Raw genomic sequence first — 72,089 nt, 5'->3', positions numbered from 1 at the left:
ATTTCATGGATGCTCATTTTGTAGAGTAGTGGTTCATTCCTCAGCAACAGGTGTCCCTGCCAGTAATGGTAGAGACGATTGATGGTCGACCCCTTCGTTCGGGACCTGTAATTGCTGCAACCAAACCCCTTTGCATGCATATGGAGGAAACCGTGTTCTACATTACTACAGTGCCTCATTTTCTGATGGTGCTGGGTTTGGAGTGGCTACAGACCCATGATCCACAGATTGTCTGATTGTCTGGAGCTGTGCAGTTCCTTGATAGGAAGTGGACCAACCATTGCTTGTGCTCTTGTGCAGGGAGTGTGGCTACGCCCGTGGACCTGGATCTACTTGCGGAGTTGGTGGACTTTGCTGATGTGTTTGGGGAGAAGGAGGCGGATCAGTTGCCTCCGCATTGGGCGTATGACTGTCCAATTGACTTTTTGCCAGATGCAAAATTGCTGGTGGGTTGGATATATTCCCTGTTGGAACTGGAGTTGGCCGCGTTGCGGGATTTTATTGACAAGAACCTCCGGAAAGGGTTTATCTGGCCTTCTACCTCCCCATTGGCTGTACCGGTGCTTTTTGTAAAAAAGAAATCTGGGGAGCTACGTTTGTGTTGTGATTACTGCAAGTTGAATGCAATCACAGTGAGGAATCGGTACCCACTTCCCCTCATCCCTGAACTGATTGAGCGGCTTTGTCAAGCTAAGATTTTTACAAAGTTGGATTTGCGTGGGGCCTACAATCTGGTTCGCATTCGTGCAGGGGATGAGTGGAAAACAGCTTTCCAGACGAGGTACGGGCATTTTGAGTATACCGTGATGCCTTTTGGATTAACCAATGCCCCAGCTGTGTTCATGCATATCATGCACAATGTTTTCCGTGATTTGTTGGATCAATTCATGGTCATTTATTTAGATGACATTTTAATTTACTCAGACTCCCTGAAGGAACACTGGCAACATGTGTGGCTGGTGTTGCAACATTCGCGTGATAACCACCTGTTTGCTAAACGTGAGAAGTGTCAGTTTGCACAAACCACGATTGAGTTCTTGAGACATTGTATTTCACCTGCCGGGGTGGAAATGGACCCAGAAAAGATACAATCATTGCAGGCGTGGGAACCTCCACAGCGGGTTAAGGATGTGCAATGACTGTTGGGGTTTGCGAACTACTACCGCACATTTATTCCCTGCTTTGCTGCCTTGACTGCTCCCCTTTCTAATCTGCTCAAGAAGGGGGAGAAGTTCCTTTGGTATGCTGAGGAGCAGGCAGATTTCGAGGCATTGAAAGTCGCCTTTGCTTCCGAGCCTATCCTCAAACACCATGATCCAGGCCAGCCATTTATGGTGGAAACAGATGCTTCCAATGTGGCTGTTGGTGCAGTGCTCCTCCAGGCCTATGCCCCTGCAGGCACCTTGTTCCCATGCACTTATTATTCCCGGAAGTTGTCAGCTCCAGAGCGCAACTATACAATTTGGGACAAGGAGCTACTGGCAGTTAAGGTCACTTTTGAGACATGGTGGCACCACCTGGAGGGGGCTCATTACCAAATCGAGGTTCGGACGGATCATCGCAATTTGGAACACCCACATACAGCTCGGACATTGAACCAGCGTCAGGTGAGATGGTCCTTATTCTTTGCTCGATTTGATTTCTGGGTGACCTATGTTCTGAGTGGAGGGAATCAACACGCCGATGCCCTATCTTGGAAGCCCGAGTATACCCGAAGGGACGATAAAATCTTGCCCCGGACGGTGATTCCGTTGGAGCGGTTTGTGGCCACTGAGGAACCTGTGGACCTCCGAGTGAGGATTCAGGAGGTGCAGCGGCAGGACCCATTTATGGCAGCTTGACGTCAAGAATTGGATGAGAATGGGAGACAAGAGACTCCTTGGACGTATATTGGGGACCTGTTGCGGTTCTGTGACCACATTTATGTGCTTGGAGGTCCTCTTCGTGGCCTTATCCTATGTCAATGTCATGATAGTCTGGCGGTGGGACACTTTGAGGTGTTCAAAACACTGCACCTCATCTCTAGGACATTTTAGTGGCCGAGACTTAAACATGATGTGTTGGGATATGTGGTGTCCTGTGGGATCTGTCGCCAAGCCAAGTATGCTCCTGGTGCGCCCCCTGGTCTCTTGCAGCCCTTGCCCACGCCAGAACGACCGTGGGGAGCAGTTTCATTGGATTTCATCATTGAGTTACTGCCATCGAATGGTGCCACAACCATTTTGGTGGTGGTGGATATATTGACTAAAATGGTGGATATATTGACTAAAATGGCCCACTTTATTCCATGTGTGGGTCTTCCATCAGCCAAGATAACGGCTCAATTGTTTATCTCCCATGTTTTCTGGTTGCATGGGTTACCAGACTGCATGGTATTAGATTGGGGGGTACAATTTATGGCACACTTCTGGCAGACCCTACTCGCGAAACTGCAGGTTCAGGTGTGTCTGTCGTCTGCTCATCACCCCGAAACTGATGGGGGGACAGAGAGAGTAAATGCTATTTTGGAGCAGTACCTCCGCTGTTTCAGCAATACTCAACAAGACAATTGGGTGGAAGTGCTGCCGGTGGCAGAATTCGCTTATAACAATGCTCAACATGCATCCACCCATGTGCCCCCATTCTTTGCTAACTATGGGTTTCATCCACGACTTTTTCCTTTAGCTCCATCTGATTCCCCAGTTCCAGCAGTGGATATATTCTTGCAGGAGTTAAAAGCTGTGCACCACATGGTCCACGATCAACTATAGAGAGCCAAGGAGGACTATAAATGGTTTGCAGACCGACATCATTGCAATGTTCCACCTTTAGCAGTAGGTGATCAGGTTTGGCTCTCTACTCGATACTTACCAACGATGTGACCATCAAAAAAGCTCGATCACCATTACTTGGGACCTTTTCCGGCTGAGGCTGTTATCAATCCTGTGGCTTATCATCTCTCCCTGCCACGGACCATGTGTATCCATCCTGTTTTTCATCATTCCCTTTTAGTTCCTGCCTCGGCCGACAGTCCACATAGACTGGCTCCATCACATCCAGCCCTAGTAGCCCCTCTGGGAGAGGAGGAGTACGAAGTGGATAGCATCTGAGATTCACGTCAGTTGCGAGGCCGATTTCAGTATTTGGTGGCATGGAAAGGTTATGGACCAGAGGACTTCACCTGGGTCGATGCCACTGATGTTCATGCTCCTCGTTTGGTCCAGGACTTTCACGCTTGGTTTCCTCAACATCCTCGTCCGCCTGGTCCTGGGGGAGGGGGCCATGTGGGGGGGGGATAGTGTCATGCCCCTGGTGGAGACTGACTCTGAGGAAGAGGAGGAACAGCCAACAGGGAGTTGGCTGTAGTGTGGCTCCAGAGGTGGTGAAGGAGGCTGGGGAAGGGCAGAGGCCGGTTGAGCAATCAGAGGAGGATCCAGGCCCATCCCCTGTCCATCCTAGGTCACGCAAGGAGGAGAGGATCAGGGAAAAGCGAGGTCTACTTAGGAGGAGATTACCATGATCCTCCTCGTGGCTTGCAGCTGGGAGCTATGTATATAAGTTTGTAACTGCATAGTCAGAATTGCTGGAGTCAAAGTTTAGGTTTTTTTCTTTGAAAGAGGTTTATCTTTGCTGGCATTCTTCCCATGGACTCTCCTCACTTATCTTCCTGGAATGTATGATTAATTATCTTGGCTTGCTTTGTAACTCTCGTCAATGTGGTTTGTTTTGGTTTTCTTTTTGCCTCATTATTTACTTCTGTGACTTTAAACTGTGCCTAATAAAACAGTGAAGTTAAGTTGAAGGCATTACCGGACTTTAATGTATGTTTTGGGTTTTGGGTTATTTTGACTACAGGTCATCACAGTAACCTTATTTGTGACCTGAATCCCCATGACTTCCTCCAATTCTTTCTTTCGTCTTGCTAATATGTTCTTTGTTAAAATCTTTGTTTTATCTTTATTTATTTTCAAACCTGCTACTTTCCCATACTCTTCTATCTTTTTTATTAGCTTAGTTGCTGACTCCAATGGATCCTCTAATATAAATACCAGGTCATCTGCAAAGGCTTGCAATTTGTACTCTTCTTTTTTAATTTTCATTCCTTTTATTTCTTTTTCTTCTCTGATGTTCCTATTCAGCACTTCCAGTGTTAACACAAACAACAGAGGTGACAGTGGACAGCCTTGTCTAGTCCCTTTTCTTATATCTATAAAGTCTGTTAACTCTCAATTTATCATAATCTTTGCAGTTTGTTGAAAGTATATCATTTCTAATAAATAAATCTAAATTTATTGGAACAAGAAAAATTGGAGATTAGTCTGAAAATGACTAAACAAATTTATTTTGAGCATGCAAACAAGCCAGGGAGATGGTTAGCCCACAAACTTAAGAAAATGAAAGAAAAAAGATTGATACACCAATTAATGGACGAGAGGGGCAATTTGCAAGAGGAGATAGAAGAAAAAAGAGATCACTTTTAAATACTTCAGGAAATTATACAAAAAGGAAGACGCTTTGTGAGGACAAAATAATGAAATACCTAGAGGAAGCGAACGAAAATGCAATTGGAGAGGAAGAGATAGAATTATTAAACAAAAATATAACATGGTCCGAACTGAAGTCAGCAATAGAGAAGCAAACTAACAATAAAGCGCCAGGACCGGACGGGATACCTGTAGAACTTTACAAAACAATCATAGAACAAATTGGACCACTGATGCTGGAAGTATTTAATGAGGTACTCCTAGCAGCCAAGATGCCGGACTCATGGAGGGGAGCCTTAATTTCGCTGATCCCGAAGGAGGACTTAGACCATAGACTTATTAATAATTATAGACCAATCTCGCTCCTGAATGCAGATTACAAACTATTTCTTCTATAATAGCTAATAGACTAAAACAGGTTCTAAACACACATATCCATGAAGATCAAAATGGATTTCTCCCATTTTGACAAATTAAGAATAATCTAAGAACAGTGATAGACATTTCAGAATACTATGAAGCCCATCCGGAAAAACAATTTGCATTTATGTTTTTGGACGCTGAAAAAGCATTCGACAATTTAAATTGGCATTTTTAATTCAAAAATATACAATATGAACCTCGGCACTAGATTCGAAAACGTCGTCACTACAATTTACCACACTCAACAGGCAAATATTCTAATAAATGGGGAACAAACTGACCCGATAAAAATGAAAAGGGGTTAGACAGGGTTGCCCTCTCTCCCTCTGCTTTTCATATTCGCCCCTAGAATCTCTTTTGACGTATATTAGGCAAAATTCGAGAATTAGAGGACTGAGGATTAAATCAGAAGAGTACAAAGTACAAGCCTTCGCTGATGATTTGGTTTTTTTTCTGGAGGAGCCTATAGAAAAAGGACATAACTTATTAGAAGAACTAGAACGATTTGGAGAAGTCGCAGGATTTAAAATTAATAGGGGAAAAATGAAATTAATGTCTAAAAATTTAACAGGAGACCAGAATAAAGAACTAGAGACAATAATGGGAATACAGGTGAAAAAAATTAAATACTTAGGAATTTGGCTAACTCCACAAAGCAAATCATTAAAAAAAAAAACTATGACAAACTTCTTCGACAATCCAAGAAAGATTTAGATTCCTGGAGTACATTACAACTTTCCTTATTGGGCAGGATTGCTCTGATTAAGATGAATATTCTGCCAAAATTTCTATATCTATTCCAGACAATTCCAATCAAATTAAATAATTTTTTTTTTATGGAATTAAACAAGATAACACTGAAATTTATTTGGCAGGAAAAAAAGCTAGGATTAATGTAAAAGCCCTACAAGATTTGAAAAGCAGAGGAGGGTTAGGCCTGCCAAACTGGGAAGTATATTATAAGGCAGCCACCCTACTATGGATAAAGGAATGGGTGAATTTAACTAACAAAAGAACACTAATATTAGAAGGCCATGATATGCAGAAAGGATGGCATGCCTTTCTGTGGGAAACTGGGAAACCCAGGCAATCATATTTCCATAGGCATCTTATCAGGGACTCTCTATTAACCAATTGGAAAAAAGTACGTAAAAAACTTTATCTAAAAATACCGATTTGGCTATCTCCAATGGAAGCGATAGTACACCCTAAGAAAGTATATCATTTCTATGGCTTGAGTAATTTTTTTACCAAAGCCCATTTGTTCCAATTGTAATAGCATAAAACACCAACTCACATTGTCAAAGGCTTTTTGTGCATCTAAAAGCATCAAAGCCATTTGTTTTTCGGGATGTGCCTCATAGTATTCCAACAAAATATTAAAATTATTCTCATATTGTCTTTAATTTGTCTTTTCGGTAGAAATCCATTTGATCAGAGTGAATAAAATTATTTAAGTATCTTTTCAGTCTTTCTGCCAGAATTGAAGCAAAGATTTTATAATCTGAGTTTAACAGGGATATAGGTCTATAATTTTTAACTTGCTGTGGGTCTGTGTCCTCCTTTAGTACAAGTGTAATATATGCTTATGAGCATTATTTTGAGTATTCTCTTCCTTGACATATCTTCATTCATAACTTCTAATAAGTGAAAATTCAATGTTTCCTGAAATGTCTTGTAAAATTCCACTGGCAATCCATCCGGACCTGGTGCTTACCCAATATTTTGCTTTTTTAAAGCTTCTGTTAATTCTATCATCGTTATGTTACTTTCTAACATTATTTCAATATCTTTAGGTATCTGAGGCAGATTTGCTTCCTGTAGGTATTGTTTAATTCTTTCTTCCTGGACATTCTCTTGATGATACAATTCTCCATAATAATCTTGAATAATTTTTTTCTTCTCCACATTTCCATAGCATACATGTCCTTGTTCATCTATTAATTGATTTATCCTTCTTGAGTCTCTTTCCTTTCTCAGTTTATAAGCTAACCATCTGCCTGGTTTATTTGCATCTTCAAAATAATTCTGTTTAGCATTTTTAATTTTTGGTGCTATTTCCTCTTTTTCCATTAGCCCCATTTTATGTTTAGTTATGTCCACTTTAATTTTAATGTCTCTTTTTTGTGGAAATTTCTGTAACTCTTTTTCCAGCCTCTTGTAGTCATCTTCCAATGTTTTAAAAGTTTTTTTCTGTTTTCTTTTTCTTGTGTAGTCCATTATCAAACCTTTTGTATAAGCCTTCATCGTATCCCAGAGATTCTGTAGTGATGTATCCTCTTGTGTTTTCTTTAAAGAAGAAAGTCAGTTCTCTCTCAATTTTCTGTTTAAAATCTTTTTCCTTTAATATCGTATTGTTTAGAGTCCATCTGGTTTTCCTTTTTAGTCCTTTCCATGCAACTGCTATTGGATTATGATCTGCCCAGGTACTTGTTTCTGTTTCAATATCTTGCATGTTAGAGAGCAATTCTGTTGACATCCATATCACATCTATTCTAGACCATGATGCGTGTCTATTTGAATAGAAAGTATATTGTTTATTTTCCTCATTTCTCTCTCTCCACGTATCTTTTAGGTTTATCTCATCTATCATTCGAAAGAAGAATTTTGGCAATGTCTTTCTAGTTTTCTTTGCTGTTTTCTGTGTTTTATAATCCATTTGTCATTAATTATTCCATTAAGATCTCCCATCATACAAATAACATAGTCCAGTTCAATTATTTTCATATGTAATTTCCTGTAAAAATCTTCTTGATTATCATTTGCAGCATAAACTGCTATTAAAAGTGTCTTTAGATTATTGTCCATTATCTCCACCATCAAGATCCTTCCATCATCATCTGTATATATTTATTCCACTGAGATTGTATCTCTAATGTATAACACCACTCCTCTCTTTTTACATTGTCAAAACTGTAAATAATTTCCCTATTTTTTGTTGTTTCAATATGTGTTTGTGTTGTTTTTTTAATATGTACTTCTTGTAAGCAGATTATATCAAATTTTAATTTCTCTAGTTTATGGAATATTCTTCTTCTTTTAGTAGCTGAATTGAGTCCATTTATATTAATTGTAATCAGTTTTCTCTCATCCATTTTAGACTTTATAAGAAGGATTTGTTGCTCTAGTAGATCTTGGTTCGCGTTGCTCTCTGGGTACACCACCTACAGCTCCTTCTTCTTTTTCAATTACTGCTATACATTACTCTTGAAATGCAATTAATGAGTCTTCTTTTCTTATATCTTTCTCCTTTCCTCTGAAATACTCCAGATAGAATAACTCAGCTTTTTCAACTGTATCAATTCTGTGTCTTTGTTCCTGCCAGGTAAACATTAGACCTTCTGGTATCAGCCATCTGTAATTTATTCCTCTCTTAAGTAACTCTTTGGTCAAAAATAAATATTCTCATCTTATCTCTCTCACTCTTCTCGGTACCTGTTTCAGTACCACTATTTCTTTATCTTTGTACTTTAGTGTTTTCTCTCTTGCCGTTTGCAGTATTTGTGATTTGATTATTTTCTTAGTAAATCTGATACGAACTTCTCTTGGTAGTTTATTTCTCATCGCGTATCTTGTATAGACACCGAAGACCTCATACATTCCATCCATCATCTTCTCTTTAGTTATCTCTAGTGCTTCTGCCAAGATTTCTGTCATCATTTCAGCAAGGTTTTCACCCTTTTCTTCTTCTATATTTTGAAATCTAAGATAGAATTCTGACCTATCAATTTCCCATCCCCGTGATCTCAGTGATCTGTTCTTGTCTCTTTCAACTTCACTCAATCGGGTATCCATATCTCCATTTTTCTTATCTCTTTGTACATCTTGTTCTTCAATTTTCTTAATTCTGTCCTCATATTGCATCATCATCTGTTGAATATTTTCAATTTTCTCATCTGTCTTTTCAGTTCTTTGCTTGATATTCTCCATTCTCTTTTCAATATTTTCCATTCTCTTTTCAATATTATCTGTTTTTGCTTGTATCTTTTGAATTCCTTGCATAATCATCTGCAGTGTCACTTCCTTCTCCTTCTCCTGTTGCAACATCATCTGTCTTGATCATTGTCCTCCAGATGGTGAGGAAGAAGAAATTGGAATTGAAGAAGCTGAGGCTGGTATCTTTCTGCTCATCTTACAATGCTTGATAAGAAAAATGGAAAAAAGAAGCAAGAGCAGACAACTGACACTCCAATAAAAAGTAAAAACAAACAATAAAAAATAAAAAGGGGAGGAAAAAGATCTTCAGGCACTTGTGTACCTTAATCCACTTGGTTCCAGTTATGTAAAAGAAAAAGAAAATAAAATGAAGAAAGGATGAAAAAATAAATAAAGTTAAAAAGACAGAAATCTGTATATTCGCCTTGCTAAAAAGATAGAGCGAAAAGAGGAGGAGGGGAGAAAAAATGTAATCTAATTCCTGTATCAAAAGGCTAAAGTCCAAATATAAAAATCCAACTGGAGGGGAAGTAAAAAAAAAAAAGGAGGGATAAAATGCTATTCTGTCAATAAGCAAAGCACTGCCACTAAATATCCAAGGCTCTTTACTAAATCAAAAAACAGAATTTCCAGTTCTCTTTTCAAGGTCACTTCAGACTTCTTTCAATTTCAACTCCAGACTCCAGCTATTAGTAGTTTCACAGAAAAGCACCTGCATAAACAATCTATGTGCTCTTCCCACTATCTTTTCAGTGAAAGGCTCAGAGTCCTTGAATACCAGATTAAATAAGTGAGAAAAAAAAACAATGTATCCAAGCCTCCAGATGGCACTGTTACTTATTTCCCTTCGCTTTCACTTCCCCTCTAATATTTCAGTCAGGAATAAATGAAAAATATATATATAAAGTCGTTAAAAGGAAAAGAAAAAAGAAAATCTTAACTAAAAGGGACTTTCAAAGGAGTTATTTTAAAAAATGAAGGTTAAAAAAGAAAAACCAGTCCAGTTTAAAAATTGAGAAGCTTTTACAAAAATCCAAGTTCCAATAAAAAGGAAAAAAAACCTTCAGATTTAATTTGTGCTTAATCTCGCCGCTTAACCACTTTTATCTTCACTTTTAAATTTTACTTTTAGTACAAAAAATAGTAAGTAAAAATTTATCTCACCAAACTGAGACACTTTCTTTCCAGCTTTCTTCCGTTCCAGAGCTTAAATGGCTGCCTCTCTGCCGTGGGAAAAAAGGGCTTCTCCTGGATCTACCAGGGACTTTGCGATGTCCCTGGGATCAACAGGATGTGCTCTTCTCAATCACCATCTCTACGGGATGGTTTAGGTCTGGTGGGACTGTCCTGCAACAGATATCAGTGGTGATCTTGGCGCTTCAAAATCGCCCGCTGTACCGTCGCAACGCCAGCTCCGCCCTCCCACAAACACACATCCATTACCCTCCACGCATTGAACTGAAAACCCCCAACACTGCACTATATAGCAGAATTCAAAAGAGCTACTGCCCTGGGATAGAAGATGTTTTTCAGCCTATTTGTCCTTGTTTTTATTATTCTGTACCGTCTGCCAGATGGTAATAGTTTAAAAAAGGGTTCCCAGGATGAGATGGATCTTTGAGAATGTTCTGAGCTTTCTTAAGGCAGCGGGAGCTATAAAGCTCTTCCAAAGAGGGGAGAGGGCAACCAATGATCTTCTGGGCAATGACATTAACCCTCTGGAGTGCTTTCCTATCTGCCACTGTGCAATTGGCAAACCATATAGAGGTGCAGTATGTTAAAATGCTCTCTATGGTGCAGTGGTAGGTTATCAGCAGTTTTTCATTCAGTTGTTGTTTTCTGAGAAGTCTCAGGTAGTATAATCTCTGCTGGGCCCTTTTTCTTGACACATTTATTATAAGTCTGGCTTCCCCATTATCTTCACTTGTCAGGTTGCAAAAGTTGATAACATGACCCCAGGACACTGCAAATGTCATAAATATGAACCAGTTGCCAAACATCCAAATGTAAATCATATAACCATAGGGATGCTGCCATGGTCATATATTTGTGAAAAACGGTCATGTCACTTTTTTTCAGTGCCTTTAAAAGGTCAAAGGATCACTAAGTGAACTGTTGTAAGTAGTGGACTACCTGTATATGTATGGGACGTTAGCATGGGATGCCATATTTGTTTTTTTCATGATTTGCAGAATTGTTGTTTTTCCTATTTCGTGCACCTAGAGATGTGTTTCAATATGAGCACATTATAATAATGATGTAGTACAATATATGAGAGCTGTAGGGGTGCTGTAGCCTTCCATCCTTCTGAGGTGGGTAAAATGAGAACCAGATTGTTGAGGGCAATAGGCTGACTCTGTAAACCGCTTAGAGAGGGGGCTGTAAAGCACTGTGAAGTGGTATGTAAGTGCTATTGCTATAATAAACTATTATTAATTATAAGTAAACTTTTCTAAGCTTGGTCCTTCTCATACTTCCTGAAAAAGTTTTTTAAGTTGTTAGTCCTCAGCATAGTATTTTTTGAAAAAGCATAATTTCCATGAAAAAATTATTTCACTATCAGATGGAACATTTCTAAAGCAGCTACAGATAATTAAATATGCCAAAACTGCAGACAAATAAATTGCACTTTTCTCCAAAATGTTGTGATTTAATTAGCGTAGAACTGATTGATGTTCAGATTTAATTATCATGACTTGCAAAGAACAGAACGCTTGTGCAGATATATTATGCACTAGTAAGAGGAGGCAAATCTGAATGAATGATTCCTAGATATTTTTTTTAAAGAGAAAGATAAACCAGTGTAATGATCTTATTATTTCATGAGAATTTAATTTCAAGCTTGGCCTTTTTTTTGCTTGCAATATCCTAGCGGGCCTATGACTAAAATGGGTTAAATCACACAATGAACTCTCAGTTGAAGTGACTTCAATCCAGATTTCTACCCATAGATGCTGTCTTTATATATTTTGGAGCTCGCTAATGTAATTTTCAGCATTATTTATAAAATTTGTATTTCCAAGAGATCCAGAGCAGAGAAATAAGAACAAAAGCCATACATTTTTGTACAATAAAAGTTTAATGACTTTTATAAAAATGTGCTATCTGGCACCAAGTAATGAATCCACAAATTATTAACATATTTACAAATAGGAAGCCAGTAAGATCAAACGAAAATATATTTATATATTTATATATATCTCTATATATAATATTTATATAGACAGAATAGGTATGCAAGTTAAAAAAAAACATCCATCCACTGGGCAGCTAGGAAAGAGGGTGGGGGAGGGGGGAATCTATCCATCCGTGTCCATACATTTCCGTCCTTTGTATTAAAACACAAAACCCCAGGCAAGTTGCCCTTGCTGCTAGAGAAGATTAAATAGTGTAACCCTCTCTGGTATAATTTTTTTTGTATTATCTTTTTCCCCCCTTGTTTTCTTTTTACATATATGTACACAGGAAAAAAAATCCCATATAAAGATAAACGAGTAACAAAACATTAGTCTTTACAAGTTGGCAAGAGTCAAGGGAGAGAGAGAGGGAGAGAGAGAGGGAGAGGGAGAGAGGGAGAGGGAGAGGAAGATGCCAAAATCAGCCATTTATTAAAGCATATAGAATAATTTACACAGATCTCATTGCTTTATTAAAAATGTAAAACTATCTCATCCATCCTAGCAGGAGGTATGTGGCTAAATTGGATGCAGGAAATTACCACTGTAGAGGTGATTGTGTAGATCAGTTGAGACAATGTAGATTTTGGCAAGAAGGGAAACACACACTGGAACCAAAATATTTATTTTTCCCAATGAACAGGTGAGAGTAATGAAACTTCCCACAACTAATTTAAAAAGGCACATATGTAATTAAATGGGAGGCAAGTGGAAGATGACATTTCTTGAAAATATAATGGCTATTGTAGGTACATGATCCATCTAGAAAACTAGCCACCATGTGTAAATAAATTGAGCATCTGGAACACTCAGGCTTGGATATATGCAGAGAAACAGTATGGATTATTATTACTTTTTAGTTTTTGTTTTTGCACGACTCAAGGACACAACCGGGCATCACTATTTAAAATTTTTAAAAAATAAACTAAAGCTGATGAAATATTGCAATAAAACCCGAGGAAGATTCTTTAGCATATTCTTACTGATGCAAAGTAAATAATTTTCCCCAGCTGTAATCCTCTGGCTAGCCTGGTAAGTTTTTACCTGCAAGTGTAAAATAAAGGGAGGCATATTCTTTAAAAAAGGTCACTCCCCCCCTCAAAAAAAAAAAAAAAAACCAAAAAAAAAAAAAAAAAACCCATAGGAATTCAATATCCTTATGGTTCTTTGATAAAAAAAGTTTCAGAGGAAAATACTTAACTCCGATAAAAAGCAGAAGTTTTATGTATCATAACAATTTGGTGCAATTTAGTCAGCTTTTTAAAAAAAGCTATCTAAATTTAGAAAAATTGTGCAGCAAAATTTTTTAAACCCTAAAGGAATGTATATGAGGCAGCTTTTTTTGGAATTAGCAGAGTAACATTAAACTAATATTATCTTGCCAAAGTTTCAAGCAAAAGCTATCAAGGCTTTATCTAATAATGGCACAATTCAAGAGGAATTTGAAGAGTCTAATTTCATGAGACATTTTAAACAAAGATGTTCAAAACAGACTGGGCCATCCATGGGTATTTATAACAAAACCCACAGAACAAAGCCAAAATGTCACTTTACACCAGGGTGTCCAACCTTGGCAACTTTAAGACTTGTAGACTTCAACTCCCAGAATTCCTCAGCCAGCTTTGCTGGCTGAGGAATTCTGGGAGTTGAAGTCCACAAGTCTTAAAGTTGCCAAGGTTGGACACCCCTGCTTTACACAGAGACTTGAAGGACAGGCTAGATGGAATGGGTGATTCCAACTATAATTGCTTTAATTCACAATTTAGTAATGTAGGTTACACATATGTCCCCCCCGTCCCCCCACAAGTGCATAGCCATCTGAGCAGAGGAAAATCACATTTGGAAAGTAAGGAATAGAAAAAGGGGAAATGGTTGGAATTGTTTCTAGGGTCAATTCTCATGGCCAGTCAGAAAGCAGTTGCAGAATCACCCAGACACAAATATCTGGAAGGATGTAGTTAAAACAAAACAACAAAGTCTGCTATTATAGAATGTGATATCAAAGTCAGCCCTCATTGGCAAACCAAGGCCTAGAGAAATTGGTACTTTAGGACTGAGATAACTATGATGCTACGTATTTGTGTGAATGTTTACACTATTTCTCCACATTCATCCTTACTCTTTTCTCAGGTGATTTAGACTTTCCACTTCTCCAAACTAAAATGGGTGGCCGCAACTTCCTTGTTTTCAACATTTAAGAACATTGTAAGGGGGAAAATGCAGACAACAAAACCACATGACATGATAAGCAAAAGGTTATCCAGCTGAGTGTGGCAAGTCTGCGCAAGACTACCACTGCAAATTCAAACTCTAGCCCACCTGAAAATTTCCTTTGGTCAGCCTATAAAGCAAAACATTGGGTTTTCTCACACTTCTTTAGCTAGTTAAGACTATTAGAAGAAAATTAAGATCCCAAACAATCTCTTCAGGATGGTGTAAACTATTTATCTAATGCATTCTGCGAAAGAAATAGATCTGAAAAATCTCAAAATGTAGAACTTTCTTCTCCAAGGGCCCAAACTGAGCAGGAGCAGACTTCCACCAAAATGAGATACCTTCAGCATAAAACACTGACCAGCATATAGTGCAATGAGAAGATGCCATTTAACTACCTCCTTCATTAGACTTCAAATGTTGAAATAAACTTTAATTAAATCCATGTTCCCAACGTATTCATTAAACAATAACAATATGAGGAATGAGCCATTTTCAGGAAAAAGAGATAAAAGAGACACACTTAAACATTTGGTCTTCAGCTCCTACTTTCACTATCCCTAAACTGGTTCATTTCCAACAGGTTACTGGGGTGGGCAAAAAACAGTTGAAAAGGAAAGGCTATGGGTGTTATTAGGTAATGCTTATCCCAGAAATGGGATTAACTGGTGACATCAACAGGAGACTGCCTTCTATTCTATTCTGTTTTTTTCCTGAAGGCCAGGATAAGGAATCAAGTCACCTTCTCAGTGGCTTCCCGTTTTGTGTGTGTAAGTTTATGTTTATGGGCATCTCACCCCAAGCTTATCCTAAAAGCATGACTCCTCTTTCCCACTTATGTCCCCACTATTAAAGCAGAATTTGCAAAACATATGTCGTTTTCTCTGCAATGTATATTCAGACATTCAGGTTGGGGAAGTTGGAAGCCGTTCAATATACCTTAACTCTAGGGAGTCTGCTTTTTTTTTGGGGGGGGGGGGAAGCCCTCAACAGAACTGCCATCTCAGTGCAGCAGTTTAGAAACATACATAAAAACAACCAGAATGTGATAGGACATAAGAAACAGTAAATCCTGCTAAAATAGCTTGATGTGCCTAAAGTCTTTTGTTTTAACTGACTCCCATGTAAGTGGCTAATGAAATACGCATTGCTGACCTCTAATACCCCATTCATTTGCTCCACGATAAGAAAAGGAAAAAGATCCGTTGCATTTTAAAAAGAAAAGTGGCATGACGCAAATATAGATAAAAGCAGGAAAAGGAAATATAATGAAACGTTATTTACAGCTCTCTTTTCAGTATGAAGTGGACAACAAAAATAAAATATTTACATAGCAGTAAACATGTGTTTCTACAAGAAACAACCAATCCATCTGGACTAGATATATACACAATTTTCTTCTCCTAAGAAAAAAATATGGAAGGAAGGGGATTGGGGTAAGGTCTTAGCTTATGCTATGAGTCAGATTATTGAGGCCATAATTGTAGCAAAGAAATGGCTCCCTTAATTATGGGGTTTTGGATTTCCCCTCCTTTTTAATACCTATTGCAAGGCAGACACAACATAGGGAAAGGGAGGTTCAATCTGAATGCCACCATAAAATTACTTTTCAGAATCTTTGCTATTGTAACCTTAAGTGCGTGGTTGGAAGAATAAAATGACAGATGGAATTAGGAATAAATCATCTAAACCCAGAAAAGTTTAAAATCTTTGCACATAGTTAAAAATATAGCTAAATGAAACTGGGAAGTCATAATCCCTGGATAATCTTGGCTATAAGGGTTCAGGGAAAACTTTGAATATCAGAACAAGTCCATTTAGGAAAGGATTTCCTTCCAGAACTGTTCTCATATACATCTCAATAAACCTATGTTTTATAAACGAATCCAATGCTTTAAAAAACCTCAACTATAACATCTCAAGGATTCATCAACTCCTAACTACATGTACCATTATGCCCTTCAAGAACATCAAACACTGAATGGTCTCAAAATTCTTCATAGGTTTTTTCTTGGACCCTGCAATTCCTATAGTTTTATTAACTGACCTCAACACGCTGAAGATCCTTAAATTGAAGGGAATAAATTTTGTTTAACGTACCCTTCAGTGAACAGGAGACTCAAACTTTTTGCTAAATTTAAAAGCAGAACTGACTTGTAGGCAATTAAGATTAAAGCCGTTCTTCATCCAAGGAGGAAGAGGTGTTTAACTGCTATCTGTTTTGGAGTTGGATCAAAAATGACAGAAACACCAGTGTAAGTGAGAAGGAGAGAACCATTTCTGATTGACTGGAAGAAAAGGAGATTTCTCACTGATTAGGAACCTGAGGAGAGGCAAATGGAAAACTTCTAAAAGATTCTAGATGGGTCTTAAGGCGACTGAGAACTTTCCCACGGCAGCTCTGTGGGAAGAGATGCTGAACTACTGGTGAAAAATGGGGTGAACAAACAAAATAAATAGGAATGCCAGGCTTCTGTTTCAATTCAGGGTCCCCCGACAGTTCTCTGTGCCACATAAGCAGGGAATCTTGTTCTCCTCAATTGGGAACTTGTAGTCATATGTAATCTCCTCATTGATGCTGATGGGCTGCTTGGAGTAGATCACGATCTTCTTCTGGGACTCTATCGTGATGACTTTGGCATAGCAGTTGGGCTAAAGAAAGGAAAGACAGACCTGAGTGAAGAGTCCCTTAAAGAAAGCAGCAGGCCACCTCTTGCCAAAGCCTTTCAAACTCCGTTCTGCAGCTGCCATTGTATTAGAAAGGAAGGGGAACCCAAAAGCCACTTGGGACTGAAACAAACAGATGCTGGGAACAAGGGAAGTGGCAAGGGAAATGTACATTCTTGATTGATCAACATTCTACGAATGAGTTCACGAGGGCTCTTCCCTTTTCCCTTACGCCACTGTCCCAAGACATTTCTTGATAGTTCCGATAGACAACTAGAGTCCTGACCCTGGCAAGGCTTTAAATGCTATTAGGCAGAGAGCAAGAGACCAGAGCAGGCTGCCCCATTCTAAGGAGGGCCAATATATTAAATGCTAAGTCTGTTGAAGGAATCTCTTCTCTTCTCGTCTCCCTCCCCCTCCCCTCTCCCTTGTGTGCATGCAGCCACGTGCCCATTCAAGGGTAAAGGATAAACTTAGCACAGAATGGGCAGCAGCAAGAATCGCAATAAGGGGCCATCTCCACATAACTTACCGTGCAGCAATGATTGATGAAACGAGCAAGATTGCCACACTTGGTGGCATCAATGATTGTGTCATGGTCCACACGGAAAAGATAGCTGCTCCCGATACCTTCCTGGGCGTACCGCTTCTCACGCATATCAGCCACCATCTTTGAAAAAGAATGAGCACAGCAGAGACTCAGAATAGAAGTGAAATTCCCTCTCTTAGGGGAAAGGAAGGGAGGGGGGTAGCCATCATACTGTGCAAACTGCAACTGCACAGTCTTCCAACTAGTCCTTTCCATGCTTTTATCCAGGTGGATGAAAATCAGCTGGCATTTATTCAATCCACTGTCTAAACAAACTCTCAGCATTGAGAAAGCAGGGCTGTTCCATGCAGCCTTCACAGCACCCTCTAGTGCCAATTAGCTGCAGGTGCCTCTCCCACAGACCAACACTAAAAGCCTTACATGAACACTCAGGTCAAGTTCCCCTCAATTTCATTACATTCTCCTGTTTCATTTATAGCTGCTACACATTTTCACTATTTATAAAAAAAGCAACAATAGCTAATTTAAGGACAGTAAAAGACAGGCAAGGGAAGAGGTCATCTTCCAAATAGGATCCCAATAGTTCTCTTGATATATCACAATCAGAAGCGTCAGAGAAAAAAAGAATCTAACTATGGCATTATCTGTCTTGGAAACCATTCAAACTTTATATTTTATTTTTTAAAGGGCTCATATATAGGAAAAGACCAGAGACTTCCTTAATTTTATCAGGTTTAGCATCTCACTTGACGCTTGAAAAAAATGAAAGCTATGATTGAGGCTGGAAGCACGATTTGGACTACTCCATGGATAGGAAATCTGAATCAACCCACAAACCCGTAAGTACCAACACTCAGCAGCAAATTGTTGAATGTTGACAATCTGATTTTTCATAGTAAAAACTGAATTAATATGCCCTAAACTTTTAAATAAGCTAAGCACATCTAAAATTCAAGCAATAACCAGAAAATGAACATTAACAAAAGTAGGAACTTTAAAAATATGAGGATTAAATCAATTAAATTAAATTAATTCAAGCAATAACCAGAAAATGATCATTAACAAAAGTAGGAATTTTAAAAACATGAGGATTAAATCACGAAAAACTCTACTTTGCATATCATTGCCAGTTTTCTACTACCCAACTGGACCAAAAAAGAAAAAGCATCTATTTGCTGAACTTTTAGTAATGGCTATCACCTGCTAATCAGAAAATACAATGATTAACCAAAAGAAAAAAGTGCTATTAAAACCAGAAAAAAAGCATAAATAAAATTTACAGAAACTAAAAGTATGCCTATAGAATGTTGATACAGGACTAGCATATATTATTAAATCTAACCATATTAATCATCTAGTATTCTATCTTCTAGGTTTCAGTAAAATGTGTTATTTTAATTCTGTGATATTTATATAATAGGTTCTTAATATTCTCTTTATTAAAAGCAGATCAGAGAAAACAAAATAAAAAGAATATGGATATTCTATCAATATTAATTACAGATGTTAATGTCCCAAACATTACAACTGTTTTTCTTCAAAATTAAATAAAATCAACATATTAAAAAACAGCACACATTAAATTACAGAAATAGTTTTGGTCTTAAGGTGAATTACTTGTTATTAAAAATCTCCATCACGTTGTTGCATCCAACATCTGGCAGGACTGATGAAAGTATTAAAAAGCAGTAGTAGTATTACCTTATAGAGCTCAGTTTGCTTTTGCTTGCTTACCTGGCGGATGTTCTGCCCCACATATTCAATGACCATTTCATCGGCAGCAATAGGCTCCATTGCAAACAGGCCCCACTCATGAATTCGACTCCGTCCAAACCGGAGTTTCTTTTTTCGGAACTGTAAGGAAATATAAGGAAGAGGGAAACCCCAGCAATGGAGTGTAAGTTCTTTATTCTGAAGCTGAGAGAAACAGCCTTGTGTACACACAAAAAAAAACCAGCATGTAAACTGGCTTATATTATGTCCCAAAGGTGCTTTTTTTCAAGAGGCAACTGGACTTTATGGTTTTTATCTGAAGATGTTTCACTTCTCATCCAAGAAGCTTCTTCAGCTCAGTTTTCAGAGCAGAAGAAGCTCCTTGGATGAGAAGCAAGACGTCTTCAAAAAAAACAACCAGAAAGTCCTGTTACCTCTTGAAAAAGCACCTTTGGGACAACCATGACTTGGACAACTGAGATTCTCCACAGGATTCTATTATGGTTTTATTGTTTTTTTTTAAAACATAGGATGATCAGTCCTCAAACTTCTGAAGAGAAGTTGCACAAAAAACAAAATGCGTCTTAATTTTTGGCCAATTATAAAATAAAATATCTAAAATAAATGAAAAGGGGAAAAGGAGTTATTTAATTTACAGTACTATTACTGTTCATCTATTTAAATAAAAAAAATGCTTTAATATATTCTAGGCTCCCAACCCTACCTGACAACTTCTCTTCTATCCCCCCCCAATTTGCTTAATAAAATCGCTTTGGTACCTTCAGTTGATTAAGTTTCAGAAGGTCACTATCAAGGATGGCAGAGGTGCCGATGGCACTCAGCAGACGCCTTTGCTCAGATCGTCGTTCTGACAAGATGCGGTTGGTGCCCTGGGAAGGCATAACAAGCTTGTTAGAAATAATGAATGTAAAGGAAGCAGTCAGGAAAAAAATCTCATTATTTGAATTATGGATGTATCCATCCTTGCAAGATGACAATGCCTTAAGGTGGACAGTGTTTCTTAATCTTGGCAACTTTAAGTGGTGTGAACTTTAACTCCCAGAATTCCCCAGAGCATCTATTGGTGTAATTCTGGGAGCTGAAGTCCACGTTACTTAAACTTGTCAAGGTTGAGAAATACTGGTCTATGGCAGCAAAAATGATACTAGAATTTCTCACATATACTAAAATAAACATACAAATTAACAATCAATTTGCATACTATACTGCCAACAGTTACAGCTTTTCAAAAAGTCTCCCATGCTGAGAGTGCCTTAGGAGATACATATACTTTCTAAATTTTGCAATTTGAATATTATTTTCCATAATGCAGTAAGGTTTAACTCATATACATTGATAATCTATAGGCCTATAAAATGATAATTTATATGCCAATAAATAAATCTAAATACTTAAAAATCTATAAATAAAAAACCTGAATATCATAAATGAACAATAACTAGTTCTAAATCATGGTATGGCTAACATATGCATATTCCATTACATAAAATAACATTAACAGGTTGTTCCTTCTATAGTTACCAGGTTAATTGGTTGGAGCAATGATATGACATAAAATGAGAGCACACTCAACATTTCCACTTCACATAAATTGCACTTATGCATTGTTTTCCAATTCTTCTGTTTTCTGCTATTTGATTTTCAGTTTTAAAAATAGTTCCAATTTTCATTAATAAAGGAAAACGACTAACCATTTTAAGCAATGTCTTGTGAATCCTAAGAACATTGAAGAATTGCTGAGAAACAGTCCCAGATTGCTGGTAGTGGATCTTCAGCATCTTAATCTTAACACCTGACTTTGTCAATGATTGCAAAATGTAGCAGTAGAAAATTTAACACGGATTAAGAAAAATCCGGTTAAAGCATGAAGCTGAAAATGATTGTGAGCCTTCTCTCCTACAAGGTTTAAGAATTATCGTGGTGCAGAATTTTTCACTGTGGTTTATAGCCAGTCCTAGTCTTTATAATATGTGAGGATCTACCGATACCTATGCTCATTGTGTTTCCATCAGTAATTTCTGGAATCAATGCTGCATAAAACATACTAAACAGATGAGCACATCACAAGAACAGGGCCAAACCTGGGTATCAGTGGTGTCCAACTGCTGCACTGTGACTGGGCACATGTCAACGTATTTGTCCTTCTCCTTCTTACTGATGTGGTAATAGCCCTCACTACGAGCACAACCTGTTTGATGTTCCCGCAGGTCAGACAATTTCCTCTTCCGTTTGGGATTTGCAATATTTGTGAGTGGAGGCAGGACAGTCAAGGAGAAATACCATATAGTGCTGATGATGTTACCTTGTTAGGAAGTGGAATGTCTACAAGCAAACAATCAATTAGCAACTACAATTGGGACTGACCACTTGGTTAAGTGAAACAGTCAAAGTGAAACTGTAACTATGCTTGTGATATTACTTCAGCTGATCCTTTGCTTTACAAACCCGCGAAGGTTTTAAATACAAGGATTAGTCATAAAGTTACTTTTTCATCACAGTCATAACTGAAAACAGTCACTAATTCAGACAGCTGCTAAATAAAGACCATGTGTATCTTTTGCAATTTGTTTTAACTACCTAAAAGTCTAGTATAGTAGGAAGAAGTAATCCCAAATGGAATGTTGTTGTTTTTCCTTTGAGGAAGTAGTTTCACTTATCATTCTAGAAGCTTCATCAGTTTTGGCAGGATGGTGGGGGTAATGGAAGGATGGATTCCTTCCATGGCCTCAACCATCCTGCCAAAACTGATGAAGCTTCTTGGATAAGAAACGAAACATCTTCCTCCTCCTCAAAGAAAAAACAGTCTAGTTGCCTTTTGAAAAAGCACCTTTGAGAGGAGACTGAATAGCAGCTCTGGAGGAGAGATAGTATCATTGCACTTAAAATATCTTATACACCAAAGCTTCTATTGTTTTGAAATATAAATGTTTTTATGCTATGTACTCCATGTTTGATAGAATTCCATTAAATTTGCCCAATGAAGTCTAATAGTTGGAATATGAAATTACCGTATTTTTTTTGCTCCATAAGATGCTCCAGACTATAAGACGTACATTAGATTTAGAGGAGGAAAACAAGAAAAAAAAATCTGCCCCTGCCTCCTAGCATCCATCGGTATTCATCTGGCTAGCGTCCTTGCAGCAAACAGCAGATAGCCTGGTCAGCTTCAGCATGTTATCGCAGCCTGATTCAGCAGCTGATTGGCAGCTGGATAGGCCTCCGGAATACTGCTGATCAGCTGTTCCAGGTGATGGGGATTGCTGCTGCCGCTTATCACTACCAAATGGGCTGAAAATGGGATACGTGGAGGCCAAAAACGGGGCATGCGGAGGCTGAAAATGGGGCAAGCAGAGCCGAAAATGGCCGAAGGGTGGGGGCCAATGGGTGGGTTCAGCAATATTTACTCCATAAGACACGCAGACATTTCCAGCCACTTTTGAGAGACAAAAAAGGGCATCTTATGGAGCAAAAAATACAGTAACTCTTTTCCTACTTTCTTTAGATAAAATAGATAATACAGTAAGAAAGATGGAAAGGCCTAGATCACGCTGACATTTTGCGACATTTTTTCTCTTCGCAGAGCTGGGGTGGGCACAGCCTGTACATAACGTATTTGGCCCATGCGCCTCCAGTTTGGCATTTCTGCCCTAGATGTATTGACACTACAGATTCCATTTTGGTTAACAGCCATTCCTTCTACCTAGAGAATTGCAGATCTTTGAAGGAAAGGAGGGAAGAGGACTAGAATGTGCAAAAGAGGATTCCCAGAAGAATTCAATAAAATATAATACTCAGAAATCTCCGCTGATAGTATAATAAAATAATGTTAAAATGGGATAGAGAAGCTGTCCAGATGCTGAACTACAATTCCCAACCTGGTCTGTGCTGTAAGAACACTGACAACTGTAGCACAGAGGTACCTGGAAAGCCACAGGTTTGCTATCCTTTCAATACAAGTTCATGAGAGCCACAGCCTACCCACAAATTTAACACATATTTCAGGAAGGATATTGGTGTGCTGGACCCAATGGGTGTCATTCAGCCAGTCTGTGCTATTGTCTTCATGCAACAAACGCTCATACATCAGTCTCAAGTATTTCATATCTTCGAAATCTAGCCCTGAATTCCAGATGTCATACAAGATTGTCATCTGTTCAAATTCACTGCGGGTCTCAAAGACTGGGGGCGGAAAAGGGGGCTGGGTAGGGGTGTGCTTATGTGAATGAGAGCGCAGAGATCTTCTACGAATCTCCCCTTCGTCACTGCTATCAAGGCTCTCATCATCCTCTTCCTCTTCCTCCTCCTCCTCCTCACTCTCAGAAGGGAACAGACTCTCTGGGACAAAAGGTAATGCTCCTAGATCCTTTACCACCTCCTCCTTTAGGCCATGTGGAGGTTTCTTCATCTGTGGCTGCTGCTGGTCTGGGACAGCAGGTATCTTAGGCTTTTCGAGGGGTTGGGGAGATGGGGGCGCCAGTGCTACAAGATCGCCCACTTCAGATTCAGTTCTGACTTCACTGGCATCTGCCACTATCTCCTCCGGAGCCTCCAGAACCTCACCAATGTGCTCATTAAATACTTCCATCTGCAACAGGTCAGCAGAACCAAGTAGTGCTGCCTCATCGTGTTTCCGGGAGACAGTTACTGGTTTTGCACGCACTGCCATGGTATAGTTATGCTCCATGAAGATGCTGCTGACTTCAAGGGATAACACGGGTGGCAGAAGCAGACGCTTCGGCTCCTGAGATTCATCCGAGGTCTCCTCCAAATCTTCTCTACCTGCAACGGTGGGCATCTTGAGAGCCACATCAGCCAGTACAGCCAGGTCAGGCTGATTGGCCAGCTCCAGTAGCGAGGAAGCCCCCATCTGCTCACGCATGTGCAGTCTATCTTCCTCTGGGGGTTGTGGTATCCTCAAATGTTCTGAGTTTCGGGAGCGAGAACGGTTTCGGGAGCGACCAGTTGGCATATCCTCTGACCAACACTTCACAAGAGAAGCGTGGTCTGCTGGCAGGTTGCTGATTGTCCTTTGACTTGCTTTTGGCGGCTCCCGCCTGCGGCTGGGAGGAGCCACTAGCTTTACCGGGGAGGCTGGGGGAGGCAAGGAGCAAGTAACTAGAACAGGGGTATCTGAAGTTAAGGACACTTGGGGTGGTAGCATGGGTTCCACAGGAACTAATGGAGATTGTGCTTCCTCTATGGGGACAGGAGGAGGAGGTGGGGGCAGTGGGGCTAGGAGACCCAAAGGTGCCAATTCCAGTGGCTTCTCCAAGGTCCCTTCATCCTCACCAGGAGCTGAGAAGGACACTGTTTTCCGGCGTTTCTTGGGTGGTGGCAGAAGTGGAATGGGTGAGGAAGATCGTTCTTGTCGTGTTCGCTCTTCTGGGGCTATCCAGACACCTTTCTCCTCTATTGCTGGGACTAGGAAAGTATCATTCTGAGGTAAAGTAGGCTTCTCCTCAACAACATGGCCTATATGAGAGATAAAGTTTATGTTAGTGATTTAAGGAGTCCTTTCAGGGCTAGGTATAATAAAGATATAAAAGATGTTCTTATTTTCAGCAATGAAGGGACCAAAAAAGTCTTTATCTATGGATTCTTGATTTGGTCTATTTATTTAAATGGAAATTTTAATATTAGATTGCTAACATTTGTAGCTTAGCATTAAAGAAGCAGGACAGGAAGAGTCTTGATACTTTTGAATTGGTGTCTGTCAGCCCTGCTGGGTAAACTAGAGAGACAACACAACTAGAGGAACTAAATCTACCTTATTGAAAGGGTATATTAAGACAATTTTGCATGTCTGAATGTAGCAAACTTCCTGGTGTCATTTTTAGCTGCTTGATTTATGAGAGCGGGCCTTTTCTAAGTTTCTCAGGGCTCCTCCCTCTCTTGTCTGATTGCTTCCCAGGCAGTCAAGGAAACAACCAAATGAACCCTCTAACAAAGAAATCCGAGGCACAATGACCAGTTCCAAATTATCCAGGATAATCCAAATGACCAAGATTTTTCCCCTTAAATATGGTTTTTAGATTGCAATGACCTACTCTTATCCGTTGGCAATCAAAGCAACCATAGCTTCTCTTGGGGAAGGCTTGAATGCAAAATGATACCAGTACCATAATGGGAGGTGTACAACATTCCATCAATTCAAAGCTGTTTGGAGGTCAGACACTTCTAACACGGTTAAAATAGGGAAATAGAGGACACTGACATTCCCTAAACTCCGCTGCTACCTAGCCTGGTAACAAAATGTTCAGAAATCAACCCATAATATGCTCACAGAACGAACCTTCATCCTCATGGTTAAATAACTTGTTTCACAGTCAAAGCAGCTAGTTTGCACACACAAATTAGCCATTCTGAGAATGACCATTTGGTGTTTCAAATACAGATAGTCTTTGACTTATGATCACAACTGATCCCAAAATTTATGTTGCTAACTAAGAATTTGTTAAATGAGTTTTCCTCCATTCTACAACCTTTCTTGCCACAGTTGTTAAATGAATCACTGCAGTTTTTAAATTAGTAACACGGTTATTAAGTAAATCTGGTTTCCCCATTGAGTTTGCTTGTCAGAAGGCCACAAAAGGGGATTACATGGCCCTAGGACACTGCAACCATCATAAATATGAATCAGCTGCCAATCCGAATTTTGATCACACGAGAATGGGGATGCTACAATGGTCGTAAGTATGAAAAACAGTCTTAAGCCACTTTTTTGAGCGCCATTGTAACTTTAGTCACTAAACGAACTACTGTTAGTCTAGGACTATCTGTGTGAAACTTTTCCACATTTCATTTGGAATGTTTTGCATTTCCCTTAATATCATTATGTCCAAGCAAAATGAACTCTTCTCCCTATTCCTATTCATGATAATTTATTATTAATTAGGCTGATTTGTAATCTATCATTTGCGTGGCAAGATTCTAAGGCCTGTTAAAAGAACCTTAGGCTGTGAAGGCTCCAGGTACAACAATAGTGATGGTTAGGTGGAAAAGAGACAGGAGAAAAATAGATGCCACATGATTTGGTGTGACCAATTGAAGATGGAAAGACAGATGTGAAAGCTCATACAAAGAGGCCAGAGTTAAAATGGGTCAATCTTGAACATATCCATTCTGAGGCAGTATCAGAAAAACACTTGGAAATGTCTGGTCCAGAAAGAGGGGGCTGAGCGTTATCAGCAGAAAATTGGCACCAAAACCGTAATACAGAATTAAGTCATCTAGGGACAGCATACATGTGTACAAAGCCCTGAGGTTATTCTTGAATTAATAGCTGCAAACAGGGCAAATTACTCCTAGCTCCAAAGCACAGAAATCATGATAAGATGCAGCGGCTGTCCTCCCCATCACTCTTGGAAAGATCAATCGGCTTTCCCTAGGGAAATCCAGAGCTTAGCATCTTACCTTGAAGGAGAGCTGCTTCTGACTTCTTGCCCATCTCAATGCCTGTTGCTGGCCATATTCTCTTTTCCGTGCATCCCAATGACTCCAGTGGAGTGGCAGAGCCATCTATTTCCTCCATGCTCTCAACCTCTTCCTCATCAGATGACGATGATGATGATGACAAGGAAGATGAGGAAGAGGAGCTGCTTTCGGAATCAGAAGTGCTGTCACTGTCATCATCAGACTCCTCATAAGGTGAATACTTGGACGAACCATCGCTATCACGATCTGGATCAAGGATAAAGTACAACAAAATAATAATTCCAAGATTTTCCACATGTTGCATGATGACGGGTCCAGAATTTAGCCTTTTCAGGATTCCATTGATATTATTATTGTTTCAAAGGAGAACAATACATTTCAATGTGAAGTGAACTGAAGAAACAAGACGGCTGGATTTTAGACACTTGTATAATTCTTTGTCCTTCCTTCTGGACTGAAAAACATCTGCAAAGTGTTTTCTTTTATACACTTATGGGAAAATAAATAAGGACCAAACTGAATACTTTACTCCGAGTTTAGTTTGCAGTGAGTAGCACATGGATATACACTGCTCAAAAAAATAAAGGGAACACTTAAACAACACAATGTAACTCCAAGTCAATCACACTTCTGTGAAATCAAACTGTCCACTTAGGTAGCAACACTGATTGACAATCAGTTTCACATGCTGTTGTGCAAATGGAATAGACAACAGGTAGAAAGCATAGGCAGTTAGCAAGACATCCCCAATAAAGGAGTGGTTCTGCAGGTGGTGACCACAGACCACTTCTCAGTTCCTATGCTTTCTGGCAGATGGTTTGGTCACTTTTGAATGCTGGCGGTGCTGTCACTCTAGTGGTAGCATGAGACGGAGTCTACAACCCACACAAGTGGCTTAGGTAGTGCAGCTCATCCAGGATGGCACATCAATGTGAGCTGTGGCAAGAAGGTTTCCTGTGTCTGTCAGTGTAGTGTCCAGAGCATTGTCCAGACACCAGGAGACAGGCCAGTACATCAGGAGACGTGGAGAAGGCCGTAGGAGGGCAACAACCGAGGATCAGGACCGCTACCTCCGCCTTTGTGCAAGGAGGGACAGGAGGAGCACTGCCAAAGCCCTACAAAATGACCTCCAGCGGGCCACAAATGTGCATGTGGCTGCTCAAACGGTCAGAAACAGACTCCATGAGGGTGGTATGAGGGCCCGACGTCCACAGGTGGGGGTTGTGCTTACAGCCCAACACTGTGCAGGACGTTTGGCATTTGCCAGAGAACACCAAGATTGGCAAATTCACCACTGGTGCCCTGTGCTCTTCACAGATGAAAGCAGGTTCACACTGAGCACATGTGACAGACGTGACAGGGTCTGGAGACGCCGTGGAGAACGTTCTGCTGCCTGCAACATCCTCCAGCACGACCGGTTTGGCAGTGGGTCAGTAATGGTGTGGGGTGGCATTTCTTTAGGGGGCCGCACAGCCCTCCATGTGCTCGCCAGAGGTAGCTTGACTGCCATTAGGTACCGAGATGAGATCCTCAGACCCCTTGTGAGACCATATGCTGGTGCGGTTGGCCCTGGGTTCCTCCTAATGCAAGACAATGCTAGACCTCATGTGGCTGGAGTGTGTCAGCAGTTCCTGCAAGACGAAGGCATTGATGCTATGGACTGGCCCGCCCGTTCCCCAGACCTGAATCCAATTGAGCACATCTGGGACATTATGTCTCGCTCCATCCACCAACGCCACATTGCACCACAGACTGTCCAGGAGTTGGGGGATGCTTTAGTCCAGGTGTGGGAGGAGATCCCTCAGGAGACCATCTGCCACCTCATCGGGAGCATGCCCAGGCGTTGTAGGGAGGACATACAAGCACGTGGAGGCCACACACACTTTTGAGCCTCATTTTGACTTGTTTTAAGGACATTATATCAAAGTTGGATCAGCCTGTAGTGATTTTTTCCACTTTAATTTTGAGTGTAACTCCAAATCCAGACCTCCATGGGTTGCTAAATTTGATTTCCATTGATAATTTTTGTGTGATTTTGTTGTCAGCACATTCAACTATGTAATGAACAAAGTATTTAATGAGAATATTTCATTCATTCAGATCTAGGATGTCTTATTTTTGTGTTCCCTTTATTTTTTTGAGCAGTGTATTAGTAATACTGCTACTGTTCTGCTTACCTATGGATTAGAGAAATGCTCTGAAAATGGTATGGATGGAGGGAGATAATCTTGGGAGTGGTGGAGGTAGTGAGAGCACATATGGAAGAAATGAATTCATTAAAAGAGGTATAAAACACATTGCTAAGAATTTGAAATTATTTGTTTGAATAATTTACCTGGCTATACACTGCAGTTCTCCAGATAGCATACAATAAACCAAAAAACAAATAAAAACAACCCCCAAAACAAAACAAAATAAACAGTTTCAATTTAAACCCAGCTTTAATTTCCACAGGTATCAAAAAACTGGTATTACAATTACCATGATGATACAGATAATGGCATGTCACCATGTATACCAGCTAATGAGGTCTCTCATCAATCAATTATTAACTGAAAAATACCTTGTTCCCTCTTTCTGCTGTGTCCTCCGGCACCTTGTTCATCTTCACGGCGCTCTTCCTCTTCATCCTAGGAAGACAGTGACATAAAGTTCTCAAGCCCAAAGTCTGGCTAGAATTCCCAAATCACAGAGCAGTAGTTTTATCCCAAAAGACATTTAAGGCTTGCAGAATTATTCTGAATTCTACAGAGGAACCATTTCCTTTGGGAGGTTTTTTTGGAGAAACATGACAAGAAAAGAAAGGATTTAAGGTTCTTCATGCTATCTGACCAAGCACACAAGGATAACTCAGGATCTAGAGGTCAATAGGCCTTCTGTAACCAATACATATTCAAACTGTTTCCAAGTTAATTTGTGGTGGGAACCAACTTTAACATGGATGATCCACAAATATCAAGAGTACATAAGCATAATGCTGGCAGGAACAGCTAAAACAATGTTAGCTTCCTCTCACCTTCTCCTGAGGAGGAGTCCTCAGATGCCTCCTCTCCTTCACTGTCCAGACAGAAAAGTTTTCGCCGCTTTCCTGGACCTTTGATCCTTTCATCGTCCCTCTTGGAGGTTTTGGGTATTTGTAAGGATTTTTTATCTGCAAAGTGGTAAAGAGGGAAAATGAAGAAAATAGCAAGTGACACCAAGGAACTTCATCTCCCTTTCCTGCTGCAGTGACATAGGCTGAGCCTCTCCCAAGACAATGGGACCAATGAAGAAGAAAAGCAACATTAGCATTCTCAAAGGGGTAGTATCTTCTAAACCTCCCTGGGCAGCCCATTTCCATCACAGCTGGTCAAATCTGTTCCATTTTTTTTTTACTAGTTCTGTGTCAAACCTATTCAGACTCTAAACCAGAGAGCAGGGACAGAATGCTTTTTATTCAGATCATGGGAACGTTCCTGGCTAAAGCAAAGGATACCTATGCTTTGAATTTTTTTTAAAAAAAGTCATCCTCTCGCCGATTATAAAAGGCTAAAGAGTATAATCAACAACCTGGAGGTGAGGCTACGCACCTTCCGCATCCTCTTCAGCAGGAGTAGAAGGGCAGGGCTGCTTCACTTCGCTGCACTCTGAGATTTCAGAGGGTTCTTTCCTTTTCACCTGTGGCAAAAGTAAACAATGGGTTTCCTGAGTAGAGCACCATTTTTCAGATGGCAAACAAACTAAATCATTTGCCCCTGAAGAAATATGAGTCCCACTCTGTACAGCTTCCTGAACAGGCCTCCAGCCCCAGAGGATACCCTGGCCTTTAGTATAGAATAGAACAACAGAGTTGGAAGGACACTGAAGGACTTCTTGTCCAACCCGCTGCTTTGGCAGGAAACCCTATACCATTTCAGACAAATGGTTATTCAATCTCTTCTTAAAAACTTCCAGTGTTGGAGCATTCACAACTTCTGGAGGCAAGTTGTTCCACTGATTAATTGTTCTAACTCTCAGGAAATTTCTTCTTAGTTCTAGTTGTTTATCTCTTTGATTAGTTTCCACCCATTGCTTCTTGTCCTGCCCTCAGGTGCTTTGGAGAATAGCTTGACTTCCTCTTCTTTGTGGCAGCCCCTGAGATATTGGAACCCTGTTATCATGTCACCCCTTTCATTAAGCTTGACATACCCAATTCCAGCAACTGTTCTTTAAGTTTTAGCCTCCAATCCCCTGATCATCTTTGCTGCTCTTCTCTCCACTCTTTCTAGAGTCTCAACATCTTTTTTACATCATGGAAACCAAAACTGTATTCCAAGTGGGGCCTTGCCAAGGCATTATAAAGTGGGATTAACACTTCACGTGATCTTGACTCTATCCCTGTTTATGCAGCCTAGAACTGTGTTGCCTTTTTTGGCAGCTGCAGCACACGGCTGGCTCATATTTAAATGAATGTCCACAAGGAGTCCAAGATCCCACTCACAGTTACTATTATTGAGCAAGCTAGCAAATATACTTTATCTGTGCATTTTGTTTTTCTTGTCTAAATGTAGAATCTTACTTTTTTCATCATTGAATTTCATTTTGTTAGATAGCACCCAATGTTCAAGTCTGTCAAGATACTTCTGTTTCTTAAGCCTATCTGTATCTTAAGACTTACCTTGAAGGAGGGGAGTCTGAGGACTCCTCGAAAGCCAGTCCCAAAGCCAAAGCCCTCCAGGCCACCAGTCCCACCACTCTTGGCCCAGTCCACTAGAGACAGAAGGGCGGGTTCTTTCAGTTTGGTTTTGTCCTTCTCCTCTTCCTTGACTAGCTGTTTAACAGTGTTCTGGAAAGGCTAAAGACAACAAGATTGCAGCATTGATTATGGAAAAATTACGGGCATGGTGGAAGAAAGTAGCATTCTGGAAGAAAGGAGGGTATACAATAGAAGAGTCTAAAGTAGTAAGCTGGCCTATAGAACTACAATCTGAGAACTATTTTATTAATCTCAAAGTTTATGAAAGGATCACTTCTTATAAAGGTTGCCAACCTATATACCTGTGTACTATTGTCTTTCTCTTGCTTTCTCTCTCTCTCTCTCTCTCTCTCTCTCTCTGGCCCAATATTGCTAAACTACTCAAATAGACAATACAGGTAGTTCTCAACTTACGACCACAACTGAGCCCAAAATTTATGTTGTTACATGAGAAATATGCTGTCACTTTGCTCCATTTTATGACTTTTCTCACCACATTTGTTAAGTGAATCACTTTAGTTCTTAAATTAGTAACACAGTTGTTAAGTGATCCTGGCTTCCCCATTGACTTTGCTTGTCAGAATATCACAAACGGGGATCAACTGACTCTGGGACCTTGCAACCATCACTGCTGTAAGTTGAGAATTACCTGTACAGAGATAACCTATCTCCCATTTCCTTCCAATCTGCCTCAGGTGGGTGGTAACCCATCCCTTCCATTCCCCTGCCGCAAAATCACCTTGGCCTTTTCCTCTTTGCACTCCCACCACTTGTCAAAGGTGCTGAAAGCCACATTCTCCACCATCTTGCGATTGAGGTCTCGCTGCATGATGTTCTTCATCTCCTGCATGAGGCTTGCAAGGACACTGTCCACTACACAGGCGTGTGGATCTTCAGGAAGTGGTGGGAGCGGAGCCACCTCTTCCTGATATCCCCATGGAGCTGTCCGGAAATCAAGATGCCTCTGTGGAGGGGGCAGAGGCGGCTGCTCCGAGGAATGTTGTTGTTGCTGCTGCTGTTGCTGTTGCTCTGAGGTCCCAACTGCTGATGGCTGCTGCATGAAAAGCTGGTCTCGCTGGAAGTGGTGAGTGCCCTGCTCCAATAAGTACCCAGCACCATACAGAGGACGACCACAAAAAGAAGCTGCATCTCGGTGATAGGAGAAAGGGTCCTCGTACTGGCCTTTGCTTTGGCGCAGCTGCTGAAGGCGGCTAAGCATCTGGGTTTGCATCTGGAAAGACATGGGCATCCCACCCCACTGGTTGCCAAGCCTGTTCATGAGCTCCATGGAGTTGACAAAGTCATAGATGTGGGGAGCACCACGGCCTCCACCCACCACATTTGCTCGTCCTCTGAAATCGGACAGGCGATGACCAAGACGGGGACCGACTTGGCCAAAATTAGGGAGTGAATGGGTTTTACCCGCCAGGTGAGGGAGGGAGACGGACATGAGAGGCTGGATTGGATAAGAGGGCGGTGGTTCTGGATGATGGTGGGAAGTAAAGGAGGACACCCCCAATTGCATGTGGCCCAGAACTGATGGCATCACAGAAAAATGAGGGTCGGACACCCCTGCCACAGGAGTTGCAGGCTCAACTTCGGCTTCATCTTCAGAAATTTCCATGTCTTCACCTGAAGACTGCTGAGATGCCTGATTAAGAATAGGAAAGAGAACAGCAAAGAAAGTGGTAGAGTGAATGAATTAGGCAGATAATCTATTCGCCTGAAGGCAGTCCAATCAACACTCACTTGCAGCTTGCAAAATATGAGTTCACCATTCCTGCATTCTCCTCATCTGACCAATCTAATAAAGCTACGAATATTCTCAGCTTAAAAATCAAGAAAAACAGGGCCAGATCTGCCAAACTTTAAAATGCTTGATTATAGAAAGGTTACTAGCCTGATTTCTAGTTCTAAACATTGCCTGGTTAAGTAACCCAATTGATTATCTGCAAGATCAACAAAATTACCATCTGATAAGCATGCAAATTAAGCTGACATACTATTAAAATGATTCACATTATATGCACTTAAAATTGCAAAGTTTTTAGTGCATACAGACAGGGAAAAGGGACACCTATGCATATTATGATCTAGCAGGCTTGTGTTCAAAATTGCAGAATAAAACTGTTCTCTGGCTGCTTCATTTTATTGTCCTAATATTCTTTGGGCACTAAACATGCTATTTTTTCAGGCCCATTTAGGGGTTTTACCTTAAATCATTTAAAAAACTACAACAATAGCACTTGTACTTTAGCAAGCTTCCTTAGACATCAGCCCTGAAACATTCTTCTGCCCCCAGAAGGTTGCTTGTTCAGAGACTGCCGATAGAGAACCCATTCACATCAATTCTATTAAAACAAAACAAAGCAGATTCCAAACCCTGAAAACCTACTCTGTCTTGCCCATTAGCCTTTGGGGATTCGTCTCCTGCTGCCTCATCCATGGCTGGCACCACATCTTCAAAGCTGACTGGAAGAGGTGGTGGTGGGGTGCAGGGGCCATGTGGCTCTGCTCCCTTGGGACCCCCTTTCTCTTCCTCTTCCTCTTCGGTGTCTGAACTGAGAAAAGAAAATTTGGACCGCTGCTCCTTCAGCAGCATCTCGATGCGGGAGTCCAAGCTGCTGTGCTGAGCAAAGGGTACACTCTCATTGGTAGTCTCAGGGACAGGGGAACCAGATCGGGCCGGTGAGGTCTGCACAGCAGGAGAACGGGATCGGTCATCAATCCCTGGGGCTACAGTCACTGCTGGACTGATGTTCTCTTTAGTTTCCTGAGAAAGAAATTCTGTGGGAGGCAGGGAGTTGGCTGCAAACGTTTCTGCCGTGGGGAGCAGCCGGTAATCCTGATCCACAGCATGGGGTTCTGCAGTCACAGAGAAGGACTCTGGGGTGGCTGTGTAAGATGGGTAGATCACACTGGGTGCTGGGAAATGTTCCACACTCTGCTGGGCAAAACCATGACTATTCTGGAACTGAATGCTTTCTGATGCCGTTGTTACAGATGAGGAGCAAGCTGCAGTGACAACACAGGTGGAAGGAGTAGTGGTTGTGACGGTGGATGGAAGAGTAGGATCATCCCGTTGAGAACGTTCTCTGTGTCGGGAATGGAAGCCAGAGTCCTCTCTCGGATGAGAGCGATGAGAGGAGGAGGAGGAGGAAGATCGCCCTGAGGTGGATGAGAGACGCTGATATCGGCTACTACTGGTTGTGGCCGCACCACTGCTGCTGCTGCTGCTGCTACCACCAAACTGTTGACTGTAAGGTGGGTAGTGATGGTCATTGCTGCGGTAGTGAGTGGAGGAAGATGAAGATGAGGATGAAACATATTGCCAGCGGAAGTACGAGTCTGAAAAGCTGTTCTCATGCCGAGACGATTTGTAGGACGTTGATTCTGGCTGGTAGCTTGAGTAGCCTGGGGTCCCTTGCCTTGGAGAGGAAAAGAAAGAAGCAGTTCCATGAGCACCTGCCCATCTTTTCTGCCCCCAATGAACTGGCTCTGAAAAGCTCCTACACTATTTGGGATGGTTTCCCCAAATCTTGTCTCGGGGGGAGAGAAGAAGAGAGAAACACTAACCTGCTAGAGTAGGCAGAATCCTGTGAATATGGTGTTCCTCCCCGAGGGGTATACGGAGTCCCCTGGGACTGTGGTGTATACTGGCCATAGGAAGAAGGTGTGTCCTGTCGGCCACTGGAGTATGGAGTGTCCTGAGAACAAGGGATGCCATTGCCAGGCGTTGAAGGCATTGTATTACACGGGTACAAGGAATTGGCCGAATGGTGTCTTCGAGACTCTGACTGTAAAAAGAATAAGGTTGACAATTGCTTGATATCACTTCTTGCCCAGAGCTAACATTCATGTGCAATGCAGAGCCAAGTGGCTCACGCCACGCTGCCTAATAGGTAAGCATCTGTCTTAGATGATACCTAACATTTTCTTAGCTCAGCTACTTCAATTACCAAAATGCACTCATGGCAAAATTGAAGACTGAGCTGCCTAAAGCAAGTGTTCAGCTACTACCTATAGGACACAGGAGAGTTGCAGGTAGGCAATGAATGCAGTTCAGCAGAGGGAAGGGAGCAGTATCCTAGAAAGCAGAAGTTAGTAACAGATTCTCTCTTGTTGGGCGATCAAACAATTAAGCAAGTCTTAAATAGGGAAGGAAACCTACAGGGGAGATCTTGTGAAGAAAAAGGAGCACCTAAACTAATCCGTTAGATTCAAATAAGTTTCTAAACTTACTGAATCAGGTAAGAACTTCTCATTCAGCATTTTGCTTCCAGTTGGGACAGTCTGGGGTGTGAAAGAGCCATTCACAATCAGTTCATAATATTTCATACGTTGTTGACCTGTAAAAACAAAAAAACAGTTGCCATTCAAAACCAGGGAGATGATACTAAATTAGGAGAGTGACTAAAGATGAGTTAAGCCTGTGGTGAGTTAAGCAATGTCCCTTTCACAGTGACTGGATCTGACAGGGGTTGGATGGGGAGCAACCGGTTGAAACTAAACCCTGGCAAGACCGAGTGGCCCTTGGTTTGGGGTTCTTTGAACCAGGGAGAATTGCCACCTTTAGTTTTGGATAGGGTGGCACTACCCCAAACAGATCCTGTGTGTAATCTGGGGGTTCTCCTGGGTTCGTGACTCTTGCTTGAAGAGCAGGTGGCGGTTGTGGCCAGGAGGACCTTTGCGCAACTGTGGGTTGTGCGTCAGTTACGGCCTTTCCTGGACCAACAATCCTTACTCATGGTCACTCATGCCCTAGTCACTTTCCATCTTGACTACAATGCGCTTACATTGGGTTGCCCTTGAAGAACATCTGGAAGCTCCAATTGATGCAAAATGCAGCGGCTCAAATGTTTTTGTAGACCGCGGTGTGCACATGCATCACCTCTCCTGCAGGAGCTGCATTGGCTGAAGATTTGCTTCCAGGTGCAATTCAAAGTGTTAGTTGTCACCTTTAAAGCTCTTCATGGCTTGGGACCAGGTTATCTGAGGGACCATCTCTTGCCAACCCATCAGAGAGGAGAAGCAGGGAATATTGCGGCTCCCATTCCCTAGGGCAGGGGTGTCAAACTCACAGCATCACAGCATTGTCACGTGACATATCAGGACTTTTTTCCCCTTTGCTAAACCGGGAATGGGCGTTAAACAGCCCTGCTCTAGGGACAGATACACATGGTAGGACCCAGAAGAAGGGCATTCTCCGTGGTGGGTCCCTCTCTGGAACATCATCCCAACAGAGATTAGAATGGCCCCCACTCTGACATTCTTTTGGAAGTCACTGAAGACCTGATTCTGCCAGCAGGCCTGGGGAATACAGAGTAGGATGGAGCCCATTAAATGGCTCATCCGAAGTCGTCGAGGCGGAGGGTTTATTTTATTTTATTATTTTATTATATGATTCTCTCTTTTATTAGTTTTATTGTTTTTTATCTGAAGTTTTTATATTCTTGTAAGCCGTCTTGAGTCACCATGTGCGAATAGGTGGCAATATAAATCCCTTAAAATAAATAAATAAATGGTCATTACCTTTGATGTCCAGCTGGGCATGGATGATGTTGCCCATGACTGAAGTGTTGTGCAGGTTTTTGACTGTCTCCTTCGCCCCCCTTGTGCTGGTGAAGAGCACCTTGGCCAGACCCAGATGTTTGCCATTCTTTGGATTATACAGAATCTCAATCTCCTCAATGTCACCATACTTTTTGCACATCTCACAGAGAAAGGATTCCTTGATGTTATCATTGAGCCGAGCAAAAGTCACCTCCTTCAGAGGGATCTGGCCCACGTAGTGCTCATCTAGCTGCAGCAATGACAGAAAGCAAGATGCGATGAGGAAGCTAAAATCAACTTCCAGTTCAGTTACATACCAATAATTAAGAAAATAGTTTTAAAGAATATTGATAAGGATAGACTCAGAAATCATGGTTCTGCTGAACTTTGATCATCTGGGTCCAGGTCTCTGGCCCTTGAAGTAGATATTTCTCCATTTAAATCCCAGATCTTATTAAGTACAATGTATTACCATTTCCTTGGCAATAATTTCCAAAACTAAAATGGACACTTCTATATACACCCACACACTTTGGATATCCTTTATTTATCCTGTACTTTTCTGAAAGTTTCTTCTTCTTTTATTTTTTAAGCACACATTTATTATCCATTGATATTTCACCAAAATTCATCCAAAAGAAATACAGAAAGTCTGAACAAAATGCAGCAACATGGTGTGTCCTCCTAGGAGCCACTATTGCTGTTCTTGGTCAGTTTTGAGAATTTTAGTTTTTATAAAAGAACTATAGCAATCTCCTTGAATACTACCTTATTTTTCAGCATCAATTTTGAAGGAGGTAGATATATATGCTTACTGTTTAAACTGACAGGGCTCAATTTCCCTACCAACTTACTCTTATCTTCCAACCTTCTTTATCCTGAGGGAATCTTTAGAAATGAAAGGAAATCTCAGAATGCATTTCCAAGAAATACATATGTGATACTTAGTGTTCTGCTAATGGATCTGGAGGCTTTAAGGGAATTGGAGAAAAATTATCTGTAACCAAGTAAGTGTAGCTTACCTTAAATTTTGGGACAGGAAGAGAAAGATCTCTGGTTTTAGACCATTTCCTATGTCTCGGATCCTGAACAACTTTTACAGGAGTGTGACCTGAGTCCTTGAGAAAAGATTCGAAAGTAGTGGTGATTCAAAATCCTTACTGACAAAATGGCATTAAGTACTTCTTGATTTTATCAAATTAATATAGTTGCCCATTTCACAAATCTGACTTTAGGAGGTATACAATAAAAACAGAATTACAAATAAAAATTTTAAAATCATTAAATAATTAAAACATAAATCTATTGTACACTATGCAGATTAATATTATTCTAAGATGGGCAACACATCAACAAATATCATTTGCAGCAAAAACATTCATACAATTAAGCATGATTCACTTAATGACCGTATCACTTAGTGAGGGAAGTTTGGTTTACAATTGTGGTCATAAGTCAAGTACTACCTTTATATGGACTTACAAATGTCAATTATATAAGGCACTAAACTTGAAAAAAGGTTTAAAAATCATTCTAGAATAATTTTCTTTCCAGGTTCTAAATGAAATTATTTTGTCACTATTAGTTCTGATACTTGGTAACATGCCCAGGTAAGGCAATGTTTAATTAAAAAAAACCTCACAGGCTATAATGAAAGTGAAACTAACACTCTGTACAGGAAGAAAAAAAGCAAATAGTAGAGAAGATTCATTCTACTTCAAGTAGCATCTTATTTCAAGGAAATAGAAGCTTGAAATCCCTCTGAATTATAGAATGCGGAATTTTTCTGAGTTATTTTTATTTTTTTTATGTGGTACAGTGCCAAGCTGAAACTGGCATTATTTAATTAAAGATACATATGCTTTATATGACTCTATATTCACATTATCTCCTGCCTAATCCGGAAGAATATTTAAAAAATACATTCAAGCAAAATCAAACTATCTAAAACTGAATTATTAGAAAATTAGTTCTATCAAACTTCAAGCACAGTATATATTAGAAAAAATTAAATTTAGAAAAAGGAAAATAGTGTTCCAATTCTAGGGGTGTGTAAAATGTTTCAACCACAAATTGTGAAATGTCCCATGCTGAGTGCAATATAGTATGTTGCTTTTTAGAAGTGTTTGGCATAAGGCTTAAATTTATTTCTGATTTCTTCTCAGCGGCACTTTTTCCACAAATCAAGCGATAGATAGATAGATAGATAGATAGATAGATAGATAGATAGATAGATAGACAGACAGACAAAAATTTCCAATCCTGTACTAGGATACACTATATATTTCAGAACAAACCATACTGATGTTAAAGTATGTTCTAGTTTTTATTTCACAACCTGAACTGTGTTTTAATACTGAGAAACTCGTAGTAAGATGTCATTGGCATTCAGATATTTAAATATTTCATGATGCAAATATTTTGACTGAAAAAATTTGCATACCTCAATTTAATACAGATTACAGCGGAATATATTTTATATTTCAGTGTGATTGCAAAATATTTCCTTTTCAGGAAATTAGAAGAACACCATGCTGAAGAAGACAATATTAAGCATCAACAAATAATTATATCATGGATGGCTTAGTGTGTAAAAGAGAAAATATATGTAAGTATGATTAGCAACTAAGAAACAAGGACTGTGATTTTCACAATGCTTCAAGGCCTGTTCCCATTTCTATGAATGTTTTTCAAAGAAGTCATTTCTCTTTTATGATAGCTCTTATTAAGAATTGATTGGAACTTTAAAAACAGAGAATCTTATTTATGGAATTCAAGCCCTGTCTCTTGCTTGAATTAGAAAGGAAAATATGGTTGACTTGAACTTCTCCATTTGCTGTTACACAGTAGACTATGGACGCTTGGAAACTAACAGGCTTCGAAACTACCAAGAACCTTATGCCTTCAGTATTATACCAGCACTCTTTCATAAGTCTTAATCACAATGCCCTTTTTGTAATGTTAAAATACATAGAAACTAACTATCTAAGAAACATTCTTGGAAATTTTGCCTTTTTATTCTACACAGAAAAACTTATGATGAACATGTGTTAGAAAAAGAAAGTAAGTTAAACTCCTACTGATTTTAGTGGAGTAAATGCTTGAGCATGCTAAGAAAATCACTGGCTACTATGAGATTTAAGCAGAAGTCTAAACACTACCTAAATCCAGTCAACTACTACCTTCCCCCTCACTAAAATCACCACCTTTTTTAGATGCCTAGATCATCAACAGGTTCAAATGTTGTCTCTTTAAGAGACAACACACAAGGTCCACTAGCCAAGTTTCACAACAGAAATCTATTGCATGCTAGATAGTACAAAATATTATCAAAATTGGCAAATGGTGTAGATGATGTTCCTAAAAGTTAAACTCAATATGAAAGAAGGAAATATCAGAATTTTTGGCCACACCCTTTGGAAAACTATGGAAAATACTCAGGTTCTTGTGTTAGCTAATTTATAAATGTATAATGACACATAAAGAAAAAGAGCAGTATGGAATGGGGAGCCTGTGGCAGTCATGAAAAAGCTGGACAAGGATCAGTGCAGAGTTGACTCATCCAAAGATTTGTGTCACACCGAATCTGCTCTCATGTAAGAGATAGAAAGCCAACTAAAATGTTAACACTCAGCAAAATACAGTACATGAAGAAAATAGGAGAAGCAATACACAGAATCTGGAAAAGATATTAAAAAAGAACACAGAGGTACAATTTAGTAAAAAGTAAATAAAAAACCCAATACTATTCACTTACATTAGTGCTGAAATGCACTCCGTCATAGCGGTAGATCTTGTGCGGGCCATCCTTAAGCATAGGATCAACAATGAGCTTGTAGTTTCTCCACTGGAAGTTAGGGGCTTTCTGGAAGTCACCCCCACCTTCCTGATCCATTCTGACTCATTTACACTGCAGGATGCACATGGAATCAAAGGAATATATTAAATCATGTGTTCATTTCTAGCAGAAGTAATTTCAATGAGAGAGCCTACTGCCATTCATTATTTTCATACTTTCAAACTCAGAATCACCATCTAAGGATATCTTTCTGTATATAAAAGAACCACAAGTTTTAATATTAAGCACTGTGAAACAATCTGTTCAGAAAATTTCTCCTGCATCTATTTCAAGATCTGTTTAGCATTCTCAAGCTACTTACAGCATTCAGAAGACTCCGTGGCTTATGCCAAAGTACCTGAATGTGCAGTTGACTTTGAAAATAGCTGAACCCCAGTTGCTGTGTTCACATGATATCCTAAGTTATAAGGCCTGATTAATGAACTTGCTCCCCCTTCCCCTGAATAAAGCTACTAAATCTCAAATACTTTTATATTCTTTGTCTATGGTCAGTTTACCATAATTGTCTCAATACAAGATAGACAATACTTCTGACTAAAACTACTAAAAGCTGGGGTCATTTTCTTTTTCAAGGAACCAGTGGGCATATTTATACCAATCAAGGCTTGTAGTCTACAGTACAAGGCTAATGTAATTCAGTATACTTAGAACAAAACAGAACTGCCTGGACTCATGATTCTATAGTCTTATTTGTTTAGAGGCAAAGTGAATCTGCAAAATGTAGCATATAGAAATTTGCTTAAAAGTGTTTAAACGAGAACATTCAGACTTTTTAACTTCATCTTTTTTTCTGAAAAGTAAACCTTTATTTCTATTAACTAAAGAAATATTTGGTTAGCAAATGATGTGCAATCTCAGAAACTGAAGTATGATCGAAGTAAGACTTCAATTTTGTTATATGAAGAAACAAAGAAAAATAAGCTGATAAGAAATAGTTCCTGAAAGTCAGAAAAATAATGATTCTTTAATAAAATTGTAATATTGCTTATTGAGGTATTTAAAAATGGGATATCTCCTCTATTCAGATATCCATCCCTGAATCAAATCATCCTGGAACTGAAGTAATGGGGACAGATGCATGACCAAAAACTGTTGGGAAAAACCTTGCCACAAAAAATTCTTTTAAAAAATTCCTGACTGTTTTATTTTATTTTCACTTGACCCTAAATCATACTTTTGTGTCAATGTATTCACAATCTGCCAGCAGATGATTTTTTTAAACAAAATACTGAATTAATTTTAAGTAGCAATCTTGGAAACCCTTGTAATTTAACATTCTACTCCCATATGCAGCTGCTAATTGCATAAGGACAGGGATACATATCTTAGAATACATAGAAATTATATCATAATAAAAGAAAGGAATAAATTTAAACCTGATGTAGATGATCTCTTCTGTGGTCAAACTACTGGTAAATTTCAATGTATAGCTATACAAGTATTTTTTTCTCCTTCTCAATAAAAGCAGGTAAGAGTTGGTTCAATCCATAATTTGAAACAGAATATCTAAGAGACTAGGAAGAAAGCAGAAAAGTGTTTTCAAAAGCAAGTAACACGACATATTCTCATGAGGATTCAAACTTGAATTCTGAAATATTTTCAAGCAGATTTTATATGCAAAATTCTGATAAATCTAGATATAAGGACCCAAATTTGAACTTTTGGGGATGACCACTTCCATATGAAGAAATTTCTATGTTCACCAAAAAAAAGAGACATAAATTAACTAAGTTATTCAAATAATTAAAAATTGAACATTACGGGTATTATTTATAATCAGACAAAATGGTGCAAACTGAACCCATAAATAATAAGCTAACACATATTATAAAATTATCTGTGGGGAAATTCCCAGAGTTCGATTCTTTTGGCAAGAGAATAATAAATAGCATAAACATATAATATTCTCTAAGCCTATGACAAAGATTTGCCCTCTTGTTTCAGTTGTCTATGTAGACAACTGAATGTTTCTACCTCAAATATTTACCCGCTATTTTCTTTAAAGCTAAGAAAGCCCATCCTCAATCTATGATTTGCTACCAATAGTTCTAATTTATTTGTGCTTCTTTATCTTACAGAAGAGTGTTGTTTCCAATTTCCTGCCTTTCTCAAGCAATTCTCTTAATTTTCCCATCTTCACAAGGAAGATATCATCTGTTTCTCCTTAACCTCCCAATATCTCCACAACTCATCCTTTTTCAGTCACCTTCCTCAGAACCGTCTACAGCACAGCGTCCCATCCTTAGAAAGGTGTCCAACTTCCACAACCCAGCTTGCCTAGTTCAGGAGACCTAAAAAAAACACAACCTTCTCCACACCTGAGGATGATTTGTGTGTGTGTGTGTGTATGTGTATGGGGCGGAAGCGACCCTGTTTCTCTCTCCTCAGCCGGGACCCCCCACCACCACCATTCATACCCCGCCATTCCCCCACCCCCTTGAAGGCCCTCTCTCTTCTCTCTGCACCTCCTCTTGTCTGGACCCTATTTCGGCTACCCCCTCCCCATTACACCTTCCTTTAACCCCTCCCATTTCCAACTCCCCCTCAGCCTCCTCTTCCTCAACCCCCCCCTCCGGGTCTTTCCCTCCCCATCAGGTATCCCCGACCCCGCCCACCAGATGCGCGCTCCCTCATCCCCGCACGCGCTGCGACCCCCCTGCCCAACACACCGCTCCTTCGCGGCGTCCTCCCCACCCCGCGCCGTAGCGGTGGGGGGTGTCTCGCGCTGCGAACCCCTGTCGTCCCCCCTCCGTGAGCGTCACCTGCTCCTACCCGCTCCTCCCCTTCTCCGCTCCAGGGGGCGCACGCGCGGCCCCTCCTCCGGTTCGGCCTCGCGCTCCGCCGCCGATCTTGCCTTTCCGCCTCGCGCCCTGTGAGGGAAAGGCGAGGGGAAGGGGAGAAGAAGAAAAGAGGGAAAGGGGGGAAAAAGGGTGACAAGCCGCCGCTTCCACCGCCACCGACAGGGACCAGGGGGCGGGGCCAACGCATTCAGGAGAGGCGTCTCGCGTCAGACCTCGCGAGATTCGCGCTCCATTTCTCCCCCCCCCTCCCATTAGCCCCGCCTCCGCGCGAGACGGGCCCCGCCGGATCTCCCTTTGTTCCTCTGATCGGTACTTTCGACAGAAGCGATAAGGAGGAAAATCCGCTTCCCACCGCGTGGCCCTCTGAACACGTCGGCACGTTTGGCGGATAGCTTTCGGGCAGGTCGGCGGGGCTCTTGAATTGTTTTCGGCGTTCCCTCCGACCGCTACCTCGAGGCGAATCGGTGGTTCCGAAATGGCCGCTAGGCTCCGACGAAGGGAAGCGAGGCGGCGATTTCGTCCTCGCAGATTCTTCCCTGCCTGACAGGAAAAAAAGACGCGTCATTTTAGGGACCCGACGGTTCGCCCTGGCGTCATGATGCCTTGGGTGTGAGAGGTGGCCCCAGTGGAAATTTTTCTCTCGGTTCGGTGGAGGGCGAAAAGGAGAATCGGCGGGAGAGAAGCTACCGCTCCTTCTAACGGGACAGGCGACACTTTTCACCTCAGAGCAGAAGGGCCGGCGCTCCTTTTGCCGAGAGAATGAAGCCAAAATGGAGACTTGAAAGCCGCTTTTGGCTCGTTCACTTCCAGCTAAAACTGTGAAATCTCGTGAATTTGAGTCCCAGAAGAGAAACAAGATGGAAAGGAAGCTATAGGGCGGTTTGGAGGCAGTGGGGGTCTGCCCCAAGTTACGAGGAACAGATTTTTGAAAATATTTTTTTCTTCTCCATGTGGCAAAATAGTAGTTTTTCAACACAGGTGCGTGGGCCTCTGCTTCCATTGGGGAATCCAGCAGGGAAGAGCACAGTTATTTCTCTGCAGTATTGCATAAAAATCGATTTGCTCCCTGAAGTTTCTTAGGAATGGGGGTACATGCAGTTTTTTGGGGGGTGAGGGGGAAGTACAGGTAGTCCTCGACTTAGGACCAGAATTGAGCCCAAAAATTTATGTAGCAAAGTGAAACATTCCGCCTGCAGCAAGGGCACAACTGAGGGCCATGCTAATACCACCACAGTTGAGTCCAAAATTTCTGTTCAGTGAGACATTTAAATGAGTTTCTCCATTTTACAACCTTTCTTACCACAGTTATAAAGTGAATCATTGTAGTTGTTAGTAGCACAGTGTTTAAGTGAATCTGGCTTGCCCATTGATTTTGCTTGCCAGAAGGCTGCAAAAGGGGATCACGTGACCTTGGGACACTGCAAAGGTCATAAGTATGAGTCAGTCGTCAAGCCTCTGAATTTGGATCACACAATCATGCTGCACAAGTTGTAAGTGTGCAAAACAGCCATAAGTCACTTTTTTCAGCGCCATTGCAACCTTGAACAGTCGGTAAATGAACTGTTATAAGTCGAGAACTACCTGTATTGCAGTCCTTTCAAATCAAGATGCATGCATTTCTCCCCTCCCCCAGCCAAAAAAATGTACCTGGAAGACTAACAGATTCAGGAGGCTCTATGCTATTAATAGATGTGGGACAAGCAGAAATCCATCCCATGGTTAATATGCTAGAAAATGTGTTCTTGCTTCATTTGAAATAGAATGTTAGTACTGCATGCAGAATTTGACCTGTTACTGAAAATTTTTTGAAGCTTTGACAGCTCTAGAAAATATAGTACTGAGAAAGATCATGGTAAAGCCAGAGATAATGATTGCTTTGCTTTGTTTCATTATTCATTTCCATGTGCTTCCTGGAACTAACAGAATATTCCCAGATATTCCTTCTAATTAATGCTCAAGGAGCCTATTGAAGTCTGTATTAGATGCATAATAATGCATATAGGAGGTAAAAATTTAAGAACAGATTATGCTTACCTGAAAAATGATATTTAATGCTTGCTTATTGTAACAGTATTTTTAATATAACAATCACTGTGGCATGATGGTGGTTAGATTTTTATATTACAGTCGTCATTGTTTACACATTGTTTTAAATATATAAGTAATATATTGCTCAATATGCCCGCAGAAAGTTACTTTTCTGGAAGGTTGTCTATTACATTCCTTTATTCTTTCTCCAAAGCAAGTGGCATGGAGGCTTGTATAATGTGGAGCAAAGTATGGGATTTTGATTAAAGACTAGGATTTAGAATAATGTCAGCCTCAGCAACTTTAAGATGGGTGTCCTGAAGGTGTTTTTTCAAGAGGCAACTGGACTTTCTGGTTTTTCTTTGAAAATGTTTCGCTACTCATCCCAGAAGTTTCTTCAGCTTCTTTAAGATAGGTGGACTTCAACCTCAAAAGAGCCTCTGGAGCCCTGGGAGGCTGTTTTCGCCTTCCCAGAGGCTCGAGGAAAGCCTCGGGAGCCTGGGGAGAACAAAAATGCCTCCCCACCATGGTATAGGAGGCCGACTAGGCCACGCCCACCATGGCCACGTTCACCCAGCAACCGGGCAGAGAACCAGTTGCTAAATTTTTTGAAGCCCACCCCTGGTCACAAGGTTATTGCTATGGGGATAGCAAGCAGGAGATAGAAGTATTTATGCTTGTGGTATTTGAGCTCTTGAAGGAAAAACAGGCTATGAATAAGACATTCTTTTATGAACAAACTAAATTCTGTTGATGGCTTAGAAGACATGGGAATTAAAATGGTGAAGCAATTTGTTCATTGTACTGGAACATACTGTATGAAGAAATTCCACTAAAGTATTAGCAAATCAGAGGAGAGGCCGCAATGGAAATGAGTGTTTTTGTATAAAAAGAAAAAAAATAGAAAGTGTTTTAAGAGAAAATAAGGTGATTGAGTAAAGGACAGGTAGAAATTAGTTTCCTATAGTTGAACTGAGTTTTTTACTGTAAGCCACCCAGAGTCACTTAGATGAGATGGATAGTATAAAAATGTGATGATTAAAAAAATTCTGGATTATTTGTAATTGTTCTGTAAGAGTTTCATATTCCCAATATAATAATAGTATATTTGACTAGAAGAAAAAACTGGCAATCTTTTTTGCAGATTTTTCTGAAGGCTGGACATTTACTTATCTATATTTTAAGAAATTTAGATATCTTTTGAAATATTGAATAGCACTATACCTCTGTTTTGAGCTTCTTATTGTTATTAAACTAATAAGAGTTACTTTGGATGGATGGATGGTAGGTAGCTAGGTAGGTAGATAGATAGACAGACAGACAGACAGACAGATAGATAAAAATACAGTAAATAAAATAAGCCTTGGATTATTTCTTTCAAAACAAAGGAAGCAAACATGAATAAATTCTACAGCCCGGAACTTTTGGCCATTCAGAAAAACCTGGTTAACATCATTGCTTTGATACCTAGCTAAACTGTAAAGTTAGTAAATTGCTTCCTTACTTTTTAAATTTAAAAAGCATTTTTAAAACTTTTTTTCTCTAAATGGCTTGACATCTAAGTATATTTAGTTGTGAATGGTGAACAGCAGCATTCTAAAATTTAGAATAATAAAGAAACCTACTTTTCATTACGTATTAATTTACTAACCTTGAAAGTTCTTTTGATGTAGTGCCTAAAGAAGTATCTGCCATTTCATTCCTATTCTTCCTTATCAAAAGGGGATGTAAATTGGGATTATAATTAATATTATAAGGTTAAAAGTGTAATAAAAATATTTTTAACATTTGAACCAGAAAAATTGTGTGTGTTTGTGTATTTGATAAAAAAAAACCTGTGCCCATGTTCATACAGTGAAAACAGACATCTGATTTCATATTACGGTATCCTGCTTCCTAAAAGCTGCTTTATTTTGAAATGGGGAGTGTATGTAGTATAGCACTGTTATTTCGCCCCACTAGATGGCAATACCATTAAAATTTAGCTTCTGGCTGATCCTTAAAAGATGACCGACAGACAGAAATAGGATGGTTCCTCCTGGTTTTGGCTTCCATCTCTTCTCAGAAATAGTCCCCTTTTATCTAGTCCCTTGTTAGTATAGTTTTCAAAGCCACATTTGTATTCACTTTAGCTGCATGATTTTATTACATATGTAATACAGCTTTAGAAAGGATAGCTAGTTATACACTGACAACCTGTTCCATAATTACAAGAATCTTTTAAAATTGATTATGCTGAGTGAAATAATGGTTTAAAGTATTCAATACAGGGAGCCTGCTGAGAGGAGGTCTGGTTCTTCCTAATGCTAGTTTGATTGGTTTCAAGCAGAATTCAATTTAGGTATTCCTGGAATTTCAAGGATAAAGTTTATTGCCTTATTCTGCAATGACCAGGCTTCATACATGCTACACTTGGGCTAAAGGGCATGAGAATGGATGCGTAAAACCTCTTTGTCTCTTGAATGTAAATTACAAGGTCTTTACCCAATGAAGCTCAAATAAGTACCAGTATCTTAAAAGCAGCAATTTGAAGCAGCAGCAAACAGGTTCAGGCTAAATACCAGTACCTTACTTGACAGACAGTAAAGAATATGAGTCCCAAGGTGGATTTGATTTAAATCAAGTTGATTTGAATCATGATTTTTAAAGGGCAATTGTCATCTCTGTCCTTCAGCAGCTTTTCCTCTGACCTGCTGTTGACTCACCGATAGTCCCAATATTGCAGAATATAAAGCAGGGGTATACCTACCGCCCACTTTTGTATCTCTGTTAGTAGCAAAATTTTCTCTAACTGCCCACTGGTTCCACAGTAATGGTGATTTATAAAATAGGGGACAAAACCCCTACCACCCACCATGAAACCTGGAACGCCCACTAGTGGGCGGTAGGGACCAGGTTGACTACCACTGATATAAAGCCTCATGCTACATAACTAAGCTCCATTTCATGCTGAATAAACTAAATTATTAAGGTATCTTAAATAGAAAACTATCTTTAGATTTGTACTCCAAAAGCATTTTATTAAAATACATTTGATAATATTTTTTAAAAAATCCAATTTTTAATTTTTTTTAAAAAAAATCATTTATTTTTATCCACCCTGAAGATGACTATAACATAAATAGGAAGGAATTATTACCTAAACAAAAGGGGTTAAAACACCATTTAAACAATGAGATAACATTTGGAAGTAGTTCAAGCAGATGCCGTCCTTATTCACTGAAGTCTTAAGGAGATGGTGATATAGCACAGACCTGGAAGATTATTATTATTATAGCCAATCTCAATAAATATAGTTTTAGCCTTCCTATATAATTTATTTCCTTGTCTAATCTAGTGGAACTGACACATAACTATGCCAAGACCCCTAGAGCAGAATTGATTGCCACAGCAAACTTTTAGTTTTTACAAAACGTTAGGGAATAGCAGCTAGAGATGTATATACTTTTTAAAAATTGTCTTGTTGACATGAAGATTGACTCCTGGCCAATTTATTGTCATTATTTTCTTGGGAACAGTAAGAATATGTCTGTCGCGACTATGCAACACATGCGTTTGAACCGAAGCCACAACGATCTGAAGCATGGCATTCTCCTTCATCGGAATAAACTCTGTATCATAATAATACGCGCGGTATATGTAAAACTCTGTGAGGTTAAGATATACACATTAACCATGATTCATGTGATTGAGTTACGATGAGTAATCCTAAATAATAATGGTAATCATGGGTAATAAAGGCAATCAGGGTGATAAAGAATAATGAGGGGAAATCATTAGAAATACCGAGTCCCAGGAAACTTGGGTTAGATCCGGCTTTATTTTATTTGCTTAACTATTGTCTTGGGCTCCTTGTGGAGGAAGGAATAAAAAATAAGCTTTTGTGTTACCAAATACTGAAGTGAAGAGTGTCTTATTTTCTCCCCGCATTTGTGCCAAAGAGAAGTTGAGAATGTCATCCCTTTGCTTTCTTTCAGGGTGCTTTTTGGGCTTCCCTACCATCTAGAAACTTCCTAGTGGTTTCATATCCAGATAACTCTTGAGATTAGCAAGATCAACTATGTGTACAATCTGTATTTATATATGATGATGCAGTAGTTTCTGCACCACGGGTCAAATTGTATATTTCAACAAATTTCTAAGTGAATGCAAGATAACACTATCTCTATGGTACTAAGTTATATGTGATGCCTTTCCACTAATTTGAATGAGGCTTACTTTTTATGTACAGTTTTTAATAGATTCAAAATATATGCAAAAGGTTGAATACCCTTCCAGTTGATTGACTACTATTTTTTTCTCCATACAATTTATATGGAATTGTTGAAATCAAGGATAGATCTGGCAAGATCAAGAACTTCTGATATAATTTTGAACAGCAGAACAGAACCCACAATTCAGAATATCCTGTGCTCTGCACCTTCTTTTCATTAAACAGGGCAGGTCAGAGTTCAATCAGTGCAAAATGCTATTTCAGAAGCATTTATTAAGAGAGACCATCTATCTGGTCTCTTAAACTTTATTGGTACTTGCGTCAGGAAAACTCCTTTAGGAATCTGATCTGGATTTTTTTTTTCCTGACAAGAGTAAGTTTGCATCCTATCCCGACCCCAAATGCGACATAACCATCAACAATAAAATATTTTGAGTATGTCTGCAGTACAACAGTGACAGATGAAGGAAATGACGCCCAATCCAGGTTGAGCCATTCCAGATGCATGTCTCACCTTGGGTGACTCTTCCTGAACATAATCTCATGTAATAAAATCTGAGCATGTCAAAGATGTGCAAAAATTGGGCTAAAGAATCCTTTGATGAGCTACATTTCTAAATGCAGGGAGAACTATTGGGGAAGTGATATATGTACAGCTGGTAATCCTGGGAGTGACATTTAATTTCAATCTATTTTAATAATTTGAGTTAGACAAACTTCATTTTTTTCTTTAAAAACAATTTTATTTTAAATATATATATAAACATGTCCCAATTGGCAGCCGCCCTCCTTCATTAATAGAAATACATGGTAAAGCGTGTACCAAGCTCTTAATTGTGTACCATTCACAAGTGTAAAAACTCTAGCCCTGCATTGTTAAGATGTAAAGCACCTTTGCCCCTCAGGTACGTTGGACTACAAAACCCATGATCATACCAACTCAGAGTTAGGGAAGCTGTGCATTCAGAAGAAGCCAGGCTAGTCAAGGCTGATGTAAAGTTAACTGGTTTCCCTAATGCTTTTAAAAGCGAAGCTCTGAGATGTACAAGTAATTGAGCTGGCCTCGTTAAGACTAAATTAATTCATTTTTTAAGGGGAAAGTAAAGCATTGCTTGATAGAAGAAAGTAGTAGCGGCTGTGCTTCCAATATTTTTAGCAGTATCCCCAGCCAGCTTCCATGCATTTTCTTCTCATTACTGCTTGCATGATCTAGCACTCTGCTTTTCAACCTCTTGCCAACTTTTAAGATGCACGGACTTCAGCTCCCAGAACTGAAGAATTCACCCTCCCATGCAGGCTGGAGGATTCTGGGAATTGAGGTCCATGCATCTTAAGAGTTGCTGAGGTTGAGAAACACTGACCTGCAGTTCCTGGGAATGTCAATTGGGCTTTCTGTATGTCTAATTCTACTTTGATCCCCCTCCCCATCTTCCTACACGCACATCCTAAAGATGTATTTTTCTTCTCCAATAAAACAGCTGGAAAATCTATGATAGACAAAGGATGTGTTATTTTTATCGATACAAAAATATCTTTCCCACATTTCCAAATTATCTCCAACTACTTTGCTCCCCCCCCCCAAAAGAGATGGGTCCATACTGTCCCTAATTCTGAGGAAGCAGAACTCTTAAGGGAAAACATCTGAGCGTTCCTGAAGAGATGAACAGCTGAAGACCGAAGGCTCAAACTGTTCCGCTTCCTGTTCAGCAGGAAACCTGCTTCCACTGTGGTTGGTTCCTTTGATACAAAGACGCATATGTACGCCTTGCAATATATTTGATAAAGAGCTGCCTGTGATATGTTGCTCTAACCTTCTTACTTAAGACATAGTCTTCTAGAATGGCATTTCCTAACTCTTCAACCGCCACTCTTGGTTCTTCAAACACAAGATAAGATGCTAGTCCACATATGTGCAGGACAGGAAGTTGAGGAAGATGGAGAGGGAGAAGATATCAGCCTGGTTTTAACATTCAGTGGCTCTCCCCACCAAGGACTGAGACCAAATCTGTTCTTAAAAGAAAGTGCAAGAGGCAAGCAAAATTCCTCTCCTATCCACAAATTCCTAAAATGGACTTAGATTTTAACTTCTACCATACCCCAGTAGTCTTCTTCCTCCTCTGGAAAATACTCCAAACAACGAAGCCATCTCCCAGTGGAGCCAAGCAGTCTGTTCCCCCCATACTGTGTGACTTTGCCTCTATAAATAAGGATCCCTGGGGAGGGGCAAACAATTTATGACTGGGGGCAAAGCACATATATGGGGATAATATGCATATCCCAGGAATTCCTGGGTCAGAAGTCCAACTTTCTGTACCGACCCCAACTCTGACAATGATCCAGAACTGATGCCAAGTTTCCATAGAGGTAAGCAAACAAGCATTTGAAGAATGGCATATAGACTGCATGCAAGAGTTTGGTTACAGCACAGCATTCTCCATCCTAGTCTCTTCTAGATGTGCTAGATCAAACGTTCTGCCTGGGAATGTGGGATTTAGGGGGTCCCAAGAAGAGGGGGAGGGAACCAACTGGAAGAACTGGATTTACAATGCCGAATCAAAGATGCAAGCACTTCCTAGCCTCTTTGAGAATCCAAGGCCAGGCCTTCTGGAGATGCTGTGACGCTCCGTCAAATTGATGGAAAGGTTTGGTTATCAGGGATATTTTCAGATTGTCCAACAAACAGCAAGGGGAACTGCACAATGAAAGCATGAAGATGAGATCAGCTTGAGAACATCAGGCCTAATTAGAGGTCGACAAAGTTAGGGCTCTTTCTTGGGACCTAGCAGCTCTAACACCTGTTCAAAAGTTAGTCTAACCAATCTTGGTTGGTGAACTCTACTATTCCATGTGTATAAAGGTGAGAAGAGAAGCAAAACGGACTGCAAATGAACGTACTGCCCTGAACTTTTCAAACCCACCCATTTTGAAATGTCAGAAATAGCAAAGATCTTTTGATTGTCTTCTCCAGTTCTGCAGACAAAGTTGAAATCTTACAGGATGAAGTGACCATCTCACCCTGGAGAGACCAAAGCTGTCCTTTTCTCTCCCCACCCAACAACTGCTTCCTGTAAACATTTTACTGTATGATCAAAAATCTACCAAACGGGGAAGTTCCTCAGGGAAGGTTCCCTAGATTTCACTCCCTGCTTTTCAGGAGCAGCCCGTTTCAATAAGCTCTCCTGGGCTTGAAAATTGCCCCCTAGGAAATCCAGACAAATGTTGTTGGACATTGGAGACTGTGGAGTGACATCAACATCACAGCTTTGGGGTTAAATTCCAACAGTGGCAGTTACTTAACAGTTTTTCCATCGAGACAAAATCAGGATACAACCGATGGCAGCGCCTTTCTCTCTAAAAGATCACATCAGTTGCAGTTCAAGTGAGGCTGCCAACTCACACCACTTGCAGAGCCGTGGCTTCTCCGTCCAACTGATACTTGATCTGGTTAAGTTCTTCCAGCTCTTGCTGGTGCCGATCAGTTTTGTGCCCCACCAAGGAACGGTAGAAATGCAAAGCAAAGATGATGAACACGACGCCAACTGGAACCATAATCACCGTGGAGGCCATGGCAGCGTTCCAGCCAGAACTGCCCGTAGAGACTGTGGTGTTCCCATCATGGAGCCTTTCCGGAGTGCAGCACTTCCTGCTCGTCCCCATGTTGCCGACAGGCATAAACTTGACCCAGCAAATCAACACCACTTCAGTGAGGAACAGGAAGATGCCCAAGGCCGTGGAGAAGCCCCAGGCCAGCTCAATATAGTGGTGCATTCGTTCGTGGGGAGACTCGTTGACCGAATTGAGGTTGTGGATGTTACTGACAGCTTCGATATTGGGCAAGATGCAGGTGCTGACCATAAGAGCGAAGAGATGGACGGCCACCAGCACTGTTGTGCAGGCACTGAAGGCCACCAGTAGCTCCCAAGGGTAGTCATAGTCTTCCAGTTGTACTTCCACCATGGCTACCTGGAGAAGGACAGATTGTAGTAACTTAGAGAAAGTAACCACTGGAGGTCAAATCTTGATAAGAATACTGCAGGGACTATTTCAGGAAGTTGCCAGAAGTTCAGGAACTTTCCACTGATCTGAAGACATCATAAAAATTAAACAAGCCGAACAAACCACCTACTTTTGCCTTGGGGTAAGGAGGCTAGATGGCTGGTTTTGCAAAAAGCGCTAGACTCTGCCCCCCCTCCCAACCCATATTTTTATTTCCATGAATGCAGGACAATAACTGTCATGCTTGAAGATTTTGAACCAACGAAATAACCAAATTGGTGCTTTGCTTCGCTGCATGCAACTTCCCTTTCTTTATATATCTATTTTTAAAAGAAAAGAAACCTCATAATAATACCAAAGAAGCTTTATTGTAAACACAGCACAATTTGCCTAACATTTTTTTAAAACCCACCCTGCTTTGAACTCAAGAGGGGCCTCAGGAGCAAAGTTATTCTAATTCTGTTTGCTCAGAAATAATTCCCTGAGAGATCAAGGAGTCCTCAGTACATCTGTTTAGAAAGGTAGCTTCCAATTCTTTCCAGAGAGCTGCACTGGCTTTGTAATGTTTTCTTTTTAAACTATTAAAAAAAAATGAAAAACATAGCAAGAGCTGAAGGGAAAACGTGTTTCAAATCAGCAGGGCCAGCTACACTCACACTGGTTCATGCAATTTATAGTCCCATGTCTAGATCTAAATCAGCCTTAACCTTTTAACCTTAACAACTTTACATTGGGTGGACTTCAGCTCCCAGAATTTCCCAGCTAGTATGGTTGAATTGGGAATTCTGGGAGCTGAAGTCCACACAACTTAAAAGTTGCCGAGTTTAAGATTTCTTCAATCTGGTGCCAGCCTGGTTTGATGACCATCTCTAGCTACTGTAGCCTGGGATAATAGGAGCTTAAGTTAAACACATCTGAATAGTCCACTTATTCAGGTGAGCATCTCTCTCTCTCTCTCTCTCTCTCTTCTCTCTGTCTCCTCTTCTCTCTTTCTCCTCTCTTCATTTCCTTCTCTCTTTCTCTCACTTTCTCTCTCATCCACATCTATATATGAAGTCCTCAATAGGTTACAGGTAGCCTTTGATTTACAATTTGTTCAAAGTTACAACAGCACTGAAAAAAGTGACATGACCACTTTTCACACTTACAACCATTGCAGCGTCCTCATGATCATGGGATCAAAATTCAGATGCCCAGAACTGACTCCTATTTATGACTGTAGCAACCTCCCAGAATTGTGTGATTTCCCCTTTTGTGACTTTATCACAAGCCAATGGGGAAGTCAGATTCGCTTAACAACTGAGCATATAGCGTAACAACCGCAGTGATTCACTTAACAACTCTGGCATGAAAAGTCATAAAATGGGGGAAAACTCACTTAAATGTCTCACTGAACAACAGAAATTTTGGGCTCAATTGTGGTGGTGTATTAGCACGACCCTCGGCTATTGGCCCTCAGCTGTGCCCTTCCTGCAGGTGGAATGACTGAGGCCCAGACAAGTTTGATCAAAACCTGCTGTTTTTTAAGCTTCCCTGCTGAGATGATGATCCCAATTCTCTACGAGTTGATTGGAACATGATGCAGAACAACAGTAAATAAATCCCGCCGGTTGTGTTGCAGTTCTACCAACCCTGCAGAAATCTTCGCTGCAGAAAGAGGAGACCGTGTGCAATTTGTCCTGGCACTTGCCTCTACAGCCAAGTATGATCCATAGTGCCTCTTAAAGCTATTAATCCCCAACTTGGCACAGGAATATGCTGCTTGAAGTGGGGGAGGGCAGTGTCCCATATTCTGGTCTGACTGGTTATAGCTCCAGCTTTGGCTTAAGTTCCAGTTCCTTGGCAGTTTCCCCAGATAATTTGGGGGGAGAAGAGGGAGATGGAAGAGGAGGCTGGCTTTAAGCCCCAGCAAAATGGCTCCCTCCATCTGATTCAACACCTTCTGACAGATGAGTAAACAGTTTTATAAAGTTCTTGAAAAGGGGAGCCTCTCCAGATCCACAAAAGGAAGCATCTCCAAACACTTTGGTGGGTCTCCCAACAAGAAGGGGGTTAATATGTCCCAGGAAAGCACCCAACTGGAAGCCATGAATCACGTTACTGGAGAGGAGGGGGAAGAAAGGCAAGAGGTGGGCAGTTTATTTTCCAAAAGTGGGCCAGAGTTAAATGAAGTGGTGACAGTTCGTTGGCTGAAAGTCTGACAAAGTAACACGTGCTGCCCGGGGATAAATAAGAAGACTTGAAGGAGGTGGTAGAGGACACCGATTTCATGCACAGTTCCAGGGTTGGAACATCCAGCTCTAGATTTTTAATGGTGCCCTCCCCAAATCCTAACATTAAAAAAACGGGCTGGGTTCCAAACCCCAATTCGGTGTCCCTTCTGCTTTGCAAGAGAAAAGGGGAGCCAAAGAAAGGGATCTCCCCACTTAGGAAATGCATAGCCGCTTCCGCTTAAATGTTGGGTGAAAGTACAGGTAGTCCTTCTCGACTTACATCAGTTCATTTAGTGACCGTTCAAAGTTATTCCCCATGATCACGTGATTAAAATTCAGATGCTTGGCAATGAGTTCATGCTTAGGACCTGTTGTGGTTTGCCGGCAGACAGCAGCGGAATCGGACAGTGGGGAAGAACGGGGATCAGTCCGGGAGTCTGGAGAGGACTTGGACAAGGGTCCTGCATCCGATGCCGAGATGAGGCCAGGACCATCTGAGAGTGAGTGCTGCCTCTGGACCCTTCAGAGTCTGGCAGCAGCGAGGCAGAGAAACAAGGGGAGCCTGTTCCCAGTGTGTGTGTGCACAGAGCTGCTAAAAGGCGAGAGCAGCTGAAACAAAAGAGGTGACTTGGGAGTAAGGCTGGGAAGTGATTGCCCCTCCCATAAGGTATAAAGGACAGGCAAAGATGATGAAACCTTTGCAGGAAGCAAAGTCGTTCATTCAATTCAAATTCATTCTTGAAGCTCTTTGTACTTCGGTTGGTTTTTTTTTCCAGCTCATTTGATACTTCTGTTATTGGCAGCACTTCACGGAAGAGAAAGGTGGGTGCTTATCTTGAGGGACTGTTTGAGAATTCATTACCGGCTGGGAATGAAAACAATTCCCAGCGTTGCAATAAAATAAGTCTTGTTTTTAAAATAAATGTGTGCGTAATTATGGTTTAGGAAGCCTTGGTCAGAACAGACCATTGTATGTCCTAAGGCAGGGGTGGGCAAACTACGGCCCGCGGGCCACATCCGGCCCGTTGGTCTTTTTAATCCGGCCCGCCGAAGATTGGTACAGAATTAAGGTTTGATGTGAATGATTGAATGATTGCATTCATTTGATTTTGACTTGTAATGACAGGCATTTCGACACCAGGTGGCGGCCCGTCTGTCAAATTTTAAAAGTCAATGAGGCCCCCGAGCCAAAAAGTTTGCCCACCCCTGTCCTAAGGTCATGTGATTCCCTTTTGCAGCCTTCTGAAAATGGGGAAGCCAGATTCACTTAACAAATGGATCACTAACTTATCAACTACAGTGATTCACTTAACTGTGGCAAGAAAGGTCATAAAATGGGGCAAACTCACTTAACAAATGTCTCACTTAACAACAAAAATTTCAATTGTAGTTGTACGTTGTAAACTACCTGTAATGATATCAGAAGACGAGTGTTTCTCAACCTGAGCCACTTAAGATGGGTGGATTTCAATTCCCAGAATTCATGCCAGCTGGGGAATCCTGGGAGTTGAAGTCCACCCATCTTAAAGTGACTCAGGTTGAAAAATGCTACACTAGATTTTTCTTCTAAGAATTTTAAAACCTGGGCCTTGGGCTGCCTATCATGTTTTAAGAACGACCCAGATAACCATCTCATCAGTAGGCTGCAGTTTAGCTTTGCCAAGTTTATTAAGATGTTCCATTCTCAGAGCAATTGGGTTTGCAATTCAGATCCCAGAAGGACTTTGACAAACATTCCAATTTTGTCATTCCAATTTCCTGCAAACCCTGGCGGGCCTCCTGCCAGCAGCCGCCTCTATTCCCAGAGACCAAAAAGCTGCCTCACATTTCCCTCATTTCTATTTTTTGCAATTGGTTTTAAAGATACAATCCTATTTTCTGAAGCCCACGGCAGACCAAATTTTATAACCCTATCTCAGACGAAACTGCCTTGTTAAAAAAAATAAAGATAGTTTCCTTGACTTACGGCCACAATTGAGGCCAATTTTTTTTGTTACTAAATGAGACAGTTGCTAAGTGAGTTTTGCCCCATTTTACAAGCTTTCTCGCCACAGTGGTTATAAGAGAATCATAGCAGTTTTTAAGTCAGTAACACTGTTATTAAGTGAATCTGGCTTCCTCATGGATTTTGCTTGTCGCAAGGTCATAATGGGTGATCATATGAACCAATCATATGAACCAATTGATCATATGAACCAATTGCCAAGCATCCGAATTTTGGTCACATGATCATGGGGATGCTGCAACAGTCGTAAGTGTGAAAAAAGGTCATAAGTCACTTTTTCAGTTGTGACTTTGAACAGTCACTGAACTAATGGTTGTAAATCAAGGACTATTAGATGTTCTTTCTGGATCACCATATATGGTCCCATTAAAACCCTAAGCGTCCTAGCATACCTCCAGGTATGTAGAATCTGCTGAGAAATACTATTTCTGAAGAGAAGGACTGGGGTGACATGATTAGCAGTGTTCCAATATCTCAGGGGTTGCCAGAAAGAAGAGGGAGTCAAGCTATTCTCCAAAGCACCTGAGGGCAGGACAAGAAGCAACCTGGATGGAAACTAATCAAGGAGAGAAGCAACCTAGAAATAAGGAGGAATTTCCTGACAGTTAGAACAGTTAGTCAATGGAACAACTTGCCTCCAGAAGTTGTGAATGCTCCAACACTGGATGTTTTTAAAAAGATGTTGGATAACAAATTTGTCTGAAGTGGTGTAGGGTTTCCTGCCTAGGCAGGAGGTTGGACTAGAAGACCTCCAAGGTCCCTTCCAACTCTGTTATTCTGACTATACTAGGAGACATTATTTCTTCAAAATTAAGTCCTGCAGGCTAACCTAATTTCAAAGTCTGTAAGGGATGGTTTCTTTCTAATTCTGAGCTTTAGCAATTTTAAGAGATGTGGACTTCAACACCCAGAATTCCTCAGCCAGCATGCCGAGGAATTATGGGAGGTGAAGTCCGCATCTCTTAAAGTTTCCAAGACGGAGAGCCACTGCTTAAAAATATTGGAACTTTGGCAGAGGAACTACTACAGCTGGCTTGAACCAAAATGAAATGAGAATTTACAGTATTTTCCCCTTTCTTAAAATGCCACTTCCCCCAATTAAATGATGTTTTGGGAGGAGAAAAACATACACAACTTCCAAAAAAGAAATTGTTGATTCTGGAACAGGCCTTGCGACTGGTTCAACATTCAGTGCCTGAGCTCCCCTGTTGTTTTGGTTTCCAGCAACTAAGATCACACAGTTTTTGCTTTAGGATCTGGCAAAGAATACGGCAAGGCTTCCGTAGAGTTGTTTGATCTCACCCTTCCTACAAGAAATTATGGGCGGCATCCAATGACCCACCTGCACTTTGCAATCCCAAACAACAACCCAATGGGATACTTTATGCTGACCTGAATGTCAAACTCCAGATCACTCAGCTGCCCTTGTGGCTGGATTTGGACTCATTTCAAATTCAGAATTGGTTACAAGATGAGCAGCTATATAAATATGTTAAATAAACAAACAAACAAACAAACAAACAAACAAATAAATAAATAAATAAATACATACATACATACATACATACAGTTGGTCAGCAACCCAACCAGTCAAAACTCTCAGCTTTATCCGATGGGAGCAACTTCTGCATGTACAGACTTCAATTCCCAGAATTCCCCCATGAGCAGGGCTATTCCTGAGAATTCTGGGAGGTGAAGCCCCCATATTTGGAGGGCATTAAGACTGGGAAAAGGCTGCTCTACCTGCTGTCTCTCACTGTCTGTGACGAAAATAAAGCAATGCTTTATTAAAAACTAATCTGATGAAGCTACTCGGGATCACTATATGGGTGAAAGAAAATGTGTTGGATGCAAGGCTCTTTTGAAGCACAACATTCACACACACACACACACACACTTAGTTAAAATAATTCAAATTCCTTAATAGGACCTATGCAGTAACATAAAACTCAGCAGTTTAAATAATAAATATTTAACACACGTGTGTGTGTATATAGCATGTCTATATGTGTATTATGTATGTGTATGCTTTTTAGAACAAGCAACAGAATTTCATTTTTAATGTGTGCCAGTGTGCCCACAGAAAAAAAAATGACAATACATTTTATCTTATCTATACACATAAAATACATGCACACACACAGAGTTCTTGAATTACAACCATTCATTGAATGACCCTTTGAAGTTACAGCAGCACTCAAAAAAAAAATTGACATTGCGTGGAACTCATTTAAATTCTGGTCTCAATGGGGTCATAAGTCAAGGACTACAGGTACTCAAGCATATCTGGAATCCCCCAGCTAGTTTTGTAGCTAAAAGAGACCAGCTGGGTTGCTTAAGAATTGCAGCCTAAATCCATCAGAAGAGTATCGGGTTAAGGGGAGCCGTACTAGGAAACAGTATTCCAAATCCAGCAAATGGATTGAGAAGGCTGTGCCCCCAGTTGCTGGGGGAAAGCAAGGTGCAGGAGTTAACAGGCAACCTCCTAGTTAGCGGATGGCAGCTTAGAGATTTGGTTGATGAAGATTCTCAGTAATCCAGGTAAGGTTGTCTGAATGTTGAGTCACGCCAACTTCTTTTCTTGTTGGTTCAAAATGTTTCTCCGCTTTTCCAAGTAGCTTCCTCAGCCTGAACAAGTTGATTGTGGGGGGGGGGGGGACGGACCCCACGGATGTCCTCCAGGGTAAGAAATGAAACCTCCCTAGTGGACACGTATGGGGGCCACCTAGCCAACTTGTTCAGGCTGAAGATGCTACTTGAATAAGCAGCAAAATGTACAAACCAACAAGAAAAGAACTCCAGTTGCCATGACTCAGCTTCCTGATGAGATTAGAGATTCTTAGCAGCCAAATTTGGCTCCTCTGGCCAAGGATACAGTGTCGTCCAAGAAATCTACCTATATCTAATCAAAATCTGATGAGTGAGATGGTCGTGGAGATGGGTGCAACCCAGGATTTCAGGAAGAGAAGCAAATACAAGATCATCGAATCCAGGAAGCAAATAATTGATTGGGTGGTGGAAATCCAGACACATCCCTCAGATACCACTGGGGAGAAGTAGACACATCAAAGGTTTTATCATCAAGACTGTTTCTGTTTCCATGGCCTCCTAGGAAGAGCATCACAGCAAGCCACCACATGCCTCTCACCAGCCGAAGGTGTGGCTGCAAGAGATGTATCTTCAACCTGCCTGTAGATCTGAAGAAAAGAGGAAATTCCCCCCCCCCTCTACTATAACAGCCAGAGAATTAAGACATGCTGTGCTGGCTGGGTTGTGAATATCTTTTCAAAGCCACCTTTGATCTAGGAATTATTTTTAAGGGGTGGGGAAGGAAATCTAACAGCAAGTTTTTTTCCCTTTCATACAACCATGTCCAGTTTTTCTGCAGGATGTTTGGCAAGGTTTTTCAGAAGGTTTGCTGTTTCCTCCTCCTTCAGGTTGAGAGAAAGTGATTGGCTCAAGAGGTCCCCTACCTGGCTTTGTATCAGGGGTGGGCTTCAAAATTTTTAGCAATGGGTTCTCTGCCAGGTTGCTGGGTGGGCGTGACCATGGCAGGTGTGGCCTAGTCTGCTTCCTGCACCATGGTGGCGGGGGGGCTCGTTTTTGCCCTCCCCGGGCTCTGAAGGCAGCTTTCCTGGTGTCACCAAATAGGTCCTCCGGGAGGGTGAAAATGGCCTCCCTCGGCTCTGGAGGCTCTTTGGAAGCCAGAAAGAGGCCCATTTCTGGCCTTCCCAAACTTCCGAGAGGCCCGTTTTTCACCCTCCCTGAGCCTCCACGCGCTCCTTGCACTTACCTGCATCCAAAACGGGCTTTTTGGGGGACTCCTGGGAGGGGCAGAGTGGGTGGGGTGGGGCCAGCCAGGAGTGGGATTTGGGGGTTCTCCAAACTGAATGGAATCTTAGCGAGGGGCTCTCCCGAACCCCCAGCAGCCCACCCCAATTGTACCTAAGGTAGGATTAGAACTCATAGTCTGGTTTCTAGCCAGATGCCTTAATCACTAGACTAGACCAAACAGCACATTACCTTTGACCATATATGGAGTGTAACCATCTCTGAGCACACAAAGAACACAATTCCCTTCTGAACAACATAAATTCTCTTTCTCGGGGTTGCATCATTCCAAAGCCTCTGTGCATTTAAAAATAAAACATAGCCACACTCATGTTTTTGCCAGCAATGAAGTATTTTCTGTTCCAGCAGGATTGATAAATTAAATCTGTCCAGCTGCCCATCCAGTTAGAATCAATATGTTACAACCATATTTAAGACTTCAGGAGAAACTGCCTGACTGATGAGAAAATAAAAATATTTTACCCCAAGGGGTATATGTAATTAATTAACTGTGGCCCAATTATGGCTTTTTAACTATCACCGCCAAATTAGAGGCATTCTCAATTTTGAGAAAGCTGAGTAAGATTCCAAGACCTGGAAGAAAAACTAGAAAGTTGGTTAAAATGTGGACAAAAATACAGTTTTATTTCCTTGAAATGTTTTCGCATCTGTACAAATTCATTTTCTCCAGTTTTGTCACTGTAATCACCTATTTGGTGACACTAGGAAAGCTGTTTCCTAGTCTCCATAATTGCCATTTATTTGCATTTTATTTTTTAAAAAATCCACTTTAAATCAAGATTTTTTCTTCTTCTTTTGCCTGCTAAAGAAGTTCTGAATCTCTAAATCAGTGGTTTTCAAACTTGGCAAGTTTTAAGAAGTGTGGACTTCAACTCCCAGAATCCCCCAGCTAGCACTCCACACATATTAAAGTTGCCAAAATTCTGGTCTAGATAAATAGAAGAGGCATTTGTTGATATTAAAAAAAATTAACAGCAAGTGTACAGTAGTCCCCGATTTACGACCACAATTGAGCCCAAAATTTCTGTTGCTAAGTGAAATATTTATTAGGTCAGTTTTGCCCCATTTTACAACTTTTCTTGCCACAGTTGTTAAGTGGATCATTGTAATGTTTAAGTTAGTTACACAGCTGTTAAGTGAATCTGGCTTCCCCCATTGACTTTGCTTGTCAGAAGGTCACAAAAGCAGATCACATTATCCCAGGACAGTACAACCGTCATAAATATGAACCAGTTGCCAAGCATTTGAATTAAGTATGTGACCATGGGGGTGCTGTAGCGGTCGTTAAGTATAAAAAACAATTGTAAGTTGCTTTTTTCAGTGTCGTAACTTTAAAGGTTCACAAATTGAACTGTTGTAAGTTGAGGACTACCTGTGCTGGAAAAGAAAATCAAAGATACTTTGTGGGAAGAATAACACAGGAAACAGTTGTGTTCTAGCTAGACTTGTTTCAGAATTAGAATAGAATGGAATGGAATGAAATAGAATAGAATAGGAAATAGAAATAGAATAGGAAACAGAAATAGAAATAATAGAAATAGAATAGAAATAATAGAATAATGGAAACAATAGAAACAGAAAATATGAAATGGAACAGAACAGAATTGAACAGAACAGATAACAGAATAACAGAGTTGGAAGGGACCTTGGAGGTCTTCTAGTCCAACCCCCTGCTTAGGCAGGAAACGCCATATCATTTCAGACAAATGGTTGTCCAATCTCTTCTTAAAAACTTCCCGTGTTCATCTACCAGTTGAAACGGGTAGGGTAAATGGCAATCCATTCAACTAGCATTCTAGCACTCTAAAGCAGGGGTCTTCAAACTGGACAGCTTTAAGATTTATGGACTAACTCCCAGAATTCCTCCTCCAGTCATGTTAGCTCAGGAATTCTGGGAGTTGAAGTCCACAAGTCTTAAACTTGCCAAGTTTGAAGACCCCTTGCTCTAAAGCAACTTTTCCATCATTTGGGTCCCCAATGAATGTGGCAGGTGAACTAGGAACCCAAAGTCCTGTGATTCATTTCCTTCATCTGCCATGCAGCTCAACGATCGATCGTAATCAGGCCGTGTCATTAAACACAGTGAAAAAGCTGATTGCCTCAGGCAGCAGGTGATAGCAGGGATAGCAATGGCAGCCTTCCAGGTGTTTATTTATTTTTATTTATTTATTTATTTGATTTGTCAATTGTTTACAAGATAATAAGTATAAGTGTATACATAGTTGTGAATACATGAGATGGGTACATATAAGAAAAATAAAAGAATAGAGAAACAATAGGACAGGGACGGTAGGCACGTTGGTGCGCTTATGCACGCCCCCTTATTCTCCTTATCTCCTCAAGCTTTCCCTTCTACTGGAGCCCAAAGCTCTGCTTCACATCAAGCCTTCTTTATGGCCTGCTAAATTAGCTTTCTGTGTTGGGTGTGGCCCCAAATGCGGAAATGTCTGCATATCTGGCTTGGAGAAAGGAAACTTCTCATTTTTTGCTTCAGGCCACCTCTGTCTTGATCACCACATTATAAAAAAAAGACTCTGGAAAAAGTGCAGAGAAGAGCAACAAAGATGATGAAGGCCCTAGAAACTAAAACATGTGAGTAACGGTTGCAGGAATTGAGATGGATAAGTATAGAGAGAGAAAAGGAACAGGGGAGACAAGATAGCAGTGTTCCAATATTTGAGGGGCTCCCACAAAGAAGAGGGGGAGGGCAACTTATTTTCCAAAGCCCCTGAGGGCAGGACAAGAAACAATGGATGGAAACTAATCAAGGAGAGAAGCAACCTGGGATTAAGGAGAAACTTCCTGTCAGAACAATTAATCAGTAGAACGGCTTGTTTCCAGAAGTTAATGCTCCAACACTGGAGGTTTGGACAGCTGTTTGTCTGAAATGGTATAGGGTTTCCTGCCCAAGCAGGGGTTGGACTAGAGGACCTCCAAGGTCCCTTCCAACTCTGTTATTCTGACTATACCAGGAGACCCATACCTAGCTAGAAACTTGAGAACAATTAACCAGTGATACAATTCTAATTTTAAGATAGAAGAGGCTGGACTATCATTTTTCTGAAATAGTGTAGGGCAGGGTCTCCTTTTTGAGGAGAGGGTTTGTGTAGAAGACTTCCATGGTCCCTTCCAGCTCTATTCTCTGGCCTCAGTTCTCCATCTAACCCACCGAATAGGACTATTGAAAACAAAGCAGTGGGTGGAAAACCTTATTGGTGAATCCGAGTCCTAATGGAAGGTAAAAAGAAGGAAAGGAGGGACAGAGGTAAATTAAAATTATACGTTAAACTGAAATGGGGGCAAAATATATGTTGTACGAGGGCCTTAGGCAAAAGATTCTCTGATGTCTATATTTTATTGATTTGCAAAACGTATTGGCCGACCTTCTTACCACAAGGTACCTCCGGGTGGCTTACAATCTTAAAAAATATAAAAACTATGCAAACCTAAAAGACAGAAATGAAATACTGTATTTATAGGCCATAGATACCAATCCCACATATAGGTAATCCTCAATTTATGACCAAAATTGAGCCCAAACTTTCTGTTGGTTAAGTGAGACATTTGTTAAGTGAGCTTTGCCCCATTTTACAACCTTTCTTGCCTTGTTAAGTGAATCACCGCAGTTGATAAGTTACCAATCTGGTTGTTAAGTGAATCTGGCTACCCTGTTGACTTTGCTTGTCAGAAGGTCACAGAAAATGATCATATGATCATATGATCCTGGGATCCAAAGGTCATTAATATAAACCAGTTGCCAAGCATCTGAATGTTGACCAAGTGACCATGGGGGTGTTGCAAAGGTTGTAACTCTGACAGCTGGTCATAAGTCACTTTTTTCAGTGCCCTTGTAACTTTGCACAGTCACTAAATGAACTGTTGTACATCGAGGACTGCCTTTACTCTCAGAAGGCGCAGAATAACCGCTGCTAGAGTGCTAAGACGGTTGGACAATGGACGGGTTGCAGGGGGGGACTTTCTGTACAGCTAGTCCTCAACTTACAACCATTCATTTAGTGACCGTTCAAAGTTACAATGACACTGAAAGAATGACTTATGACCAGTCCTTGCATTTACAACCATTTACACCTCCAAGGTCACATGATCAAAACTCAGGCACTTGGCAATCCACATTTATTTACAATAGTTGCAGCATCCTGGGTTAATGCGATCGCCACAAGCAACCATCCCAGCCAGCTTCAGACTGGCAAAAGCAACAGGGGAAGCCGGATTCGCTTAACGACTGCATGATTCGCTTTACAACTACAGTGATTCACTTTATAACTGAATGCACATGCTCAAAGGCTTTGGGGGCTTAACGACATTTGCAGAAGCCTGGCACTCCAGAATACACACACACACACACACACAGAGAGAGAGAGAGAGAGAGGGATCGAGCACTGTGCAACAAAAGAGAGAAAAAGTTTCAGCAAATTAGCTCTTCTCTTTTTAAAAAGTCTTTTGTGGCAGCTCCAGATCGATCAGCTTTTGGCTCTGAGGGGTGGGAAAGGAGCAGAGAAGAGAAGGCAAAATGGCGGGCCTTCATCAGGGTGGCATGGTGGTGAATTTCCTAGCGTGATTTTGAAGTCAGTTTATCCATTTTCCTTTTTTGTTTTTGAAAACAAAGTAAGGCCTACTTTAGAGTTTGTATATAAAGCCAGGGGGTCTCAAAAGGTAGAGAAAATTAAAGCCCTTTACAGTTGCGGTGTTCTACCAGCACATTTATATATTTGTATCCCTCTTTGGTTATTTTTACAAATGAGTCAAAGCAGCAAACAAATGAACACATCTTCCCTATTTTTCGCACAGTCACAACCCTGTGAGGTGGGTTGGGCTGAGAGAGAGAGAGAGGGACTGGCCCAAAGTCACTCGCTTTCATGGCTAAGGTAGGACTTGAACTCACTGCTTTCTAGCCTGTAGCCTTAACCACTAGACCAAACTGGCTCTTGGGTGGTTTTTTTATACCGTTTCTTGAATTTCACATGCTTTTAAACTAGGGCGAGTTGCCCAGAGCCATGAATTTGAGAGAAGTGGCCTCATATATTGAAATAATAAATACAGTATAGAGAAAGGTTTGGCTGACTTCTTTAGGCACCCCTACTTTACAAAGAGACGCAGGCAGACTATGTACACGAAAATAGCCTTTTCCCAAGCAGAATGTTCTTGGTTGTTTTGGACTACAATGCCCCTCATTTTAACTAGCTGGGATCTGCACTCCAAAACTTTTTGAAAAGCATGCCTGGGTTGGGAAAAGTCGGAAAGGAGCCTTGGAAGCTGCACATGACAAACGCTCCTATCCCAGAGCCAAGTTTTAAGGCGATGTTAAGTCAACCTCGGATACTTTAATGCGTGTGGACTTCAATTCCCAGAATTCCCCAGCCAGCATAGCTGGCTGGGGAATTCTGGGAATTGAAGTCTGCAGGTCTTAAAGTGGCAGAGTTGGACACAATGTTTTATGGCTTGGAGATGCCACAAGGCTGCTTGGGAGGGGAACCGTTGGGCTGAGCCACGAAGGTAAAGGTAAAGATTCCCCTCGCACATACGTGCCAGTCGTTTCCAGCTCTAGGGGGCAGTGTTCATTTCTGTTACAAAGCCGAAGAGCCAGCGCTGTCCGAAGACGTCTCCGTAGGCATGTGGCCGTCATGACTAAACGCTGAAGGCGCACAGAGCGCTGTTACCTTCCCACCGAAGTGGTCCCTGTTTTTCTACTTGCATTTTTACATGCTTTCAAACTGCTAGGTTGGCAGAAGCTGAGACAAGTAATGGGAGCTCACTCCATTACACAGTGCTAGGGATTCGAACTGCCAAACTGCCGACCTTTCTGATCGAAACACACCTCCAACTTTGCATCCTTTTGGGAGAAGAAAGCATAGATCCAGAGAGATACAGAGCCTGCTTTGATGTTTAAGATTAACCAATCTTGGAATGATCTGCTTGGGTCAGATAAAAAAATTGCACTTGACTTTTGTAAAATTAGATAGGGGTCACCCTAGGCATTTAATCTCTGGCCTTTTTCTGGAAGTAAAAGAAAAATTTCCTGCAACGCCACGGACCACCAGAGGAAAAGCCACGGGGAGGGTGTTATCTGGGTTGGGAAGGAGTTTCCCCCCTTCCTTTTGCAGGAAATAGGGAACATATGAAATAGGAGCCTTGTGCCTGCATTTTCTGCGAGCAGCACCTACAGGTAATCCTTGACTTACAACAGTTCATATAGCGACCGTTTGAAGTTACCACATCACTGAAAAAAGTGATATGACCATTTTTCACACCTGAAACCATGACACCATCCCCAGAGTCAAGTGATCAAAATTCAGGTGCATGGCAACTGACTCATACTTATAACGGTTGCCATATCCCAGGGTCACGTGATGACTTTTTGCGACCTTTTGACAAGCAAAGTCAACGGGGGATTCCTGTTTCACTTAACAACCAGGTTACTAATTTAACAAGCACAGTGAGTGATTCGCTTAACAACTGCGGCAAGAAAGGACGTCAAATGGGGCGAAACCTCCTTGGTAACTGTCTCACTTAGCAATAGAAATTTTGGGCTCAGTTGTGGTCGTAACTCGAGGACTACCTGTATTTATGACGGGTTTCGGTATCTCAGGGTCACGTGACCCCTTTTGTGACCTTCTGACAAGCAAAGCCAAGGGGGAATTCAGATTCACTTAACAACCAGGTTACCAATTTAACAAGTGCAGGGAGTGATTCTAGGCAGCCACTTGTCTGAAACTGTCTAGGATCCCCTGCTTGAGCAGGGGGTTGGACTAGAAGACCTCCAAGGTCCCTTTCAGCTCTGTTCTTATCAATTGATCCGCTTAACAACTGTGGCAAGAAAGGATGTAAAATGGGACAAATGTCACCTAAATGTCTCAGTTATGGTCTTAACACAACCTAAACTTCTCTCCCATGTGCCCGCCAGACACATGGGCGAGGGCAGCGCGGACCACCGGGTAGAGCGGGCCCAGCCTCCCACCTGCCCACCCCCGCCGGTCTTCCGGACGGCAGGCGCTTCCCTCCAGTCTCCCCAACTCACCATGGCAAAGCCGGAGAGCAGAGCCGAAGTGCGGCTGGAGGCTTTCAGCTTGGCCCGGCTGAGATAAAGCCGCCGCCAGTTCAGGGCGTGCAGCGAGTGCTGGTTGGCGCTCATCAGCTCCAGGTAACTTCGCCGGACGAACTCCCGGTAAGTGGCGGAGACGCCCAGCGGCTCCGACGACTCGGGGTTTAGCGGCTCCCGTTCCCCTTCCGCGCCCTCGCCCTCCGGCGCTTCGGCTCCCCCGCCGGGTTTCATCGGAGCTGCAGAAAAAGGCGGGCGGGCGGGCGGCTGGCAAGCACCGAGGGGCGGCAGGCAGGGACGCGCCCGCCTCTGCCCACCGGGCCGAGCAAGCGGGACGCGGACCGACCCCGCGGGGAAAGCGAGCCGAGCGCGCGGACCGGGAGGAGAAGCGCGGGGTCCGCGGAGACGGTTCACCTTCTGGGCGAGGCCAGAAGCGAAGGGACGGATGTCGCGGGTGAGCGAGGAACCGGGCCGGATCCCGAAGGATCGGAAGCGGCGGAGAGCGCCCGAAAACCGGCGTGGAAAGGAGGGGAGATTCCGCCGAGGAAAGCGAATCCCTGACGCGGAGCGGCGCCGGGGGAAAAGTTGCGATTCGCGCACGGGCTGCTGCGTTGCTGGGTGGGGCGAGCGAGGGAGGAGGGAGGGAGGCCGGACCTACAGACGGGGCGGGCGGGGAGAAGCCGCGGGGAGTTTGCCTCGGGGCTTAAAGGGGAAGCGGCGGCGAGCCGCGGAAGTCGCTTATCCGCCGGGTTGCTTAGCCGGACATGGCCAAAGTGCGGGCGATGAGCAACACGTAGGGCTGGGAAGCTGAGCAGGTTGGTGGGGATTTGGACGGGAGACCACCAGGCGATCCCCGGAATGCAGGTCGGTGAGGTAAACAGCAAACCCAGCCAAAACAAACAATCTGAGCAAAGGTGGTGCCGAGCCACTTCTGATGAACATGACAAGAAACACTCTTTAAGATTTTGTCCCAAAGGTGCTTTTTTTTTTCAAGAAGCAACTAGATGTTCTGATGTTCTTTTTTCTTTGAAGAGGTTTGGCTTCTCATCCAAGAAGCTTCTTTAGCTCTTGGATGAGAAGCGAAACGTCTCCAAAGGAGGAAAAAAAACCCACCAGAAAGTCCAGTTGCCTCTTGAAAAAAGCACCTTTGGGACGATGATCTGAGACTCGCCATAGACATGCTTTAAGATTTTACACTTCCACTAAATAAAAGCAGGAAATTAGAAGATCCAAGTGCATCGAAGTTGGGCAATACCTTCCCCAAACTTGCCAATGTCTTTGGAATTAGGGGAGCTATAGCTCTCCCCCCCCCCCCCAAATCCATATTGCAAACTGCAAATGCAGATTTGCTCAGAAATAGCACTCTGTGTCCAGGAAGGATTACTCTGAAGAGGCAATAGAAATGCAGATGCGATTTTCAACTTGCATACAGCATTTCAGAGGCAGCAGAACAGATATTAGTTAATAGCTAATCATATGAAACGTTTATTCTAAAAATGTACAGTGTGGATTTTAAAGGGAAAAGCACCTGCGTGAGTTCTTTGTTGGGTATATTTTAACCATGGCAAATTTGAGAATTCCCCAGCCAGCATGTAGTGGTTTGGGGCAGCAACAAATCTTTTTTCTTGGATATTTCAGCATGGCTAATCGCTTGGTGGTCTCCTTTCCGAGTGTTAGCTACATTGGCCCTATTTAGCTTCTGAGCCAAAACAGGATCATGAACCTATGGCCAAGTGTTTAGATATCTTAAAACTAGAAGTGTGCACAATGTTTCAAGATGAAAATCTCTTAATCCTTATTCCTGAAATGTCTCCAAATCTGAAATGAGCCTGTTCTCATAATATTTTTACAAGGTTGTAGGGGGAACTGAACTTTAGTTTGAGACTGAAATGCATCAGCCATCAAATGGTGAAGGCAGGCTAGAAACCAGGAGTCTGTGAGTTCTAGTCCTGTCTTAGGCATGAAAATCAGTTGGTTGACTTTGGGCCAATCGCCGGAAGACAGTGAGTTCTAGTCCCGCCTTAGGCATGAAAGCCAGCTGCGCGACTTTAGATGCCAGTCATCTTTTCTCAGCCCAACCCACCTCACAGGGTTGTTGTTGTGGGGGAAATAAGAGGAGGAAGGTGTGGTGCATATATTCGCTACCTTGAATTGTTTGTAAAAATAATAAAGGTGGGATGTAAATAAATAACATAAACTTGGAAGCCTTCCACACACCCAAATTAAACTCTTTCTTCCTTGGACTTTCTTGTGACCTCTATTCGAATTCTCAGAGGTGGCTAATGGCATTTTGAAAGCTGGAGATCAGGTTGCAGAATCCCGCATCCCATGTCTTGTCATGGAAATCCATCCTCCGTGTCCAAAAAAAAAAAAAAGCACATTTCTCTGCCACTTCAGTGTTTTATGCAGCTATCAATTGTTATTTAAACCAGGCCAATATGAGAAGCCAATCAGAGAGAGAAATCGGGAAAAAGGGGAGAAAACTAGAAAGATCAAATGAATGGGGCAGGAGGGGAACAAACAGGAGGATTCAAGTTCAAGGAAAAGGAGAAGAGTCTCTGTGAGTGGAATGAAACGAGGTAAGTCAACAGCTTTCAAAATTGGGGTGTATGAATTCAACAGAATTAAACTTGAAAAAAGGGCAGATCAATTTCAAACTGTGACTGTTCCCCCTGTGGCAGACACAGGAACTGCGGGGAACTTTGAAGAAATTGCCATCCACTGACTGGAGGACAGCTAATATTTGCCATGTTTCCCCCCAGTTTTCCCCCAGTTTATGAAATTCACATCTTCTCTTGTACCATCAATTGATAAAGGTATGAGCAATCTATCAGATTGGTGGATACAGTCCACCTTGCCTAAATTGCCAGAACAGAAAGAAACAAATGTTGCATTATGCCGTGTCCCCACCTACAAAGTTATACATAACTTCCGGAGGAGGGAGGGGAAATAGTGGAAATTATTTTTTTACACAGTGTATATCCTGTGTGAGTTTATAAACTTATAAGAACACCAGGAGGCAGCATGTGACCTGTTTCCTCCTATTATTGGGACATCAGATGTATACAACCAGATTTGAGGACAGCCAGTCTGAAATGGTATCCTGTCTCCTGCTTGAGCAGGGGGTTGGACTAGAAGACCTCCAAAATCCCTTTCAGCTCTATTCTGATTGGTTGATTTGAGCCTCAGTGAAAGATTTGG

General features: G+C 41.3%; 2 protein-coding genes and 1 long non-coding RNA gene across 3 annotated transcripts; 1 reads left to right on the top strand and 2 right to left on the bottom strand.

Annotated features, from left to right (window-relative positions):
* The first annotated feature begins 11,882 nt into the window (after positions 1-11,882).
* Positions 11,883-14,510, top strand: LOC148129351 (uncharacterized). Its single transcript, XR_015745940.1, has 2 exons — positions 11,883-13,558; positions 13,701-14,510. It is a non-coding gene; the product is annotated as an uncharacterized LOC148129351 (long non-coding RNA).
* A 971-nt stretch (positions 14,511-15,481) lies between these two features.
* Positions 15,482-42,238, bottom strand: SETD1A (SET domain containing 1A, histone lysine methyltransferase). The gene is made up of 19 exons (XM_087947110.1): positions 42,100-42,238; positions 40,622-40,774; positions 37,887-37,982; positions 36,844-37,114; positions 35,554-35,660; positions 34,888-35,108; positions 33,707-34,739; positions 32,051-32,962; positions 31,234-31,410; positions 30,167-30,254; positions 29,614-29,748; positions 29,161-29,229; positions 26,577-26,843; positions 23,175-24,635; positions 21,245-21,414; positions 19,922-20,032; positions 19,164-19,283; positions 17,412-17,549; positions 15,482-16,864 (listed from the first exon to the last, which is right to left on the bottom strand). The coding sequence occupies exons 2-19, from the start codon at positions 40,757-40,759 to the stop codon at positions 16,691-16,693; spliced, it is 5,688 nt and encodes a 1,895-aa protein (XP_087803236.1). The 5' UTR covers positions 40,760-40,774; positions 42,100-42,238; the 3' UTR covers positions 15,482-16,690.
* An 8,248-nt stretch (positions 42,239-50,486) lies between these two features.
* ORAI3 (ORAI calcium release-activated calcium modulator 3) lies at positions 50,487-69,511 on the bottom strand. The gene is made up of 2 exons (XM_087947510.1): positions 68,868-69,511; positions 50,487-53,728 (listed from the first exon to the last, which is right to left on the bottom strand). The coding sequence occupies exons 1-2, from the start codon at positions 69,120-69,122 to the stop codon at positions 53,159-53,161; spliced, it is 825 nt and encodes a 274-aa protein (XP_087803636.1). The 5' UTR covers positions 69,123-69,511; the 3' UTR covers positions 50,487-53,158.
* Positions 69,512-72,089: the final 2,578 nt, after the last annotated feature.

Source organism: Notechis scutatus, chromosome Z, assembly GCF_049901735.1.
Source record: "Notechis scutatus isolate UNSWTSFEM ecotype Mainland chromosome Z, rNotScu1.2, whole genome shotgun sequence".
Lineage (NCBI taxonomy): Eukaryota > Metazoa > Chordata > Lepidosauria > Squamata > Elapidae > Notechis > Notechis scutatus.
This window is presented reverse-complemented; position numbering and strand designations above follow the sequence as displayed.

Excerpts from the sequence above, each read along its gene's own strand:
- SETD1A (XM_087947110.1), bottom strand. The coding sequence starts at position 40,759 with ATGGATCAGGAAGGTGGGGGTGACTTCCAGAAAGCCCCTAACTTCCAG. Across the intron at positions 21,415-23,174 it reads CCATTGGGTCCAGCACACCA|TCACAAATATTGCAAATCCC; the intron begins ATATCCTTCCTG and ends TCCTGCCTCCAC. Across the intron at positions 20,033-21,244 it reads TGGACACCACTGATACCCAG|GGCACCAACCGCATCTTGTC; the intron begins GTTTGGCCCTGT and ends ATGCCTTCCCAG.
- ORAI3 (XM_087947510.1), bottom strand. The coding sequence starts at position 69,122 with ATGAAACCCGGCGGGGGAGCCGAAGCGCCGGAGGGCGAGGGCGCGGAA. Across the intron at positions 53,729-68,867 it reads TGCTCTCCGGCTTTGCCATG|GTAGCCATGGTGGAAGTACA; the intron begins GTGAGTTGGGGA and ends GTCCTTCTCCAG.